General features: G+C 39.7%; 1 protein-coding gene across 1 annotated transcript; it reads right to left on the bottom strand.

The window, feature by feature from the left end:
- Positions 1-25,362: 25,362 nt before the first annotated feature.
- Positions 25,363-36,852, bottom strand: LOC145982334 (protein GVQW3-like). The gene is made up of 2 exons (XM_083115910.1): positions 36,742-36,852; positions 25,363-25,902 (listed from the first exon to the last, which is right to left on the bottom strand). Exons 1-2 carry the CDS (start codon positions 36,850-36,852, stop codon positions 25,363-25,365), a joined length of 651 nt encoding a protein of 216 aa, XP_082972036.1.
- Positions 36,853-72,089: the final 35,237 nt, after the last annotated feature.

Raw genomic sequence — 72,089 nt, 5'->3', positions numbered from 1 at the left:
ATGAATCAAAATATTCTGCCTTATTGTTTTTGTCGAAATAGAAAGCAACCAAGTGTGTTCCTTTGGAATCGGAAATATCCGTGTTTGCGATTATCAAAGCAGGGGTGGAGAACGTTCGAGGCAGAAGATCTCTCGGGTAAACACCACAAAAAATTGTTTTGGTGGAACAGTTGTGAGATAAAATATGTCTGATCTGTGATGTGTTCATGTTGGATACATTTATAATAAAGTATACAAACACGGTAGTCTTTTTCTATTACGATACAGGTAGGTTTCTGTGGCAGAAAACAGGAACACACCAAATTTATAGAGTAAAATTGTTAGGTTTATTAGTGAAGGATAACACCTCTGTCTTTTGTCACATCCAAGGCCACTTCGAATTCGGTATAGAGAAGACATGTAACATTTTCCGACAGTTGTGGAGAAAACTGCATTTCTACTCCTAAGGTACCTTGTTCCTGTAGATTGATGTGCGTATCGGTTCCTGAAAAATCTGGTGCAATGTCGTAAATCAGAAAAAATGATCCGTTTTCAAACATCTTCCTTGTTATCTGATGTCCATAATTATTGTGATGGATACCTGTGCCGGAAAAGAGAGTTTGGTAGGCACGTGTTACTAAACCGCCATTTCCTCCTGTACTGATTCGTAAAGGTTCAGAAGGTGTGAGTTCTCCATTTTTTACAAGATGGAAAGAAGATAGGTTAAAACTTCTAAAGTCGAACGGATTTTTTTTACTGTCTCCGAGAAAGCTGGCGGTGGATACCATAGTAAAAAGAATAACATTCGGAAAAGGACCTTGAAAAGAATTGTCGATAGAAATCTGCTGCGTTCCTGCAACGTAAGAGTATGCCTTGATAATACTTCTTGTGAACGGATAATGTGCAGGAGCATAAGAAAGTGCTCTGTCTATAGCCAAACTGGTGCTAGGAGTAGGAATGACGTGATTTATTTCGAGAGCAGCTTTTAAAATTTTTATTTGTACGCTAGGTGAATCTTGATCTCCCCAGATATAAAAAGCATCACGTGACTTGATAAGTTCGATACGTACTTCCACACCATTGAGTAGATATTTAGGCGGATTGAAAAAATCTATGTGGAGTTTTCCCATAAGTTCCATTTCGGCTGTTACTTCCATAGGATTTCCTGATGACGGAACGTACTGGAAAAAAAAATTTCGGTTGGTGAAACCTTCGTTATTGGTTGTGATTTTATCTTGGTTTCCAGGTGTGTCCAGGTACCATAAAGCATTAGTAAGATGTGTATTTGCAGCATCGGTACCGTAATTGAGAAGTACCTCAAAAATCGATTTGTATGCATAATTGTTGTCAGCATTTGTTACAGATATACCGTTGATAGCAACGTTACATTGTGAAAATATAGTATTGAGGAGATAATTTACTACCCCACAATTTTTTGTGGTTGCATTATCGGTCGGCAAAGCACTCATACGACTCCCATCTTGTTTAACCATCTCCATCTGTAAACGAAGATAAACAGATGCAAGATCCAGAAAATCTGTTGCTGTTGCAGGTATGAGAAATGGTATCACGTTCTGGTTATCGATGGATGCAATAGGTTTGTAGGTAACAGTGTAGGTTTTTTCGACATTTTGTTGAATAGGTTTTTTCCGAAAAAGATCGAACTGTGAAATCATACACGTGTTGTCCTGCATCATTGTGTAAAAATATTTTTGACTTTGATATTCTGTCTGATCCTCGAGGTTCTAACACGGGTACGTGAATGTTTTAACGTCGAATGAGTATTTTTTCTTGTAATTCTTCTTCTTATACCCGAACCTGTCAGAGAATCGATTTTTTATCGGACGGTAGAGTTCTCATACGACTTCCATCTTGTTTAATCATCTTCAACTGTAAGCGAAGATAGACAGGTTCGAGAAACGAAGTTACATTCTGGTTATCGAAGGAAGCAATAGGTTTGTACGAAATAGTATGTTTTTTTCTGAAAAAGGTCGAACTGTGAAATCACCCAGGTGCTGTTCTGTATCATGATGTAAAAATATCTCTGACTTTGATATTTTGTCTGATTTTTCCTTTACGTGTTTTCCTAGATTTCGATGATGTTTTTCGACGTTTTACGGATGTACGTTTTTTCTTGATTCTCGATGTTCTAGCACGGGTACCTGAATGTTTTAACACCGAATGGGTATTTTTTCTTGCAATTCTTCTTCTTATACCCGAATTTGTCAGAGAATCGATTTTTTGTTGTGCTCTAGTTTTAAGATTCTGACCAGCTTCACGTATTCGCTGACGAACAATAGTTTTCGGAGTCTGCTGACTTGTTGCAATATCTGTAACAATATTAGCACCAGTTTTTAAAGCTTCTTTTCCGATAGCTTTTGCACCACTCCAGAGAAGAGGTTTCACCATTCTGAAAAGTCCAGCAAAAAGAGAACCTAATCCTCTTCCTTTTTGAATTCGAAAAATGGTCCGATTCCTCCATGTATTTGGGTTGTGTAATATTCTGCTTGCGAATTCATGATGACTCATTCGTTTACCAATATAGACAGAGAAAATAGTGTTATGTCGGTTTTTTAAAAGGGTTTTGTTTTTTTTACGAAAATGTAAAACAGCGATAGTAGGAACGGAACCGTTTCTTAAAGGTAAAAACTTTCCTTTTTGATCGTTTAAAGTAATTTCTATTGTTTCGAAAGAACTTTTATCCAGAGAAACATAGTGAATCGGATTGAATGTGTGATGAGCTACAGGTATCGTACATGTGGTATCTACTTCTGAACATTGTTTTCGAGTAAGACGTAAAAGACGTATCATTTCTTCACCGACCAACTGTTGTTTTACAATATCTGGATATACAAATATGTAAGGATTTTTATCGACAGTGTTATTAGATATTACGTGCGAAGAATAGATAGATTTTAATATATCATATCGAAATTTAACATAGTCGTCTGTTAAATCTATTGGTGTTATTGTATTGTTTACAGAGGCATCGGGTTCAGGGTCGAGCATTCCTGTTTCGGACAAGTGTTTATATACGGTAGCTTTAAAATAGAATCGAAGATGAGTAGGAATAGCTACATTTGCAGGGTTGGTTTTCAGGAAAAAAAATAAGATCATCTATTGTATAAGTAGCTGCAGGAAAATAAAACGGTTGATCGTTAATATATAGTGTGTTATCTGTAGAAACAGATGACTCGAATGAACTCCATTGCGGGTCAGCCAGAAGATGCCAGAATTTGTAAAGCACAGATTTTCGTATTTCTCGATTATCGGGAAGGGAAGTTACGATCGACGAAATCAAGTCGTCAACATTTGTATATGTTCGAACAGGAAATGTTAATTGTCCTGAATCTGTTTCCAGAACGTTATCATAAAGAGTTGAATGACATAATTCTGCTAATCCGACTTCCCACAAATCTGGAGGCAGATCGATACGTTTTTCCAATTTTACAGTAAAATGAGTTAATGTGTTGTTTGAAAAATATTTTTCTGATGAAGACGATGGGAGGTAGATATAGAAATTATCATCCATTCTGACTGAACAAGAAGAACTCACTGATTCGAAATGGTGATATATTTCGATATATATTGAGGTTTAGTTGTTTGCTATCGGTTTTAGCGATGATGCCTTGATCCATGAATCAAAACTGGAGGGATAACCCAGCCAACGAACAAGGTATTCTAAATTTTTACCTTTACCTCGTGTTTTTAAAATTTTATCAATTTTATACTCTTTGTCAGGATTCGAATAAACTTTCTGAACCTCATGTTTGTAAAATGTTCCTTTTACAGGTTCACCATTTAAGTCGTCCAATATGTAAACAGGTACCGGTTGTCGTTGAACGACGGAATGAATCTTAAAAAGTTCTCGTGACCACGATTGTTCGTATCCTTTTTCAAAATGTCCTTTAACAACAGAAATTCGCACAATGTCCCCAACTTTCAAATCTGAAATTGTGTGTGAGATACGGTTGTTGTGTCTATTCAGATGTTTCCACACTGTGTAAACATTAGTTTCGTTTACATCTTGAGGTGCCATTCCTATGGAACTATGAATCGCAGTATTGTAACCTTTAAGAAGTTGAGGTAAAATATCTATGTAACGTCTTGTTTGTTTTGCTGTAAAATATTTCCACATTCGTTCTTTTAACGTTCTGTTAAAACGTTCCATTATACTTGCTTTAACAGGGTGGTTAATCGCGATCGAGAAGTCTACTTGTTCATTTTTCAAAAAATTCTGGAACACAGAATTCGTAAATTCTGTTCCTTGATCTGTTTGTAATGTGACAGGTTTTCTTTTGCTTTGTTCAAAAATGGTTCTGAAAGCTTGGGTTACAGAATTACTTGCTTTATTTTTTAGGTGTAATGAATAAGCATATTTTGAAAATACATCAATCACTGTTAGGAGATATTTAAATCCGTCGTTATGTTTTTGTATCGATGTCATATCGTTAAGATCGGCTTCCCAGAGCATATCTATGTTCCATACATTATAATGATTTCGAGGAAACCTTTTTCGTGCACTTTTGTGGAGAGTGTATGTTTCCTGGTGCATTAACTAATTTTTTACTGTATCACGAGATATATTCCTATCTCGTACAGCTTTCCATAAACGGTCCACAGATGAAAATGAGGCTCTGTGTTCAGGATCGTAATATATTCTAGCAAGAATTTTATCATGTTTTACTTTAGGGACTCCCATGATTGGTCTCTCTGTCTACGACTTTTTCTTAAAGGAACGAGTTTGTATGCAGCAGGTGTTCTCAAAAACGGTGAAGTTTTTCTGGAAACATGTAAAACAACATTTTTCTTCTTTTTTTCGCAGGTTTTCGTTTACGAGACGGACCAGGAATCTCCGTTGGTGATGATGACGATGAAAAATTTAAAGATCTCGGGTCCGGAAGTGTTTTTTCCTAATCTTTTTCGATTAGACGTTGGGCTGTAGATTGATACTTATCAATAATATTTTCTAACTGCTGTCTTGTATTACGTAGTAATGTTTCTACCAGGTTTGGAGGAAAATACGTTGATCCTGGTGAAATACTAGAATCACCATTATCCTGGATAATAGGAATCTCTAATGGTTCTTTCGATTTTCGACTCAACCATAAATACTCATCCAATTCTTCTCTATAAAGACGCCATTTTTGGTCATCTGGTATATTTTTCATTTTAAAAATTTCGTTCATTTTTTTATCCAGAATAGATAATTTTTGATTTATAGACTGTTCGGAACCGCGAATACGTGTCAATTGTTCTGGTGAAAGAACAATCATTTTTTGTAAACAGGTGTCATTTTTAATGTGGAATGAGAGTTCCGAGAAGACCTGATAGTAGAGATCCTAAAAGTAGGGGTAGAAACCCTCCTCTCTGAACAAGAATTTTTCTTCGTTTTTCGATATCTACTTTAGGTTTTACAAGTCTACGTAAAACAGTTTTGTAAGGTGTTAGACGATGTTTTACAGACGGTCGAAGTTTTATATTACCTTTTAAAACATTAAGACAACATTCACTGATAAAACGGATTGTTTTTTTTGGAGCACTTTTCAATAATATTTTACGAACTTTTGTTGGGGAATTTTTCAATATGTACAAAAAAGGTGAATGTGTTTTAAAAGAAATATTCTGTTTAGAACGTAAGTTGGTACGTCTCTTCCTCGTTTTCTTCATCTCGAGGTTTCAGGCATTCCTGAGGAAGATATATTGTTGAATGATCTGTATTAAAAATATCTGTTTGATATCGTAAAGGATCCGGTGTTGACTGGGAAAGATCAATATACAAATAACTGTGAGGTTCCATTGTTGCATCTATATACACTTTTTCTAGTTCCTTCATGCGATGAGGTTGAAGTTGTCGTGCAAAAACAGTAAATTGGTTCATATCTCGTGGATTTTTAAATATAACAAAATGTTTTACGTTCAAAGAAATATCTCTACAATTTTTTCCTTGGTGAAAAAGATTCTGTGTTATAAAAACAACTGAAATATTTTTGTGGTAACTACCTTTCGTAAAAAGGTCTGCAACTTTTTCTCCTTCAGCAACCATCATAAGATCATCTAGCACTATAAGGGTGGGAGTTTTTCCGTTCCATGATTGCCAATTAACAATTCCTTTATGATATTCCACATCACCGATATTTTTTGGGATACTATTTTCCTGATCGTAACACCATACTATTTTTTAACAGGTTTTTCAACAATAGAAAAAATAGAATTAACACGTTTTGTTACAAAAGTGGTTTTTCCACTTCCTGATGCTCCACAAACCATCATCGTAAAAGGATGGATAAGTTTAGGAAACATTTTATGTTAAGCAAAAATTTTTACAGATTTGTATCCAGGAACTTGAAAGAAAATGACGGTTTACCAGACTATTAATACATTTTATATATATTTTGTACAAGATTATATAATACAAGTATACAATATAAAAACACTGGAAAAAAAACTTGAACTTTGGACCTATAGGTTAAAACCTATGACAATACCTCTTAGAGATTAGGATTACAGACATATTTATAACCTAGTCTGTACGGTATCCGAAAGCAAATTATAAATGTTGGTGGTCAAAAAAACGTTTCATTAATACTGGCTGAAACAATTTCTTTTCATTTGTACTGATAACTTGAAACTGTTTTGTTCTTCTAATTCTAAAGATATTTTCTACTGTAACGTCAGATTTTTCATTGTTCATCATATCACACATAGTATCAAAGTTGACCAATTTTGATGTGGAAGTGTTTAAAGTGATCCCTTTAACTTTACAGATATATTGGGGTTCAGAAAGAGGTTTTTTAATTTTCATACTGTAACTTTTTGGTCCTTTTGAGACAAACTCTTCACAAATTGCATCGGGACCGAAATTACTCAATTCATCGGTGAGGTCTCCTAATTTATCACCTGTTCGGGGATGATATTCCATTTCAGGACTATCTATATAAATCACCGAATCTGTTTCACAATAACATACTCTGTCATCCAATTTTTCGAGAAGTGCATACAGTTTCAAACGAGCATGACGTCGTAAAAGCAGCAATAGGAACGTTTACTTTTCCGTTCAGGGTGATAGCCTCTTCAACATATTTCCAGTTTACTATAACAGTATCCTGATTGATAAATATAACTCCTCCAATAATTATATTAGGATCAGTCATTTTATCGAGAAAATCTTTCGACTCCTTGATAATTGATGTTTGGGAAAGGTTATCTCGTTGACAAAATTTGCCCCATAAAGAATTAAGACAAAGTTTAGCCAAAGTACGTTTTCCAGGATTGATCTCAATATTGTCTTCCTCCAATAGAATTCCCTCTTTGTCAAAATAGTCCTGTAGGTATTTTTGTTTATCCGTTCTGTTTTGACACCAAGTAGGCCACCCACTAGCTTCCTGTTTTATTTTCAAAAATGTGTTGACATACTCAGCAAACAGTCCTCCAGTTTGTGTAACAGGATCGTACATAGATGTTTCATATTTCCACACTTCCGACATCTCCAACATTCTGTAACCTAAACTACAAGCTTTACGTACTTCTGCGATAACCCAAGTTCCTGAAAGTGCACGCTGTTCATCTGAATGTTCACAAATACCTTCACATTTTAGCGTGATAGCACATTCTTTACATAATACAAACATCAGTTTTCCATTTATTTTGGAGGGTAAAACAGGGTGGAGAAAGGTTGTAGGGGGTAGAATTGTACATTTAACAAGTCCTTCCATGTTTAAAACTTCATCGACTGTAGGAATAGAATTTCCTAAAAATATGGTAGGATGTCTTACAGGATACGTACAATATTTGTTCACATAAGGGTAAAAACTTGTAAAATCGTTGTATTGTAATTTCTCATTTTCCTTGATTCTGTAATAAGTTCTGACTGTTTCAACTCTTCCACCATATAAGGCATCTCTCGGATTTAAAGGAATACAGCAGACAATAGGGTGTGTAGATAGATGTCTACCGAGTTCAGGATCAGTCTTTAATATTCTATCAAAATCGCATTCCCACATTGTGACAACACGGTATCCTTCAGAACGTAAAGCTGCAAGTTTACGACATGTTGTTTCGTATCTAAAAGCTGCAGTGTTTAGCATGTCACTATTGGTTTGATCGTCATTTTCCTGGGTATTTTCATCCTCCGTGATATCTTTAGGATACATATCCCTGTTTGTTGATATGCATCGTCTGCAACCGTGCCAGAAGCATCCAAGCGCTTCGTACACTGTATTTGTCTCCTCATGATATCCATCTACTTTATAACGTCCTCCTGAAACATATTTTTCACGAGTACGTCCACCGTGGAACATTTTATCTGCATGATGGTAACCTCCTTTAGGAATTATTCCTATAGTGTCAGCGGGCATAAATTTATGTCTGTAAATTAATGAACACGCTGATGCTATAGTGATACAATTTCTAAAAATATCTATTTTACATATATCCAGAAAATTCTGTCTCAGTTTCAGACATCCTTGTCTTAACAGAGTAACATCTTTAATACAATATTGTAGTAGTTCTGTTTTGTTGTTAAAAGGCATATTCTTTTTGCATTCAGTATCATACCAAGACATGAAATTTGTTTGATCTTCAATTGTTTTCATATATTCATATCCGTATGCAGAAGGAGGAGGTGTAGGTCCTATGTAATTTCGATTTTTGTATGTGTTCCACAAATGCGGATAATATCCTTTCTGTACTGGTAGACCGAACAGTTTTGAAAACCCTACAAGATTCGTCTGAACGTAGTTAAGACTGTCGATAAAGTAGAGATTTTGGTACGTCATACTGATGATTTTGGTTCCATCCAAGATTATACGAGGTTTCATCCCTTTTTCCAACATTTTTTTCAATATAAACGTGCAATCATAACCTCGTGCATTGTGTGCACAAATAGTTATATTGGAAAACTTATGTTGCAGTTCGAGATAGGAGAGAAAAGTTTCTACAGGATCATCCCAGAATATAAACTGTCTTGTACCACAAACAGAACATGAAACTGTTAAATCCTCTTTGTCATGACATGCATGGCAGGCTGTCTGTACCACGATAAGATTCGGAACATGAAGAAAAGTTTTTTCTTTATCACAGTACGGAATATCAGTATAACATTCGAAATCATAAAACACAAATAGAAATCTCGAATTCTGTTTAGATTTTGGAATAGACATGTAACACATGTGATTTATAGGTTTCACACAGTTACAGACAGTACAGTATTTCATGTTACACCTATGTACTTTCTCATACGAATTATTTGTGAGAACAATTCTAAAACATCGAGGACACTGTTGGATTTCACTACATACTGTACCGTTTCGAAATAGCGTATAAACATGATTTGTAAAACATTTCTCATTTTTGAAAATCCTGTGACATGTTTGACATGTTTTATAAACTCCTGTTTCAGGTACGCATGGAGGGATTGCACGGCACATGGAACACATTTGTTTGCACTGATGAATATGTGGTTTAGGAAATATAAGTTCGTTACATCCCTGACATTCCTGTTTTGCTGCAAAAGCTCCAACACGTTTCACAATAACATCGTAATGCTGTCGAGTACTGTCGTATAGAAGATATATGTATTTGGAGACGTTCTCGACCTCTCCTTCAAAAAGAATATCTTTAACATCACGAAGGTTATTGTACACAGTGATTTTATATTCTGTAAGAACTTGTTGAAATTTTTTGAGTTCAGGAATTCCACTTCCGACACACGTATTGTCTGTTAGATTTACACCTGCCTTTCGCATTAGTTCAAAAACAGGTCTAATAAGATTTCTATTTTTTTTATATTGTGTATACGATGGATCTTTATCTACATAGGCTTTCCCTATAACCAGAGCTTCAGCTAAACAAAGAGGTTTTTTTTCTATTTGGTACACTGACAAACACTTCTCCTCAGTGTACTTAGTATATAATTTGGTAAACAATAGGCACGCTTACCGTCTCCTCCTCCTCCGACAGGTATATCAACACGGTCAGCCCGTAAAATTAGACGGTCTGTACTTGAAAATGTTTTTGCACTTTGTAGTATTTTATGCATAACAGTCCATACCATATCACTATGTAACTGATCACTTCTATGCCATCCGATATAAATATCTTTTACATTTGGGTCGGATATGTTAGATAGTGTTAAACCTATTTTATCTCCGTCCTTAGCATTCTTTTTCACATAGGTGAGGTTTTTAACACCTTGACGAATCCAACTGTGAGGGTCAACATTTTCTGGATGTGAGAAACTGAATTCCACACGTTGTCCCTTGGAACGAAATTTAGGGTATTCACGTTCCTGAATATTGTGTAACAATATATTTCCTATGTGTTCACGAGGCATTGTATCATGTTTTCTTTTCTTACTTCTTCTATTTGATTCAGAAAGATTCTGAGGTGACTGTTCAACTGTCGGTAAGGGGTCCTCTCTCCAAGACGGTCCAGGTAGAGGTTCCGGGTCTGGTCTGGATACGGCATTCCTTGAAGTTCCTTGAGATGATGCAGTATCGGATGTGTGGATATTCGGTGGCGATGATGCTCCTTTTCCGAAAAGTTCGGGTGTACTAGTTGTTGTTACTACCCGTAGTAATTGATCATACTCTTCAACTAAAGAGACAGTCTCTCCTTCAATTATCCTTTGTGCAATGTACGCCAGCAGTTTTCGTAACTGGTCAGCTGGTTTGTAATACCCGTTACGATATAACACTAACAATTCGTCAGCAGATAACTGTAAGTCCATGATAAGAGGATAATAGCATTCCAGAAACTACTCACGAAAGATGGTGTCTATGTTATATACCTCAGCATCACAATACTGATTCTAACGGTTTTATTGTCTGATTTATAAGTTTCCAGGAAATGAGTAACAATATTTCCGGTATCTACGACCCCTTTTTGTTTTAATGATTTATCTAACGGTTTACTGGCTGTTTTGTAAACTTTCTAGAAATGTGTAACGGCTTCCTGGTTGTTATCTATAAACAAGGTTAAACTCTTTGATAATGAAAAGATATTTCTGATAAAATAGAACAACAATTGCAGAGGTCGAATTGTCTGATAACCTAAAATTTGGCAAAATTTCAGAAAACCTAAACATTTCAAAGGGGCATAGTCGCGTTGCTGATCGAGTTAGCCTGAAAACCGTTACAGATTTGGAATCTGCACATCGAGACTTTTTAGTAGAGTGGTCGGAAGGAGAGTCTTCGATTGGTAATAAAGGAAGTAGGAAACTGTTGATCCTAGAATGATGAAATCTTTTCCAATAGAAAGAGGACTTCACTCCGAGTTGAACGACCTATCGATCATCCTTCTATCTCAATTAGGCACGGAGATATAACGATTTGAAAATTTGCAAAAAAAAAAAAAAAAGTTCATAAAAAAGTTTAAAGGTCAAAGGTCGGGGTCAAAGGTCATTCACCATTTTCCGAAGGGGCCGGGCCGGCCCTGGTTTTAACATATAGTGATAACTTCACCAAACGTTGTTCATCATTTCCTGGGGGGCCGGGCCGGCCCCGGTTTTCAACATACGTACAGGAATAACTTTACCGATGGTTATTAACCATGTTCCAAAGGGTCCGGGCCGGCCCTGGTTTTAACATACAGTGATAACTTCAGCAAACGTTGTTCATCATTTCCTGGGGCCCGGGCCGGCTCCAGTTTTCAACATACGTACAGGAATAACTTTACCGACGGTTATTAACCATTTTCCAAAGGGTCCGGGCCGGCCCTGGTTTTAACATACAGTGATAACTTCACCAAACGTTGTTCATCATTTCCTGGGGCCCGGGCCGGCCCTGGTTTTCAATATACATACAGAAATAACTTTACGATGGTTATTCACCATTTCCCAAGGGTCCGGACCGGCCCTGGTTTTAACATGCAGTGATAACTTTACCAAACGTTGTTCATCATTTTTTAGGGGTCCGGGCCGGCCCAGGTTTTCAATAAATATCATATGACACAAAACCCGGTTCCATATTTTTAAAGTGTCTGTTCTGTGTAGTTTCGTAAAAGATCGACCGCAAATAACCTCCTTAGGGTTTATTCTTCTTGTAAACCTTTAACCTTCATCTCAACACTGTTGATTACAATTTCATCCTTAACTTTTAAACATTACGTCTACCGACATATTGAAACACAGAATTTATAAACACCGGAGAATGAAAAAGACTCGAGAGTTTATCGACTCCTTCATTATTTCTCAATACTCTGAAATGTAACAGAGAATCACTGTGAAATTCTTCTCGAGACTGTTAATTGCTACGTAACCTCTAACCTTTAGAATGATACATAGAGATACTTTCAGAGAACGTCAAAACAGCTTGTAAAATATGTTTCCCACTAATTGCTACGTAACCTATATAACCTTTAGAATGTCAAAACAACTTGTAAAATATGTTTCCTGATTCCCAATTATAATTTGACCGCTAACCTTTAAATGATACAACGGAGGATGTTACAAAATTTGGATCAAACTATACCGTCAATATATATGGAATATTTATAGCAGTCTTTCTTCACATTTACCGACTGTAGCAGAACAGAAATGGAGAACGGAGACTTGGTAAGTAATTTGCATGTTTGTCTGTTTCATTGTCTGTTGATTACAATTTCATCCTTAACTTTTAAACATTACGTCTACCGACATATTGAAACACAGAATTTATAAACACCGGAGAATGAAAAAGACTCGAGAGTTTATCGACTCCTTCATTATTTCTCAATACTCTGAAATGTAACAGAGAATCACTGTGAAATTCTTCTCGAGACTGTTAATTGCTACGTAACCTCTAACCTTTAGAATGATACATAGAGATACTTTCAGAGAACGTCAAAACAGCTTGTAAAATATGTTTCCCACTAATTGCTACGTAACCTCTATAACCTTTAGAATGTCAAAACAACTTGTAAAATATGTTTCCTGATTCCCAATTATAATTTGACCGCTAACCTTTAAATGATACAACGGAGGATGTTACAAAATTTGGATCAAACTATACCGTCAATATATATGGAATATTTATAGCAGTCTTTCTTCACATTTACCGTCTGTAGCAGAACAGAAATGGAGAACGGAAACTTGGTAAGTAATTTGCATGTTTGTCTGTTTCAAACTTATTTTATGTAGAAAGACTAATCACAACTAGACCTACAGTTTGCACCGGGGTTCGAATTGCTAGGCCTCCCCGATGACACAGTGGTAACGTCGTCGTTTTGTAATCAAGGGTCCCGGGTTCGATTCCCGGTGGAGGCACATTTCGGATCCCACTTTAAACTGTAGGTCCAGTTCCGATTAGCCTTACTGTGCAAAAGTGGACTTAAAACAACCAATCAAAATCAAGAGTTCGAATAGCTGTGTATTTTTACCAGGTGCCTAACCCGGGACCTTAATTATGAGACATGTCACCATAGTGTCACGGAGACCGGACCTACAGTTTAAAATCGGATTCGAACCATTTTATGGAATAGCAGATCCGGAACTCTGATTATAAAACAGCTATGTCACCAATGTATTATGAGAAAAACGTAATTAACATACAGGTATTTCATATTAATATAAAAATAACATATTTTCTGAATATATTTTATTATAAACATTTCATATCCATCTAGTTATATTTTAAAATATATACATTTCATTAACTAAATCACCTATACACTTCCTCATTTAATTTTTCGGGTGTAGACAAACGAAAATCGGACAAAAGTGTTAGTGTATTAGTGGTATTAGTATTTATTTGTCCAATTTTCTTTTCTTTAAATGTTCTGACATTTTACTCTCCATCTCCTTTTCATCGTTCTTTTTTGTCACCTCCGTTTTTTGTTTTCTAATATTTTTGAAAACCTCCATCATTTCGAAACATACACGAAGGGATAAATGAGATGGCACATACTGTGCCTGTTTTACATTTTCCAAAAAATCCCCAAATACTGGGGACGTGCTCTTTTTTCCTGATATGTAACTAAACATTTTAGTGAGCGTGTCGATTTGGACTTCCATATCACGGCAGACCTCCTCCAGGTTCTTCATCAGGTTCTCTGCTAATCCGTTCTCCTCGCAGAAATCTATGTAGCATGCGATCTGTCTCTCCACTTGGCGAGCTTGGACCTTGCTCCACAGATTCCTTCGTTCCCCAGAATGTTCTGTATCTTTTAGATTCCCATGCAATACATTGAATTCAAATGGTAGGGATGCCATATCTGAAAATATAAAGAAAATATGTTAGATATATCGCACGTACACCTTGATTACAGTTATAAATTTTTGTTTTAGAACAATCGGGGGTTGCTCTTTTAGAAGCCTTCCTTCTGTATGTGGCTAACGTCGATGTGCAGGAAGAAATCCTAAACCTGCAGAGGGCAAGAGTGGTAGGAGTCAACGTTGAGGAGCAGGCAACCGGTGACCGTTTAGGCGGTGAATTGGAGGGCGTCGGACAACGTTTGGTGGAAATACTCCAGCGTGTCGTTACCGCAAACAACGGATTCATCGCCAGGCGGGAACAGTTTAGGAGAGAGTTGGAGGCAGAGATCGACGAGATCCAGGAAAGGTGATATATTTTTTCAATTATATCTATTACATCATCACCCCCACCTATACAAATTCCGTAATTTTCAGATTTATGTGTGAATATGAAATATTATTATTCTAACTCCCTTCTTTTTTTCAGGCTCCGTCGTACCCACGAAGAACGAGCCGCTCGGTTCTTCGGGTTGTTGCCGGAACCTCTTCTGGAACTCGTCGGGAATGGTGCTGCTGCACCACCACCTCCTCCTGCTGCTGTCCCACCCCCTCCTGCCGCTGTGCCTGTCCCTACCGCCGTTGTGCCGGTCCCTCGTGTTGCTACGCTACCGTCCCCTGCTGCTACGCCACCTTTTCCTGTTGCGGCGTCACCGTCTCCTCCTGCTACGCCTTCTATTATAGATATCACGGATGAAGAGGATGGTGATTTATAATCTATCAATAAATATAGGTAATATTTTTTTCTCACCTTTTATTTTTACACGTCTTCCACTTCTGATGTATCGGTTTCCTCGATGATGTCAGGGAATTCACGGTGAGGTGGGGTCAAAGTTCTGGTAAACTTTTCTTCTACTTTATGAAGGCTAAAAATAAACAAATATTTATTTCTTACATCATCTCGTCGTAATGGATTGTAACAATAATCCGATAATTCTTCCAGATCCAATGTAGGACCTTTCACCCCTAATATTTCACCTATCAGGTCCTCAGGGGTCACACTGTATCTAAACCAACGGAATATCTCCCCCAGTGTTAATACAGATTCTCGGTACTCTCTCCGAAATATCTGCATTAACGTTGCAACATCGCAATGATCTACCATCATATACTTACCGTGGCAGCCGACCCTATATAATTGAGGAATTTCGTTATTCAGCAGATTTACCAAATTTTCGTACCGTGTCAATTCGACATCGGTACGGTCGCAAATCAGTCTTTCATTTGCCATCATGATATATTTCGTAGCCCGGCAACGTGGGGGAGCATGTAACTCAGATGTATCTAAATACTCCGAATTTAATTCCGATTCTGTTTCTATACAGATGCAATCCGATGAGGAAAGCCCTGATACTAAAATAAAAGGTCCTGCATTGTATCCGTGTGTCGCTATTTCACTAGCTACACGACTTGTCCACATACCGTACGACAGATGTCCGTATACAGGTGCTCTTTCGAACAGATAGTGTGTCTCACATAAACCGACTCTGCGATTATTAATGAAACGCATACTGATCGGAAAACCGTTATTTTCAACTTCCAAAAACGTTTCAGACCCTAAATTTTGATTGTAGACGGTAATTTAAAAGGATTCTCTAAACCTGACAGGGGCGTCAAAAATAATCAATTTTGTATTCTGATTTCCAAATATTTCCGATTTACAACTTTTAAATTTCTTTGACCTATTAACTGTTACAGGATATGTCTGATACACAATCTTTTCGGGAGAACACTCTGTATACCCATACATAGGATTGCAATTTACATTATTATACATATCACGTTTTCTCTTCCTCGACAATTCACCAGCATCATCGATACTGTTCTTTCTATAACGTTTATTTTTTTCATACCCGTGTTGGGCAGCGTTCTTTTCTTCCCACACTTTTCGAAATTCATTCTCCATAAAATATTTAGGGACATTCACATATGTCTCTTTTTTCGACAACATTCCTGACCGTATCGATGATCGTGGTGATTGTGGAGGAGTCGGTAACGGACGAGAACTCTGTCTAGTTGCCGGTTTCTCTAATCGATCAGGAGATGAAGTCATCCCGATCATTCCTCCTATAAATTTCATCATCCACGATACTATACCCATTTTATACTTACCTCCGGATACCGTTATATACCTGCTAAATCACTTCGAAACCGGCTCTGAAAGGTAGTCTCTGGATCTCTGGAAGAAGACGATGGCCACACAGGGTGCTCACTGTGATGTAAACATAAACAGATCAATCGTCCTTATATACCTCATCCTCCCTGCTTATCACGCACCTATTTTCTCTGCGCATCCTCTCGCGCAAAGCGTCCAACGCCCACGTACCCCTCCTATCCTTTTCCCACCCCGAATACTATACACACTATCCCTTCCGCAAATTGTACTTTTTTCTATTTACTTTATTTACTCCCTGTTTCTCCACAACTTTTTCCTTTTTCACTTCTTCCTCCATCGGTCGTTACCCTATACGGTCGTTACCCTATACGAACCACACACACAATGACGCCACTATCGATAAACACACACAAACATTTCCAGCTAACATACAACGAACTTTATCTCTAACCTTTACACCGTCCACAATACGTCCTTTGTTCTACCCCACTTCCATATCACCCAACAGTCCCACCCACATCCTGATTTCGTCATTTCAAACTCTCATCTGTAACCTTTCACCTTTCTCGGGCAACACTCTCACTCACCATCCCACGCCACCATCTCCCCATACCCCACAAACCAATCAAAACCCATCCCCATATCTCAAACCCCGCCCATTTCTGGCCTCCATCCAAATACAAACAATGCTTCCTTGTCCACAGCCCTTTATCATCAATTGATCTTTCATCGATCTTTTCCAATCAATTGATTTATCGGCCTATATCCGGGACCATAACTACTGCGGCAATGTTGGGCAATGTCGGCGCAAGGGATTCCCCAAAGGACGCGAACGAAGATGTTGACGGGAGTGGGGTGGGTGTGCGTTCTGCGTGAACTGGTATCGACGAAAATTGGCATGTGTTGAATGGCACCAAAAAAAAAAGAAAATTTCCTGAGCGAAGGGCACCATGACGTAAAAACGAAAAAAATGAACTGTCATAGGTTGCATACCCTGAATGGCACACAGTATGCTTAATGGAGATGTGAAGGGAACCTCATCACAGACGGTTTTCAAAGTGTCCACCATGTACTTTCAAGCAGAGGCGGCAACGGCGAATCAATGATTGTCTATTGCGACCCAACAAGCCCGGCGTTTCTGCTATCGATGGTGCAGCTACATTGATACGGGTAACGAGGTCCTCGGCTGACACGACAGGTGTTTCGTAAACGAGGCGTTTCATCTCTCCCCAGAGGAAGAAATCCAGGGGCGTAATATCAGGCGATCGAGGTGGCCATGGCACAGGTCCTCGCCTGCCAATGCACTGGTTGTGGAATACGGTATTGAGGAAATGGCGCACATTCCGATCCAAATGGGGGGGGGGTGCACCTTCATGTTGGAACCACAGTCTTTGTCTCAGTGCCAAGGGCACGTCCTCTAGTTGTTTAGGCAAAATCTCACTGAGAAATGTTGATACGTGGGTCCCCATAGGCGAACAGGGAGAATGTACGGTCCAATCAAATGGTCATGCAGTATCCCGCACAACACATTCACTGCTAATCTGTGCTGATGATGTGCCACTAGCAGTGCATGTGGATTTTCATGTTCCCACACATGACTGTTTTTACTATTGAACACACCAGTTTTCGTGAAGATAGCCTCATCAGTCCATAGTACCGTATTCTGAAAATTGGGGATAGTTTCAATTTGATTAACAAACCATTGGCAAAAGTCCTCACGTGGGCTAAAGTCCAGAGGTAAAAGATCTTGCAATTTCTTGAATTTGTATAGGTGCATCCCCTCTTCTGCCAGGACTCGCCACACATTCACATGGGAGGTGTTTCGTTCGTGGGCTAGTGTGCGCGTACTGGTGCCTGGATGATCCATGACTGCAGTTAGCACATCTTCCACAAACCGTCGTGTTCTCACACTTCGCGGTCGTCCAACTTCTCGACGAGGTAGCAACACTGATCCTGTTTCCCGAAGTAGGGTGTCTACAGTTTGAAATAAGGTGTGCGATGGTAACAGCCTATTTGGAAAACGTGCCCCATACAGACGCCTTGCAGCACGGCTATTACCTCCAGCCTCCCCATAAATCAGATGCTTGTCCGACAGCTCTTGGGACGTGTATGCAGCCATCCCTTACACCGGGCTACAAGTGTTTATGGCCGTTAACACTAGTACACTTCACAGAACACGATGGGCTGTGGCTAAGAATTAACACGTAACACTGCTATGTCAAATGTTTGCCCAACACTACTGTCCAAGAACCTCACGTCTTTCCATTCAACCGTGAATGTTTAGCAACCTTCTGCTGGCACAGCACCTGAAGCACGAATGGCACAGACACGTGCGCTCCTTCATGAGGAAACCTATACTGTTGGCGCCCCTAGCGGGAAATGTGGTACTTAACGTCAGATCACACGGACACCCATCTGCCCTTCAGGGTATGCAACCTATGACAGTTCATGGTTTTCTTTTTAAGTCATGGTGCCCTTCGCTCAGGAAATTTTCTTTGTTTTTTGGTGCCATTCAACCAACACATGCCAATTTTCGTCGATACCAGCTCACGCAGAACGCACACCCACTCCACTCCCGTCAAGATCTTCGTTCGCGTCCTTTCGGGAATCCCTTGCGCCGACATTGCACAACATTGCCGCGTGATTTTTTGACAAGAGAGTACCCATTTTCTTAGTGGACCGCGCAACACCGACGACTTTTCTCCACCCGTTTTGCCATTATTCACTTCGGAAAATCATTTTCCCACGTTTTCAAACGTCAATAACTCGGCAACAAAGCCGTTTCCGGAATTTCGTTACGTGAACTTTCCACTTTACTTTCACTCGTACAATCGCCTTCCGAGCGTTGTAAACGAACTTACGAAACACCGTGTATAATACAATATGATATATTCTTTGTACTGACGTTTAACTTGTAACTCATGTACCATTGTAGAACAATATTCTTGTATCTACATTGTGATAATGCGCATATTTTAATTGCTTGTTCTATCTTGCGCAAAATACGTATATTTGAAAATCTTCGTTCACATCTACATTTCTGGCTAGTCCCTACAGAAAATCAATTTTCTCCTCTTTGTGAAATCTTTGTACGACCGTTCTCCCCTTTCATCATAATCATTTTGCCCCCTTTCTTCGTTTGCAATTCAAATTTCAATAAGTCACGTCCCCCCCGACTCCCAGACTTTTATCTTTTTTCAGGTTTCTTCGCGAAAGGTATGTAGTAAGGATGGATGTAAAATTGGAATTTGAATTTCAGTAAGATTTCCTATTTGCTAGTCCTTCCCTTTCATGATCTAATTTACGGTATAATTTCCAACCTGTTCATGTAAAGAGTTGCAAGCATATTCATATACATATGCAGAAAATAGGTAAAGCTTTTTCTGTTATGGGCAGTATGATACCTCTGTTTTACACTATGTTAGGTCTTCTTTCTAACCCGAGGCCTCCTTATGGTGTTGTGGTAATCTCATGGCCTTGTAATCAAGGAGTTCCGGGTTCGATACCCGGTAGAGGGTCGTATAGTGGTTAGATTTTCTATCCTTCTCTCTCTCTTTCTTTCGACCCAGGACGATGGACACACCAGTGATAGATGGGAAGTGCAGAGCGTCGTGCCACTCCGGTGTGAAAGCTTGCACTTGCTCCTGAAGCTTCGTTGTTCAAGCGACAAGTCATCCTGTCCTGCTGCTGTAAATTGAGCCCTGAGGGTCGTTTTCTGAGTGGCGTACCACGCTACATGCCACGTGTGACGTGTCACATTAGTCGAACAAAGATGCAGAGAAGGAATGTTGGGAATTCGCGTCGTCACTCCTAATGAACCAAGTTTCCGCGTTGAACATCTCATTTTGCCGCAGAAGCTCTTGTTTAATGGAAGAACGAAGGGGAAGGGGTTATTAACAACTAACAACTACACGTAGGATGCTGTTAAGCCTGAGCGAGATTACGGAGAGAGTGCATTTACTTTACCCAGATCCCTGCAAGGTAATTAGGTGAGAAACCCATAACACTCCAGGTAAATCGTCTCGCAGAGTATGCATTGTAATCTGTTTCATTCCTTGCATTTCTCTCCTAGAATAACAGTATTTTTGTGCTCTAGCTTTTTTCCAAGTCTAAGTGTTTATAAAATTGCCATTTCATTTAGTTAATTGCACTTACATCACGCCATCTGACGTCACTTCCGTTTAAATAGAGTTAGATTAATTTCGGAAAATCTGCGCGAGTGTAGCTAGCGAGCCTACCGACCATGTATTGCGTCATCATACGGATTACCGACTGGTTCTGGTTTGAAATGACGTCAGCGTCTCGCTTGTTGATTGGATGCCTCGGGAGTTATGACTCGCTCCCAAGCTTCAAATACAGAACAGGCAAAGATGTTATGGGAGTAATCCGACTCTACAGGTTTTACGTTTTCGTTGGACACCATTACCTAGATGGTTTACGAGTACAATCGATGAATATTATAACATGAAGGTTAATGTGGACTACAGTTGGAGGCTGAATAGATTTCGCTAACCTCTATGCACTCATCCGTAAAGGGAGTACAAGAGGACCACTCGGTTGTCGATGGCACTGGGCCGTGGCGGCGATTGGGTTCAAAAACTAGGGGATAAAGTGCAAAAAGTGGGGCGGGTGGAAGGAAAAGTTCACTTTTCACCCTTTCGCACCCCCCTTTCATTCCTTTGATGAGAGATACGACTCTTGATTATTTTGTGTACAAAAGTTTGAAGTACAACTCCAAAAGATTCACACGTACAATTTAGTAATATCTGTTTATAAACATGCGTTGAAAAACCCTCTTTCATACATGTTATTGAAGCGAGTCCTTCATCACGTTTGCCTAAATTTGAATGGAAGATCCCTACAGCTGCATAGGTGAAAATGTCCTCTATGAGGCCCCATTATAGAAAGTAATGAAGGTCTCCACACTTGTTAGTGGCACTTCTCTCCTGTTTGATTTAAAGAACGAAGGATGAATATATCGATCAAGGAGGCGCTTTGAGGAACCTTGATGTTCTCGTTATGGAGGTAGTCGAAGTTTGGTAGTGGCACTTCATAAACCCGCCTCACCTCGTCAACAGCGAACGACCTGTGAAGTAACTTCGGCGTCCTTTCGGTTGCCGTAACGCTCGGCAGGGATATCAAATGAGACGTTTAACGGGGGAGTTGCAAAACGGAGAAGAGAGGCTGGGATGATCCAGGAAGAGTGTTAAACCAAAGAAGCTGAGCTGCATTGAACCGATAGAGGGTACATGTATGCCATACTGAACGCTTCCAAGATTGTCATTTACCTTGGAGATTCTTCTACATCTGCGGTAGTTAGCACAGTGTGCTACGGCACCAAGGGTACCGGGTTCGAATCTTGCCATGGCCATCATCCCTTCATCAAAATTACCATATCATCACTCATCCCGAACCGTAGTGTGTCTCAAACTCATTACTCCTCATCTTTGAGATTAGCCAAAAGTGTTAGAAAAGTGAAGTAATATAAACTAAATCAACCATTGAAGGGAAATTTCGCTTCAAAGTGACGTGGTGTGCCTCGTGGTATGCCACTTAAATCTTACCTTTTGACATAAATGCAATCTTTCGTATTGGTTTGATCGGCTTACTTATTAGATTGATTGCTTTATTTTACTTAACTTTTCTGCCACTTTTGGCCAATCGCGACGATGAGGATGAGTAATGATATGATGAAAGAGATGAGGGGACGCTCACAAAGAACGCCTATGCCTAGGCAGGGATTCGAACCCGGGTCCCCTGGCGTCGTAGCGCGCTGTGATAAATATTCCGCCATGTAGTTAGGCTCCTTTCGCATTGTAACGGCATGCCTTAATATAACTAAATTGTATGTCAAGGTAGGTTGACCACGTGGCAGACCACGTATGGCTAATCGCTTTGACGTGACAAGTTCTTACCCAGTTAGACCGTTTCTTCAGTTAGTGAGTATTAATTACCTAAAATAGTGTGAAAAATAACGTAAGAAGATGAACATAAAATAATAACGAATTTAGCTGAGTTATACATAGATTAAATTAACATCAATACGAATACAAATAATAATTCGGGTAAGAAAATGGTTAGAATTTAAAATTTTTAAGCTCTAAGTTTATTTTTGAAGTGGTATTAAAAATTTTCTGTGCTGGCAATTTTGCATAGAAATGGATTGCAAAGCGCATGCCCCAGTGACGTCGCCAGTAATTTATTTTTTTCAAAATTATTCTTAGTTAATGCCGATTTTCCACCCCTATTGAGAATGAGTAGTGATTTAGGTGAAATTGACGAAAGAACTCTGATAATTCGAAATTGCACATTTTCTATTCGAGTTGAGAATTAGACTTCGCTAATTATTATCAAGGTAAATGCATTCAATGAACGAACGCCCGAGACACTTTTTTTGTCTTGTAAATCTGATTGACGTTCCAAAAGTTAAAAAGATACTTGTTTCTTTGAACACCTTGATCGGAGAGACAAAAACTAGATACTCATATTCAGGAAGTGACAAAATAATTGTTATTACAACGTTAACTATGATTATGCTTATTTGTCACACTCTTCTTAATTCAGTTGAATGTATTTGTATTATATACGCCCTCCTATAATGTACAGCAATTTTTGTTCTGAAAGAACACCGTTGATGTTCACCCTTTATTCACCTGACTTGGCCATCTGTGCCTATTCATGTTGTCTACAATGAAAACGAAGAAAAGCAAGCTCAGTAGAGAAAGAAGAAGAAATTCAGGAAGAGACGATAATCTTGTTAACAGCATCCCATACAGCACAAATCTCCCAGGGATATCCATTGGTTACCCACAATGTCAAGATCAGATCCATGGATATTGTGGATATCCATTGAATGTCCATTTGATATCCATTTCTGGATATCCAATTCTAGATATCCATTCGACGTCTTAGGATATCCAGTTCTGGACATCTAAAACTCGATAAATTCTTGACATTTAATACACAGCCTAAACGTGTGTAGAACTGATTTGTAAGAAACATTGTCCAGTTCCGAATATCCAATACGTCGCCAGATCTCTTCCAAAACTGAATATCCAAAACACATCCAATTCTGAATATCCAAAACATATCCAGATCTTGTCCAAAACTGGATATTCAAAATACATACAATTCTGGATATCTAATACATGTCTAGAACTGATCCAGAACTTGTTATCCAATAATGAACACAAATGTTATATGTTTCGAATATTAGAAAATGGTAGGGGTGTGCGGGATCCCGAAAAGTCTGAACCGGGATCGAGGAAAAAAAATTCTCGACGTTTTCTGCATTGTAAATGTCTGGAACTTATCGAAAATTGTTCGTTTTTGTACCAGAAATTCGAAAACAATCACTTAAAGTGAAAATGACGTGTAGAATTCGAGATTTGCAGAGCTTCGGGTAATTGCGAATTTTTCCCGTCCCGACACAAAAAATTCTGTCCCGCACACCCCTAGAAAATTGGCATAGTATTCCCGTTGTGTATACTTTATACTTTTTATACTTTATCTTGCAATTGAAACAATAATTGCATTGAAGCATTTGTGTTTCTAAACTTATTTACTTGTTATATTTAGTGATTTAATATTTTTCTTCTTAGAATCAGAAAATTTCAATTTAGTCTTACTAAACGCTACAATACAATCGAGACTAAAATCGAGTAAATCCTACTTAGCTCAACCGGGAAAACCCGTTCCTTATAGACTATATATATTTAGCATAGACAGTAGGTATACACATTATATTCAGTTCGTGTGTTTTACGCCTGAGGCCTGAGTGAATCAGAAGCTTGTGACTGTTTTTCCTTGTTGGTGAGCGTTTTGTTATTTGCTACTATCAGCGATTGAAACTTTTTTAAATCTTAGAATCAGAAACGCTACAATACACTGCATACAAGAATCGGGCCAATGCTCGCTTATAGCATCACAAATCTCCAAGGAATATACCCAGATAGCACACAAGCTTGCGGAAAGCTTACGATAGCAAGCTTGATATGGCAAGCTGGACGCAAGCTTGAAGTAATTATGTGGTACTTAGCGTGGGTGGGTACTTTTTTAAAAATATAACAATAGACACACACATTTAATATAACAATAGAAATACTCATTAGACATAAACAATAATGACAAAATTAAATAAAAACCGAAATGCAGTTATGAAGTGAAATGTAGATACATTATGATGTTGATGTTACTTGCAGTCGCTAGATGGCACTCGCAAAATTTATAAAATAAACTTAAGTTTTCGTAACAGAAATAATGGTATATTTGATTATAGATATAATGAAAAATTGTGTTTTAATACCCTTCGAAAGATGCGTGAATATTAAGCTATAAGGATTAGAAAAAATGTAATGCAGTGAATAAAAGTGAATCTCCCATGACCAACCCTTCTGTTTTATGACTATACGAGGTGTGGCAATTAAATAACGAGACTGGTGTCATAACTGTGATGTATTGCAAGAAAGTTACAATTGACTGGTATCCCCTTCAATATACTCCCCTCCCCTATCAATACACCCCGGCATACGTGTCTTCCATTGTTCAAAGCAATGCTGTAGGTCATCAGATGTCACACTGTTCAACAACTCTGCCGTTTTTCGTTTCACCTCTTCCACGGAGTGAAAATGTGTTCCCTTCAATGAACTTTTCACTTTTTGGAAGATATAAAAGTCACAGGGGCCAGGTCTGGGGAATACGGAGGATGGTCGAGCACAGGAATGCGGTTGGCGGCTAAAAACTGCTTCACAGAAAGGGCATTATGGACAGGCGCATTGTCCTGGTGGAGGATCCATGCATCGTTCTTCCACAAATCCGGTCTCTTCTTCCTCATTCTTTCCCTCAGTTTGCTTAGGACTTCTTTGTAGTAGGTCTGATTCACCGTTGGACACTGAGGTACCCATTCAGTCATGATGATACCCCTGATATCGAAAAAAACGATGAGCATTGCCTTCAGTTTCGACTTGCTCATTCGTGCTTTTTTCATTCTTGGCGATGTGGGAGTGTTCCAGTGCATGGATTGACGCTTGGTCTCGGGATCTTATTGGAAAATCCATGTTTCATCACATGTGATGACACGTGTTAGCAATTCTGGGTCTGCTTTGAGTCGTTCCATGATGTCACAGCAAATGGTCTTTAGATTGTCTTTTTGGTCCTGAGAGAGGTTTTTCGGAACAATTTTTGCACACATTTTTATCATGTTTAAATTCTTATGCAAAATTTGTGTTACTGTCTCTTTGTTAATGTTCATCATGTCTGCGAGCATCCGAATGCTCAGACGTCTGTCTTTCCGCACAAGTTCATGAATTTTTTGAACATTGTCGTTCTTTCTTGAACTCACAGGGCGGCCGGGACGTTCATCATCTTCAACCTCCTCCCTCCCTTCTGAAAATCGTTTGTGCAGTTCGACCACTCGCGCATGTGACCTAGCATTATCACCATACACCTCTTTTAACATTGCACAACATTCCGTCGGTGTTTTTTTTAATTTCACCAGAAATTTGATGTTAATGCGCTGCTCAACTTTATTGTCCACCATGATTCCGGCACTACTACAGAACACTGTCCTCTTCAAGCAAGCCTGCAAAGAAAAGAAAAGCTTTCAGAATCATGAAACAAACAGTGGGTGCGCATGAAGGTTCAATATCAACAACACATCAATAGCTACCTCCCCCAACTATCCTACGCGACAGGAGGTGCGCAGTCTCGTTATTTAATTGCCGCACCTCGTATAATCAGGAGCTATGTGTGCTGGACACATCAAGGTATAGGTAATTGTAAGTCGGTCTCTCTTGTGTCACGCATCGTGGGCCAATTATTCCAGGTGGAAGCCGTAAGTCTGGAACGGACAAACGGTACCAATTGTGCCTATACGGTGGTTAGGTGATTGCGAGGAACATTTTTGGTTGAACACGTTGAGTGGAGCAGACATACGACTTGCACTATTTTTTGAAACTGTTTTCCCTTACTACCTTCATCCTTCCTCTTATTTTGTCTTGGGCTCTACAATTAGTTTGGAATTTGGATTCGCTTCTTTGGATTGAGTTGTCAGTTGGTTTGAGTTTGTGCCTCTTTTCCCATAGGATTTGCGTTTGTTCTATTGGATCATATAAACAACTCACGGTTGTGGTCTTCTGATATGCATCATGGTCTTCCTGCAACGCTGCTACGACAGCGAGAAGGGGTGAAAACCTTCACCGGAGGTACTAAACGGACGGACGGTCCAAACTCCGAGACGATGCTCGATTCACGAAGTACCAATGATCCAATGCAAACGTCCAGCTATTCCACAAAACACCGACGTCGCAATTCCTATGAAGGATTACCTCTACCTCAACGTCAACGATCTAGATCACCAATTAAACGAGATACAGGAAATACAGCTCATGCAACCCAACTAAAATCCAGACAACAGGATAACAGCTTATACAACTTCCTGCTCACCAATTACGACACCAAATTCAATACAGCAAAACATGTGTTCCAACAAACATCTAAGTATGTACCAAGGGCACAAATTGCACAAATACTGTTCACCCGTAATGGCATCATATTGAAATCACCAGATCCAGACTTTGCAAAACTAATTAGAAACAAAGCTTTTTTTGAAATCTATGGAGCCAAAGCAAACATCCAAACACTAAATGCTTCCATTCAAAAACAACCACCACCACCACATAAATCCCCACTACTATCAGTTGTCATCAGGGGTGTAGAACCTAGTCTAACAGACGAAGAGATTTTTGAGGAACTGGAATGCGAAGGTGTACTAATCCGCAAATGTATCCGTATTCGCAATAACAACGGACCCACATACATGGTGCGGGTCCTAACAGACTCACAAAATGCTGTAGACACCCTACTACACAGTGGAGCATACATATACAGACGCAGGTACAAAGTTGAACCATCCCGTTCTCAACAACCTCTTCCATTGCGGTGCGAAAAATGCCAACAGTATAACAAGCACACTACTGCTGCATGTCCAAACCGAGATAAATGCGGATACTGTTCAGGACCCCATTCAACCAGAGAATGTCAAAACCAAGCTGTTGCACCAAAATGTGTCACATGTACGGAAAACCATCCTACATACAGTTACAAATGCAAAGCCAAGCCAGATGCAATACCTGAACACCCTGATCTAACAGTTCCCCTGCGCACCAATGACACTGCTACAGAACCTGACAATTCACTACGACATCCAGTAACAGTGGAAGATCTAATACGTTTCTTCACCCTGACTCTCCAAAATGTGCACCCATTTTTAAGAACGCACATATTAACCCAAGTAACAGCATCTGCAAAAACAATTTTCAACTTGCAACTCCATGCAACATACTCTGGTCCTCATGTGCATTTCCACATATCCCACTTGGAAACTGCGGTTTAAGGTTTTGAATAAGGCAGTACGGAATATGTATAATTTTCTATTTTTAAATATCCGATCCGTTTCTAAACGAAAAGCTTTATTGCAACGCCTTCTTTTGGAAGAATCTGTTCACTGCTTTGCGCTAAACGAAACCTATCTTGCTCCAAAAATGATCTGTAATATTCCACCATACAACATCTTACGCCACGATGGTCCGCCGGGCTTAAGAGTAAACGGTGGCACAGCAATTGGAGTAGATAGAAAATTACCATATCGAAAAGTTACCTTCCCACCAAACTTCCACTTGCCAGAACATACTGCTAGTACCATCTATTTTCCATCCCGGGTCGTTACTTTTGCTACCATCTATGTAAGACCAGGGGAGACTATTCCATACCAATTCTTTCAACATATCCAAACCCTTAGCAAACATTATATCATAGCAGCGGACATCAATTATCATAGTCGTAGCATGCAAGACAAAACAAACTTTTTACAATTTCTGGACCAAAACACTACAGCAGAATTCCATGTACTGCCCAGAGCCACACGTCCCATAAGTAACACTACACCTGACGTTGTTATAACATCAACATCTCCAAGTGCCTGCTTGAACATATCTGTGCTGGATTCCATCGGCAGTGACCATGACCCAGTGAAAATTACCTTAAATCTTGGAAACCGCAACACGAGCAGTACAATACAACCTCGAAAAATCTGGTGTTACAACAAAGCGAACTGGGAGGCATATAGTGAAAAGCTACAGAATGCTTTCTCTCACCCGCATCCACCACCAAACAATTCAGAGGAACTCGATACGGCGGTGGAACATCTGCTCAGATTACCAGTGCGGCAACCACTAACATACCTACGACCACTCTGAATAGTTACAAACCAAAGCTACCTCCGCAATATCTTCACCTAATCACAGCATCACGACGAGCATACAGGGACTACCTCCAGACCAGAAATCCTGAATCCCTTAACTTACACCGTCAATGGCTGCGTACAGTACAAAACTATGTAAAAGCTTATAAACAACGTCGATGGATTGAAACGTGCAACCAATTGAGTGATGAAAGCCATCCCACCAAATACTGGAAACGTTTCAAGGTGCTCACTGGACAATGCAGTAGTACTCCTTATCCAATAACAATCAAGGACGCAGCCCTAAACACCGACACTGAAAAAGCTTATGCCTTCGCAAATGTCTTGCAAGACACTTTCACTCCAACACCACAACTAGCTCCAAATCTCCGCCTCCAGACCAAAATTGACAGAGTCACCAACCCCAATAACAGGCAACTGCAACCCAGTAATACGCACACTATTGATCCTACAAATGCTCTAACTGTTACTATCACAACAGATGATATTATCAATACTGTGCGTAGGAAGAGAAACACTGCTCCCGGATTGGACAATATCACATACATATTGATTAAACAGGCCCCGCTTGCATTGCTGTCCTTTCTGGCCATTATCTACAATTTTATCCTCCGCACAGGACACTACCCGACAGACTGGAAGATTTCAAAGGTTCTAATGTTCCCAAAGCCAAACAAAGATAGTACCAACCCAACAAACTATCGACCTATTCAGCTCACATCAACATTTAGCAAAATATTCGAACGCATCATTGTTCGACGCATACACATGCACTTACAAGCACACAGTTTACTTCCGTCGCACCAAGCAGGCTTTAGACCTCAACACAGTGTCCTTGACAATTTACTAAAACTAACGACTCGCATCACAAATCACTTCAACACATCCAAACCATCCTGTCTAGTACTATTCGACCTGGAGAAAGCTGTTATGAGTTGGTGTTTTAAGTCCACTTTATGCACAGTAAGGCTAATCGGGACTGGACCTACAGTTTAAAGTGGGATCCGAACCACTTGTGCCTCCACCGGGTATCGAACCCGGGACCCCTTGATTACAAGGCACTGACGCTACCACTGCGCCATGGGGGAGGCCCATCCGACCTGGAGAAAGCATTTGACAAAGTATGGCATACTGGGCTCATCTACAAGCTCCATAAATTCCACCTACCGCTTTCCTATGTCAGATTAGTACACAGCTTCCTAACAAATAGGGTCGCTTATGTCACTGTAAATGGAGCAATGTCATACCCCATTTTCCCTTACTCTGGCGTTCCACAGGGTGCTGCTTTATCACCATTACTCTACATACTATACGTTGCCGATATGCCAAAACCCCCACAAGTTTCAATCTACCAATTTGCTGACGACACCGCATTTCTCGCCTGTTGTTCAACCATCCAAGCCATAAACAAAACTCTCCAACCAGCTATAAACTCCTTCCAAAGATGGTGTGACACATGGCGTCTCACAATTAATGCTCTCAAAACACAAGCATTGGTGTTTCTACAGACAGGCTGTCGCTCGAAGATCCAAAGGAACCCAACATTATTAAACATCAAAATACGGGGAACTCCAATTCTGCCTGCCACCACTGCAAAATATCTGGGAGTCATATTTGACTCCAAGCTAACCTGGAAACCTCAATTGCTCAACATCGTCCAAAAAGCTACAAATCGTCTGAGCTTGCTCAAACGGCTAATTGGAACATCCTGGGGACTCAACTCCCAGGTTGTACTACATACCTACAAGGCTTTCCTTCGACCAGCAATTATTTACGGCCACACTGCATGGATATCAGCCCCAGACTCATTCTATCACAAACTACAAGTTATGGAAAGACATGCTCTTCGTTTGGCCTTCAGAGTAGTCCTACCAAGTCCTACACGACTACTGTACGAGCGAATAACCTTCCCGGAAATCACAACCCACATCGAAGCCATCCGTCACAAATATATAACTGGTCGAATGAACTCGCACCATCCACAACTTCTCAGCACAATGTACGAAGATGCTCTACACGACTGCCTTCCCACTTACCACTGCACACCATTACAGCATCTCTTAACCATGTATACCTTCCTGATAGATCCACAGCATCCTGATTATCAGCTGTATATAATCCATCATCCTCCGGAACTACGGCACGTGATATATCCAACACATGCCGCACCATAGCAAATTATTACTTTCCTAACAAGTTATTTTCCCACTACTGAATAAATAACATCTAAGTGAACTACCCCCCGAATAAGTAAATTTGTACCACTTCAATACTGAAAACACACTTAGACCATCACCTTGCAAGGGAAAACATTTATGAAAACAATTCACTTACCAAAGAGAAGGTGTAGCCTTCTAAATGGAAAACGAGGACAAAAAAAAAAAAAAAAGTGCTGGACAACACGTCAGTGCGTCGAGAGAAAACCCCCTTGGAACATTTGCTGTGACTGTAATTTCAGTACGTTTGGAACGGACGACTGGAGGTAATTGCAGTCTACACAGTGGTTTGGTGTTCCCGAGGTACTTTGTTGAACGCCTTGCTGCGAAGGGATATCTAGCTCGAACGACACTTTTCAGGTGGCCGCAACTAGGTTGTAGCCCCAAACATTCACCGTTGGAGCTCTGGTCACAGTACCAGTCCTTTCTTTCTTTCGTTGGCTCTGGTTTCTGTCCTCGTTTCTCATTGGCTGTTTGGTTCTAAAATCTTGTTCGGTAAGTGTCTGTTCCGAGACTTGGACTCTGACTCTCTCCATCACGTGCAAAGTGCAGCTTCCACACTCACTCGCCGATTGCAAAGTAGTGCAAGGGAAGCGATGCATAAAGGGCTCCCCCAACAAGTTGGGGGTACTGTCCCTAGAGATGTCAGAGCCAGAGGCCGGAACAAGCTAGAAAACCCAAATTCCCGAAGCTCTTCCATGGATTCCCGAGATCGATCTAGGTCACCACTTGCCAACAAAAAGCAGAAACTTCCAGAGAGAACAGACTCCAGACAGAACAAGACCGGAGTAAACACACAGACACCAGAGCTGTACAATTTCCTTCTTTCGAACTACGACACCAAATACAAGACGCCAAAACATATCCTAAATCAAATCCTAAAATATGTGCCAAGAGCTTCAGTTAATGAAATAGTCTTCACCAGGAACGGAATACTTATAAAATCTACTGACCCACATTTCTCCACCATTATCAGAGACAAGGCCTCCTACCAAATTTTTGGTACAAATGCCAATATGAAGACACTAACCTCTACACGTCCAAAGCAACCTCCTCCGCCTAAACGAGCACCAATGCTATCAGTGGTGATTCCGGGTGTTCCCCCTGAATACACCGACACAGAAATCGCTGAAGAAATTCAGGCAGAAGGTCACACCATCCACAAGTGCATGAGAATCCGAAATGACAACGGACCAACCTATATGGTTCGAATACTGACAGTAGATAAATATACCGTGGACGAACTTTTGCACAATGGAGCCTATATATATTGTCGAAAGCACAGAGTCGAACCTTCCAGGACGTCAACACCACTGCCAGTGCGTTGTGAACGTTGTCAAACATACAATCAGCACACTACAACCAACTGTCCAAATTCAGCCATCTGTGGATACTGTTCTGGGCCACATTCTACCAACACTTGTACAAACATCCAGAACCCGCCTAAATGCAACACATGCTCTGAAGGACATCCTACTTACAGCTATAAATGCCAAGCCAGACCTAACCCAGTACCAAATCACCCTGAGCTTGTTGTTTCCATCCGAACTATAGATAGCTCAACCAAACCGGCAAATTCACTGTGGAAGATCTGCTACGATTCTTTACTATTACAACTCAAAACATCCAGCCATTCCTACGCACACATATTCTGGACCAAGTCATACTCGCTGCAAAAACACTTTTCAAACTGCAGTTACACACTACGTATACGGGTCCACATGTCCATTTCAATATCAACCCTCTTGAAAACACAAGTACATCCTAAAACAGTTTTCAGACTCTTCATAACAATCATGGGTTATTCTTTTCTCTTCTTAAATATTCGCTCTTTAACAAAACACAAAAGCTTATTTGAGACTGTCTTGCAGGAAAAGAATATATCAGCTTTTGCCTTCAACGAAACATTCCTAACGCCAAAATTCAAACCCAAGATCAGCGGATATAATATGATTCGACATGATGGGCCAACGGAAGCTCAACGTGCAAATGGAGGAACTGCAATTGGCTTTCGAAAATCATATCCGCACAGAGAACACACATTACCACCGCATTTCAACCTGCCGGAATACAGCATAGCAACAATATATCTGAGACACAGAAGCATTACCCTAGCAACCATTTATGTTCGGCCTGGACATCCTATACCATATAACTTTATCAATTACATTGAAAACAGCTACAAGCATTACATAATCATGGCCGACATAAATCTCCATAGTCGACCACAAGCCGAAAAGCGACAATTTCACCAAACTATAGTCAACTGCCAAAACTGCCATTTCCACCAACTTCCGAAACCATCTAGACCAATCAGCAGTACTTCTCCAGATGTTGTACTTACATCGACTTCCCTCCTTACAAATAGCAACGTGGATATACTTCAACCCATTGGTAGCGATCACGCACCTATAATCTTTACAGTTGATGCACCTGCACAAACTCCTCACAAACCCTTTCTCATAACAAGGTACTCCTACGATCAAGCAGACTGGGAAAAATATCGTAATGCAATCGAAAACTCCGTGCAAAACGCAGATACACCAACAAACGATAGGGATCTGGATGATGTAGTCCCATTACTCACTTCTGCCTTAACTGAAGCTGCTAAAAGTACCATCCCACTTCAAACCATCAATCTCTATAAACCAAAATTACCGCCGAACTATCTAAAACTGATTTCAGCCTCCAGGCGTGCCTTCCGAGAGTATGTTGTAACAAGAAATCCTGAAGCGTTACGGCATCATAGACAACTCCTCCGCACGGTACAAAACTATATTATTGCATATAAAAGAAGGAATTGGATAAAAACGTGCAATACACTGGCTGATACATCACATCCATCCAAATACTGGCAGCAATTTAACAAACTCACAGGGAAAAGGTCAAGAACTACATATCCCATTATAGTCGATGGGAAATCCGTAGACGACGACCAAGAGAAAGCAAACGCCTTTGCACACCACTTTCAAGGTATCTTCACACCACAAACTCAACCATTACACAAAACAACCCTATCACGTACAGTACAACGTGTCTCAAACCCACATAACCGAGCTCTCAAACCTAACAATGACCATAGTATGGATGAAAATAAACCTCTAACCTCACCTATAACACCAGAAGACATAGCGTGCGCCATATCTCGGAAAAGAAACACTGCTCCAGGCTTCGACTCGGTAACCTACCGACTCGTCAGAGAGGCTCCAAGAACCTTTCTGCTCATCCTAGCCACCATATATACCCATATACTACGAACAGGCTACTTCCCGACAGAATGGAAAGTTTCCAAAATGCTGCTGTTCGCCAAACCCGGGAAACCTGTTTGCGAAGTATCCTCTTACAGACCAATACAGCTCACATCGACCCTCAGCAAAATCTTTGAAAAAGTACTTGTACGCAGATTGCACCAACACCTTTCATCCAAGAAGCTTCTACCTGCACATCAAGCAGGCTTCCGACCATCCATCAGCCTCAACGACCAACTTCTGAGATTGATAACAACTATGACAAACCACTATAACAAGTCCTTGCCATCGTGTCTTCTTTTATTCGATCTCGAAAAGGCGTTTGACAAAGTATGGCATTCGGGATTAATATATAAACTCCACAAATTCCAACTTCCTCAATGCTACATTCGCCTTATCCATTCGTTCCTGGCAGGCCGCATGGCATACATCTCTCTGAACTCGGCAACATCCTATCCCATCTTCTTGCACACAGGAGTCCCACAGGGGTCTGTTTTGTCACCGCTGTTATATTTAATGTATGTAACAGATATGCCGACCATGGATACCAGCACACACGTATTCCAATTTGCAGATGACACTGCTTTCCTAACTCTTGGGAAAACAGTTCAATCCATTAATAAAACACTCCAAAAGGCCGTAGACTCCTTTATTCGCTGGTGCAACCAATGGAAACTATCAATAAACTCTCCCAAAACTCAGGCAGTAGTTTTCCTACCTCCCCACTGTCGCTCCAAAGTACACCGAAACCCCAAACTCTTGGAGATTAAAATAGAGGGGAGACGCATCTTACCTTCAAATCACGTAACATACCTTGGGGTTACCATAGATGAAAAACTGACCTGGCGCCCACACTTAGAAAGGATAAAGAAGAAGGTAAAGAACCGCCTAAACCTATTATGGAAACTGGTGGGTACATCTTGGGGATTACACCCGACAACAGTCCTAACCACCTACAAAATGTTCTTGCGCCCAGCCATCACTCACGGGCATATTGCTTGGATTGACGCTTCTGCCTCCTTCTACGACCAACTGGAAATCTTTGAACGGCACGCATTTAGATTGGCTTTCCGGATTAAATTACCTTATCCCACAACACTACTGTATGACAGAATTTCCTTCCCGACTATTCTGTATCACGTCGAGAGCCTTCGCCAACGATACATAAACAAAGCCATGATATCCGAAAACCCAGTATTCTGGAATACCATTCATCTTGATATCCGACATGATGCAGCACCTACACATATTTATACGCCATTACAACATCTGCTCACCATGTATTCATGTTATCTAGATGATCTAGACCCACAGAAACACGAATACGATATATATCATCCATCGCAGTTATCATGCCATATTTATCCCACCACTACAGCCTAAGCAGTACCAACAATACTCCGACTCCAAATATCGAAATACATATTTACAATCTTCTCAACCATGCCCAAAAGTAAGATAACACATACGAATCACCAATCTTGATAAGAAAAATATTCTGCAATATAAAAAAGCACTTAGACCATCCACAATGATGAAAGACACATAACTTACAATGAAATCACTTACCGAAGTGAGGGCATAACCCTCTCAACGGGTTAACACTGGCAAAAAAAAAAAAAAAAAAGTGCTGGACAAAAAACACGTACTGAGACTTCGGTTAGTTCATATGAACTTTCCAGCCTGCTCTTTACCAGTGCGTAGTTACAGATCGGTTAGTTCATTGAACTATCCAACTTGACTAGTGCCCTATTTTAAGGGGGAGCAAGAAAATTAACAACAATCATTCGTGGTTGACTGTTGCATGCACACTTTCATATCGAAATAATATCGAGATGAGGTTCATACAATATCCAAAGTACGTACAAAAAAGTCTAAATCAAAGGATAATGTACAGATTACGTATCACTTGATGTCCAAAAGTGATCCGAAAATATCCAAAACATATCCTTTCTGGATACTTTTGGATATCAAGTATGCGGACAAATGGATATCCGGCAGATTTCCAGTGGATGTCAATTGGAAATTCCTGGATATGTATTGAACATTCAGAACTTCCGACATAAATTACCAAAAGATATTCAGTGGATATATTTTGGACATTTGTGTGCTGTGTGGGATGGAGACTTTCAGAAGGCCTTCGATTCAGTGACTTACATTAACTGCCAAGAATCCTTTGGAAGATATGGTGGCTAGTCTGTTACTTTTTGTACCAGTTCCGAAACTTTTTGATAACACCTCGTACGTAGGTAAAGCAACATGAGCGTTGTTGTTGTTTCATTAACACTTGAAACTATAAGGGTCAAAATCAGCACGTGGTCGGTCCTTTCTTTGTCTGGTACTTTGAAATAGAAGTTTCAACCTTCCGTTTCTACAATAGCTAATTGGACACCCTCTCGTTTCGCTGAGGATTCTGGGTGAAGAAAAGTAAAAAAAAGACTGTGGTAATTTTTGCCGGACAAAACAGGGTGTCTTGATTTCCTTCACTGTTTGAGTTAATGAAGTCTGATGCCACGCAGCACTAATTATAGCAACTCTAATGAAGACCTGCGACGTCACCCCTTTCCCCTCCTCGCTCCCCCCAATTCCGTAACCTTTGTCGGGAGAAAAGGCAAGGAGGGGGTGGGGTGCACTCTCCCGTTCTCGAATTCAACCTTGGAGGGCTAATTAGTTTCGTGAAAACACAAACGTCTTACTGAGACAGTTTGCCAGCCCTGGTTGCTCAATTCCTGAGTGGTCTTCGGTCGTTTGTGACCCCGACGATCTTTCCCATTACCTGTGCTTCCATCTCTCGGCTGGGAGCTCATTTATTCCCCGTAGAGGTCAAAACATCTCCGGGAATGTCTACCCGAGGTTACTGGCGTGTCGCTGTAAAGTATGCGGTCAACAAGTTCACTGCTAAAGGTTTATGGTTTTTGAAACTTTTCCTTAAAATAATCTGCTGGACTCAATTAGCACCGCTGTGGAATGTGGGAGTGATATTCTAGTACCCAGAGAACTTCCTCTAAAAAATTGCTTATGTTATGACACACTGGCGATTATGCCATATGGTTAGCCTATAATTCTCGAAAATGGTTAAGAAAGGATGAAACAATATAACACGTGCAACGTAAAGTCCATTTCGAAGCAAGTATTTCAATACTGTGGTTCTAATTTCTCAACTTTTGATCACGAAGCAATTCGTCCATGTAGTATGCGAGATTCACGCTAGGTGGTGTGTATGAACAGAGAGGGCAACAACAATCTTAGATCTTGTTTTTACCGCCAATGACGCTGAAAAAGCGGTTATTTGATATAACGCCTAACGTACTTTGTCTCTGTTTAAAGACATTGTTACAATGTCGCATTTGATGGATCAAGAATCCACAATTTTATGCATCCCGAATGTGCAACTTACGGTGCGGGTCAAACCGTGGGAAGCAACGGTTTGGCTCGAAGGGACTCGGGGATGGAGAATATACGCGGTACGGATAGAGTGATCGCGTCGCAGGAAGTTTGTAGTCTTAGTTGATCGGTCTGGCAGAAAATTAATGTTTCAGCCCGACGAGAGTGTAATGGTAATGGAAACGAACATAAAAAAGCAATGAGGTAGGTTTCGCACCTTTATTTGAAGACAGGAATGTGTGCACCGATTGGTTTGCTCGACTCCGCCATGTTCCCTTACATCAGGTAAGATATTGTTTTCCCTATTTAAACAAGGACACATTGGCAACATTAGCCTGATGTTAGAAGTTCGCATCGAACATGTTTAATCTTATCAAGTGCATTAAGATAAGCATTTTGTGAAGCAAAAAACTGCTTTCCTGCGAATGTGCGTGTACGTGCAGGGTGAAAACCACGAAATGGCGGCCTGTTGCATTCTTGATGTATCGGTACGCACATGAGCGATTGAAACCGAAAGTGATCAGCCACAATAGCTTTCGTCGAAAGAACTCAAAAGTGGAGTCGTGTTGTTATCTCATGTCAATGTACGATGGTATAATTCAGCCTTCGGGGTATAAGATATTGCATTAATGTTCGATAATGCATTGATAACTGGTGACTGAAACATAACACAGGTTACAAGTGCATGTTGGATATTCGTCATTCGTTTTTAGTTCTCAAGCTTGGAATGCTGTGAATGACTGCGATTTTATTTCCTCTCTTTATTTGGCAGAATGACGAATGAAAGATTATACATCATTCATTGACATGTAAATTTCGCCTACTAAACGACAATGATTTCAGGTCAATTGTGAAGTCGGAAGTACTGGTCCTAATGCATGTGATCATTCCGGCGTAATTAACACTTGAATAACATTTGTTTGTACAGTCAATGCCATAAGTATTTTTACATATTTGCGACGAGTAAAGTCATAAGCTATGAACATTGTATACTAATTAAATCAAGCCATAAGTTGTAGCATTTGGACATGGTAGTTTGGGACCATAAGGAATTTCTGGTTCCTGGTTTGATGTGTACACTAATGTGCAAAAATATGTCATAACAGCAGAGAAAACAAGATAACCGTTTATTCAGTTTAGATTAACTTGAACATAAATAATGGTATTCTGGCCCAAATCTGTGAGCCATGTTGAATGTTGATTTTCAAGAACCTCATCATACCTCATGTACAATAGAGTTCATTACTATTTCAAGTCGAAAATGTGACATCTCACGTGGTATGATTTTGACTTTTGAAATACATACACAAGAATTTCGCTTGATAAATTTCACGTTGCTTGTAAATAATAAACACATGTAATACATATGTACTTGAGTTCACTTTTAACCTCCAAAAGATTGTATCACACAGTGTGCATTTATGTCCTTTTTGTGATCTCATCTGTAAGAATCTCTTCCAGGTGGGAGGCGTCACATGCGTTCTGGGCATAAGCTGAAACAGGGGTAAATACTTGAGTGCATATCTGATTGCATAACGACATAGTATGGAAGTGGTGATGGGGATGTAATAGGGTCATTTGTACATTTTGTCCGGTGTGTTTAATTTGCAAATCATCTAGAGGATAAAGTCTACGGATCATTAACTCTTGCAAATTTAAACGTATCTCATGATGTGTGCCTATTTGTATGGCCTTGGGTCATAAATATTATAATACACGAACTTCCATAATAATTTGTGGAATATTCTGAGTATACGTATGAATGCCTCTCCTGTTTAAAGTGGGAAAGGTGCTCCAGTTTGGTTCCATCACATTCGAGCGAGGTGTCCACAGAATTTTCAGATTTTATGCAAAATATATAATACTCGTATAAGGTGAACGTTGTATTTCTTTAGGGGTGTATACTTATTTTGTTGTTCAGTTCAGATTGATGGAGGTTTTGTGGTACTGTAACCCTCCTGTCAGCGTTACCAGTTTTACCAGGCATGTCATCAAAGAAACCGTTGGTGGTGAAGTTATGGAAATAGGGAAATAATTTGGTCTGTGATATTGGGACTCACGTGGGTTCAGATATCCTCACCAGATTAAACCCATTATAATGTACTAATTCACGTAACTTTTAAAGTATTATTATCCACATGCATGTCATTCGAAATTCTTTTGACAGAAGTGTATCCAACTACGAGGTCTGACAATTAAGTTCGCAAGCTTAAAAAAAGAAGTGCTATTCTTATTGCTGCAGTACGGTCACCTTCGATATACTCCCCTTGCTATTCAGCGTCTAGTTCACCCTTAAAATGAATTTTCGAACTGTTTTTTTTTTTTTCTGGAATGACCATCACAGCTGCCGTCGTATTACACTTGATGTCCTAAAGTCACCACAATGTTTTTCTTAATAGTTTATCTTTATTTGCTTTATCTTCGGGTAAAGAAAAAAGTCATTGGACTCTTTCATCGCCACTGATTGCACTGTCCGAAACATCGTGTTGCCTCTCCAAAAGGTATTGGCAAAATCCAACTCCTATTTGCTTCTGTTTATCAATGAGCTCCATCAGGGCCATTTTCCCACACACATTTCTCATTACTCGATTTTCAGTTAAAATCTTCCTAACAGTTTATCGATTATATTGCTTGTTCTGCTTTGCTTCTCACAGACACCCGACGATTTTGTCTCACAATTCGACGAATTTTTCCAATGTTTTCGCCAGTTATGCTTATGCTGGCCCTGGCTACTCTTTATCAGTGAGGCATTCACTTCCCCCAGAAAAAAAAAAACAACGTTTAATTCATTTGTACACTGCTGTTTCTCATGGCATTATCAAGACAAACTTGGACAAACATGTCCATTATTTCACTTTAACTCTTGCCAAGTTTCACAAGAAAGTTAGTAGTGTTTGTTCATTGCTCTAATTCAAGCTTCGACATTCTCGCGACGGCGCACAAAAACATGCAACAACATGCTCGACACACATCGACACAAACACAGCTGTGAAACACTGATAAACCAAGGCTATGAAACCTAACCGAGCTGTTTGTACAGTGTTGCCAACGTACGCGCACGGTGGCAAGTTCCCGAACTTAATTGTCAGACCTTGTATACTTATTATTTTTAAAAAGTTTGTTGTAAGATCAGTCTATGTTCAGATAGGCTAATTCGGACGGGGTCTACAGTTAAAGATACAATTGAACCAGTGGCGTACGCAGGATTTTTGTTCGGAGGAGGCTACAATTGCGAAGGTCGATAAATCATAGCTGCGTTCTAAGAGCGGGGGCGGCATACACTATAAAATATTTCGTAATTATAATTTTCAACCATACTAAACCCTGTGGCGCACTTTAAAAGATACATGGCTATAAACGTCAGTCCAAAACTTCAGATCAACAAGTACCAAAAGTATAATTGCAATAGTTATTAACTGATTTATAAAAATACAGTAGAGTACTGTTAGAGTCAATAACACTGTAATATGCTAATTGTAAAAATGTATTAACCGATATATAAGCACCATAAAATCTTTTCGTCAATTCGGCAAAATGGTACAAACCAAGAATTAACCTGATGTTATTGCTATGAACAACGAAAATGCCATCTACTAGCCATAAACTAATATAAAAATGCATGATGGAGTTCAGGTAGAGTATTCAACAACGAAGGGCGATATGTTGTAAAGAAACAAGAGGCGCTGACAGGCAGAGAAGTTCATAAATGAATAACGAGTGTTTGCATCTCCAGGACATCGCAAAATGTTGCCCAAAACAGATACTAGCATATGTTCTCTTTCCCGTAGGGAGCTTGAGTAGGGGAGAGACAGAGAGAGGGGGGGGGTAAAAAAAATGGTGGAAACTTGCTAACGAGACGAACCCGCCTGAAGCCGAGCAAACAAAGCAGTCGTAACAAGGCACTTTCCACCTACCCGTTTCCACAGCAGTGTTTTTGCTCCAAGTCTTATTCCGAATACAAGCGGAGGGCAGAGGGAGGTGGGGCTGAACACCCTTCTTTCTCTCTGAATAGGATTTGAGCGACGAGTATCTGATTCTGTTTTATATATATTTTTTTACAAGCTCTGATTTCGCTGAACTGCCAGAGGTGATAGGAACATATTACCGTGTGTTTGCTTTAGGAGAACAATGCAATGTATTTCCCTGGTTCTTTTGCATTAGAGAATAGAGTTAGCTCACAATACAAGCTTTAGAAAAAAAATGTTTATGATGGAATACTCTGGACGGTAAATTTGATCAATTGTGTTTATATTAGGGCGATATCGGTATAGGAGAGTATCGTTTGGAATTCATGTACCGATACCAGTCGATACTTCTCCGACATATTACTCTTTCAAGGGGTTCGCAAAAATGCAGCGCGATACATTCGCGGAGGCTCATTATCCTGAAAATTATGCAAAAGTCAAACTTTATTTTTATTTTGCACCAATTTTGCACGAACAATTATATTCTGTGATTACATAATATCTGTTTTCATATTCTGATAAAATTCTTGAATATTCTAAAGCACATTTCTTGGTAAATTGATGCATAGAATTAGAGAATAATATTTACACAATAATATTGGTCAATATTTCGAACAAATTTTAATTATTGCGATTTTCAGGTATCGATATCGGTGGGAATCGGTAAGAGTATCGATTTATCTATCGATTTCGTGTTTTAAGTCCACTTTATGCAAAGTAAGGCTAATTGGTTTGATTGATTTGATTGATTTAGTTTATTTTACTTCGCGTTTTGTGCCTCTTGGCTAATTTGCGAAGATGGGGATGAGTGATGAAATGATGAAATTGATGAATGGACATTCACAAACAACCAAGCCCGACCGGGATTCGAACCCGGGACCCTTGGCGTCGCAGCGCTAACCACTCGGGCAAGGCTCCTTGGGACTGGACCTAGAGTTTAAAGTAGGATCTGAACCACTATATGCCTCCACCGGTTATCGAACCCGGAACCCCTTGATTATAGCTCGACCACAAGAAAAAAAAAAACCTTCCGTGAAATGCGTTCGCGCAACTTCCCTGCCGTTGTCGGTGCTCGGGCAGTGTTGCCAGGTCAGACTTGAAAAAATCGGGAGGTTGTTCGTTGGGAAACCAGAAGATCTGCTACAAAATCAGATGATCTAATAGTAGCGGATGAAAGACGTTCTCGGGGGCGAAGTGCTACATAGTCGATTTTTTCCATCAAGGGGGAAACAATGTATTTTTATCAGGCGGGTAAACGAGATATATTACCCAGTAATAATGTTGCCATCTCAGAAAACGTCACTTGAGTTTGAAATTATCACGTTCATACATCCTATTATAATAATGGATGTAAATTACTGTGACTGAAATCAACGCATACATATGAAATAATATATACTTTTATGTCATCAGTCATTTTCCAGAAGGGGAGGGTGGCGACCATCCTTGCACTTCCTTCTGGACGTCCATGCCGCTATATAATATTGTAGAAAATTAAGTATTTAAATATTGAATAGTATATTAAGAATAGAAATTTAAGTATTTTCAAACCGATGAAAGTTGGAAGCATTTCCTTTGTAATTGAACTATGCCGCTTCGTTCTGTAGCAAATGTCTTGTTATTAACATTCGCATGCTTTATTAGTCAGTTATACTCCCTCTATGTTGCTGCATTCAATATATATACATTATATAATACACACCCACACACACACACACACACACACCCACACACACACACACACACACACATGTATAAAATAATTTGCCCAAGCTACGAAGTCAGTGTTTCTACCTAGTAAGTCAAGGACGTTTCACTGTGTTTGCGTAACTTCATCCATTTCATCAGTTTTTCATTCATCCATATTGTCGTACTTACCCGTAGAGGTACAAACGTGACGTAAAATAACTAAAATAGAAATAGATTTTTGGGTGGGATAAAATACAACCATCTAAAAATAGTAATGTAGTAATGGAAATAAAATAATAATAATGTCCTAGCACAATTGAGTGTCGTTTGGCATAATGTCACAGTTCAAACAGAATTTTTCGTGGCCGAGTGGAGTTCCACTTTATCTCTCCCCTCCATGTTCAAGTAAGATGAGCAGGAAACGTGTTTTTGAGCAGGCCGTTGGAGGTTCCATAGCAATAGTTTATTAAGGGATTCTCCCGAGATATCAATAGGTCTGGCAACACTGACATTGGCCACGCCGAAGACTTCTTCCCCCTGTGTTTTTCCCCACCCGCCAGCGCGATGAGGGTCTGCGCAGGTTTCTTTCCTTGTGGTTCCACTATACCAGGCGACAACGCTACCACCGGTAAGAGTATCGGTATAGGTTCAAAGTGGTATCGGCTCAGCTTTAGTTTATATTTCATAATCAGGTTAACGGTGTAGTTGTTGATATCCGGGAGTGTAGCTAGTGGCTAGAAACGTCCGTGACTTTCTTAAATGTTCAATTGCAGAATTTTTGCTGAAAGGGGGGAAATAACTTGGTCGGGACTCGAACCTCCCCTGCCTGTCGTCATAGCGCGTTGTGCTTGTCTGTGTTTCAAACGGGATTTAACGGAAGACGCGAACTAAGTCGCCTCGGTAGCCGAGCGTACCAAGTTCTCGATTTTTGATCTATCAAAGCTCCTAGCTTCGAGATTTGTCATTTTGCTCTTTGTGCGCGCCATATCATGAACATCCTCCCCAATGGCGCAGTGGTAGCGTTGTCGCTTTGTAATCAAGGGGTCCCGGGTTCGATACCCAGTGGAGGCACATGGTGGTTCGGATCCCACTTTAAACTGTAGGTCCAGTCCCGATTAGCCTTACTGTGAATAAAGTGGACTTAAAACAACAGATCAATCAATCAATCAATGAACTTCATCTCACCATCAGTTATCGTTAGGATTAGTCAAAAGCGATTAATAAGCCACATATGCATAGCCTATAGCCTAAGTACAGAGCTTCCCAGATGTTGTAGCGGTATAGTTAAGGTCCTGATTCGAACGACACCTTATTTTAAAGGAAGTTCCGAAAGATGAGTTTCCCTCTGACAACCATATGTCAACTCCACTTGGAGACCCCTCAAACCTTTCCCACTAATAGCATCTGTTGGAGATTTATCTCTAAAAACCTAATCACGATTTATCTTTTGTTATATGTCTTTATATTCGCATATAACAGACTTCTCTGTTGCTCATTTTGCAATTAATTTGTTTCTGTATAACTTCAATTGTTTATTTTGTGTATATGTAATGCTTTAAGATACCTGCACTCACATTGGTCAATTCATTCGAGGGCGGTATTTTGTTACCGTCATATCTTTGCATTGTTTTCAGTGTTCGTGGAGAAGCCACTCGGGCAACAGCTGAAAACCGTCGCGTCGCGGACAACTATGGATAACGTAGGCCTAACGTGGCTATGTTTTATTCGTGGCATTTCAGTAAATTGCAGTGATATGTAATTGATTAGTGCTCGATATCATTCATGGAAGAACTAGAGGCGTGTTATTGTAACACCGGCTTCCAACCTCATGTAAACAATTTCCCTAGGCAGGAGTGCAGGAAAATATTATTACGTGTTGTGTGCATATACGTATAATACATCGTTATAGTTAACTAGCTGATTGCCCGGTGTTGCCCGGGTATTTATTTATCCCAATCTTCTAGTAGACAGGAATATAATGAATTCTAACTATGTTGCAAGGAACACACACATTTTGTGAAAAATGACAAACTATCAACCACATTGCGAAAAACACGTCCAGTAGACCGAACATCATGGCCTACCATCCAGAAGATCAGCAATCATCTCAGGGGAAGGGGGAAGTGAACCAACGATATGAGAAATGGGAAAAAACGTATTCAAAATGAAGTGTCCATATAGGATTTTGTCTCAGGCTACATGCCAAATATCAACAACAATAAATTTTATTGGACTTACAGCTTACATGTGGCTGTTTACGCCCAACTACATGTCAATTATATTTGCAAATCTCGTTGCAGGGTTGATATCTACAGGTTTGTGTCCAGATGCCTTGTGGTACTTTTGTGCAGATAACGGAAGTATCAGAGGTTGACGTTGTTGTATTACGGCTAAAACACGTACAACCACAGTAACAATCTAACGATTAATCAATAGCGAATATACTGTCCTGTTCACAGTTGCAAACTATTACATGCGCATCCAGTGCATAAATTGAGAGTATTTGAAAATAAGATCCTTAGAAAAATCTTTGGACCTAAAAGGGATGAGGAGACAGGTGAGTGGAGAAGGTTACATAATTTAGAACTACATAATTTGTATTCATGTCCAGATATTATTAGAATAATTAAATCAAGAAGACTTAGGTGGGCAGGCCATGTGGCACGAATGGGAGAGGAAAGAGGAGTTTACAGGATTCTTGTTGGGAAACCTGATGGTAAGAGACCTGTAGGAAGGCCAAGACGAAGATGGAGGGACAACGTTGAGATGGACCTAAAGGAAATCGATAGGGCTGGAAAAGAGTATATAGAACTTGCTCAAGATAGGGACAGATGGAAGGCCTGTGTTGCTGCAGCCATGAACCTTCGGGTTTAAGAAGGCTAGGGTGTTAGTTAGTTAGTCCAGTGCGTAGATAAACACAGTCGTCGAAGAGCTGGTATTACTACTACTTATATCCCTGTATTTTCAACCAGTTTTGCCAACTGCTTCATAATGCCCTGAATATTCATTATATTATGTGTTGCTTACCTTTGGAATTTTGAGTTCTTTCATTTCTATTTTGTCATCTGTTCCGTGTGTCACAGACAACTAGTATCAGAAGGACAAAGTGGATAGACTAAATTGTAGATGCCAACTTGGTAACTAGATTTGCAAATATTTGACATGTAAGCTGAGACAAAATTTGATATGACCACTTCCACTTGAATTATATTTTCTTTCTACCATTTTTCGTATTGTTTGTTTACTTCCTGTTAGGTTACAGAACGTGTTCTCTCGTTTTGTTTTACGGTACATATTGAGGCTGATTGTAGCTATGTCATTTTTCACAGAATATGTGTGTTCCTGGTAACCCTGGAACGCATCGCTTCATGACGGGATATGATGTTACAAATGCAATCAAATGTTATGTGTGGTTGCCAGCATTCAGGCGACAAAACGGGCTTTTTTTTAACGACTGTAGCGCCGAAACGACGCACCAACGAGAAAAATGTTCTTGGGAAAAGTTGTTTGTTTTGATGTCCTCTATACGTTTCCGTGGTCTGTGGGCGCCATTAAAATTACACCCTGTATAATAAAGACGATAGTAAGTGGCTTTTTTTTCTTTACACCTCACAAGCAGATCACATATAACGTCGCAGTTTCTGTTGGATGTCTAAACACTGCAGGTAAATGTGAGAACACCGCTTTTCAGAAAAACAGCTGCTGGCGTCCGGTCGGCTTTCTCTCGAGTTAAGACGAAGATATCAAACTGGCGTTCGAATCAAGACTTCAACTTTATCGTCGCCTTGTAACCTAGGGGTAGCGGATTCCATGCCCGGTAGAGTCACATCGTGATTCGGATCCCACTTTAAACTGTATATTCTGTCTTGATTAGCTTATCTGGGCATAAAGTGAGCTGAAAGCAAAACTCAACCAGAAATAGTGTAAGTGCAGGCCCACCCGAAAACTTAATTTCAATCCATTTGAGAATAAAGTACACTTAATCTATCTGTACAACTTGCAATAAACCTCTCGTCTTATGGGTCGAGCGAGACAACCTCTGGATTTTGGTGGTGAATATACGCAAAGGACTAATTCCACAGACAGGCCCGGCACCTCCTTTCCAATTTTAACGTCTCGCCGAAATCCCTGTCTTTCCTTCCAAGTCGGAAGGATAAAGGGTGGGACCTTGTTATGTGGAAATATCATTGATACTCCAACAATGGGGAAGGTATAATCGAAGCTCAGCGAAAGAGATGTCACGTCAAATTCCTAGTGCGATCGCTTGAAGAGTCGGATTCTAAGAGAGCTCTGAGTGTGTGTGTGTGTGTGTGTGTGTGTGTGTGGATATCCTTCTCTCTCGTTCAATCCCCTCCAACTCCCGCCACGGTAGGGCCATTACTTCAACCCACATTGGCACCCCCTCACGTTCTTTCGCTGGAGGCAAGAAATCACCGCAAGATTGGATTCTCAACGTCCCCCTTTGGAGCGGTCAAGGGCAGGCGCCGTCTTACATTTTATTCCCTCCTCTACTTCTGGTAACAAAGCTCTTTATCCGACACCCAAGGGGTCCTGGGACATGACATCTCCACTTCGGTTCTTCCCGGCTGAAGGCAATTTTACCCAACATCCTAACGTTGTTCCTTTCATCTTCTTCCGCTTTTGAGGGGGCGATTTCCCCCTAGTCTGTGCTCAGGACGCCACTATTGCTGTTTTGAGATGATATCGAAGGTCGTCAGCCGACCCCTGTAGCGGAGTGGTTAGCGCAGTGCGCCACGACGCTAGGGTCACGGGTTCAATTCCCAGCATTGGCTTGGGTGTTCTCTATGAGTATCACTTCATCAATTTCATCATGTCATCACTCATCCTCATCTTCAGGATTAGCCAAAAGCGACAGAAATGCGAAATAAAATGGAGCAAATCAATCAGTCAATCAACAATCAAAAATTTCATCATATCATCATTCATCCTGATGGTCATGATTAGCGGAAGGAGTAAGAAAAGTAACGATGCATAACAAAATCAAATCGAACCAAATCGAATGCCTTCGTTATATCTGAAAATCACCACTGAACTGGAAGTAGTTCTAACTTGAGATTCAGAGTTCCATCCCATAGTACTTCCATTTTAAACTGGCGGATTTATACTATAGCCAACAAAAGCAAGTCTCTGAGAAGGCTCGACCAAGAACGCCTGCGAGGGAACGGGATGGTGTGGTTGCGTGGAGGGGAAACCGACTTCAGCTACCAGCTGTTTGCATCAGCGCGTATCACTTCGCTCGGTCGGCTTTCTCCTCTACCGTTATGCGGGGCCTTTCTCCACAAATTCCCGGGATAGAGTATAGTTTTATTCTCTGTTGCACCGTAAGCAACCACAACACTGCACTCGGCTAGATAGAGAGAAAGAGAGAAAGTAATTTCGTATTGGTAGCTGCGTGTAGGCTAGGCAGACCCAGAGATAACACTTGCTTCAGTCTCCCCCTTCTCTCCACGTTTATGTAACATTTTAGTTAATACTTTTAGACCAACTTATACCTTATCCGGGCCTAGATGAGGGTGTCGATTATTCCTTAGTTTGTGACGACACAAAGAGCACAAGTATGAAGCAGCGTTTAGCAAAATATCCTTACATTGTAAATACAATACATTTTTTAAAAAGCTGAAAATTTTAGCTGGGGAGGGAGTGCCCCCTGGCCTCCGAAGTTACGCCCATACCTCTAACGTCAATCCGGTACTCAATTTTACGTACAATAATGGACCTTCATGGGTTGTAGAATCGAATTACTTTCGGAACATCTCCAGCGGACTACGCGAGTCTGTCTAGTGAGCCTAGTGGGCGTGTAGAGCCTGAGCAGGAGCTTAGCGATAGGTTCTGGGTTGAAATGACGTCAGAGGCTCGCTTCGTTGATTGGCTGCTTCGAGAGTTGTGACTCGTTCCGAAGCTTCAAATGCATAACAGCCAAAGATGTTATGGAAAGGAAATAATCTCCCCCTAATAAATATTGACTTTCAATTGCATTGTTACAATCAAGACGTGTCTGTAAATTTTCAATAAAAATGAGACACCTACCTCCTAAAGTAATCACTTCCTGCTTCTCCAGAAGACTTCATCCTACCCCGAAGCCGAAAGTTTAGTTAGATCAGTAACGCACTGCACTGAAGTTCATATGACGTATGCATCCACCATGAAGGCATTTTCCGAAATTGGGGGTAGGCGGTTGGATGTTAAACTTTTTTTCATACATTGACAGTCAAACCTGTGTATCTAGAAACATAAATATATTAATATTAGAAAATGTCGTCAACAGATGGCGCTATGTGTGTTCTTCATCTTAATATGGTTGTGCTTTGTGGAAATCTACATAAACACATTAACGAACATGTTTAATAAATAAATATAAATCAGTGAAGACGTTATCGTGGGCGGGCTGTCAGTAATATATAAAGTAATAAAAAATTTTCAGTAACTTCTTGAAACTCTTACAATTTGACGTGCTCTGCTCCTGTGGGAAGGGAACTAGCTATTCTCTTTCAAACAAGTTCATCACGTCTTTGACTTTTCATCCGTTTCTTTCGTTATTAACTTGAACCAAACTTGGTTCAATTTTTAGAAAACGTTCTACAAGTTCACACACGCACAATTGAAGTTATTTATAGCAATTCTTTTGTGGACAAACGAAAGCTGTTATAAAGCAGAACGACATATTTTAATTTCTGGATTGAAACTCCTTTGACTTGTCTTGCAGACTCTGCAGCCAAGTTTTTCTTTCTCCAACTTTCGGGCTTAGAGAAGCCGTTGCTATTGTATTGTTCCTAGTCCCTAGGGATTCTTCGCCTTTTATCTCTGAACTCCAGTTCTTTTGCTTCAGCTGCAGCTCGTTCGTAGATTGCCCTATCGGCGCGGATTCTGCTAGCGATTAGACCAAGTACGAAATCCCTGGGCCTTACTTTCCCTGCTCTGTTGGCTGAACGTTGGCGGTCTGATAATTTCCTCCTGGTTTCTGTGGATCAGATACAAAACTGCGGAGGCTTGATCTCTTGTTTCTGGGGCGAAAACGAGGCCAGTGGGTTCAGTAGCTACAGGTATTTCACGCAAAATGTATAGCTGCTACGTATTCTTCCCAGATATAACGCAAGAAAGTCTAGAATTTTCAAGAAAGTGGAAATTATATATCCTCAAAAGAGAGAGATGTCACCTGATACAGGGTGATCCAAAAGCAACTATACATTTTTTAAATTTATTTTATTTAACGTCACTTTTCTGCCACGTTTGTTGAATCGCGATAATGAGTGATGGTTTGATGAAATCGATGAAGGGATAGGCACTATCACAGAACAAGTATGTCCATGCCAAGATTTGTACACGTACACTTCTGTGATTTGGTTGAGTTTGCATTTTAAGTTCACGTTATGCACAGTAAGGCTAATCTGGATTGAATCTACAGTTTAAAGTGGGATCGGAACCACTTATAACCAGATAGGTTATACTGTTTTTTGTCTTAGTAATATCGCAGTTGTAAAGAGAGAACAGAACTTGGATTAGGATCTGGCAACACTCGAGAGTGCCAGTGGAGGACGGATCAGAAACGGTTGCGTGACATTTTTAGTGTCGCAGACTTTCATTATAAATAGTTATTTCTAATGTGGACTCTTCGGTTGCAAGTTGGCTGTTGTTTTTATATGTGTTTAGTGCAATAATACATCATTGTTCTATAAAACTTACTGTTGTTTCTTGTGACTTGACTAGTATTTTCCCTGTTCACGTGTGTGTGAGTTGTACTTTTCGCCATTTACCTCATACTCGCTGTTCCGAGGTAAAACAAATCCGGTAAGGTTTGATTGAATATCACATGTTATTGTGCCTGTATTCGGTTGGTTAAACACTATGTGCCTCCACCGGGTATCGAACTCGGGACTCCTTGATTGCAAGGCGACGACACTACCACTACACCATCGGCGAGGCTCCAAAACCCTGTTAGAGGATGGCAACTTTACGTTTTCAGTGTGTTACAATAAACACTGTCTTGGTCACCATCTTTAATGTTTCATTAAACATGGAATCAAGGCGTAATACTGTTACAATAAGTAATTCAAAATTTATTTTATCAAAATCAGATAGCCACAGTTATATTTTCCTTCTGGGGAGCACTTTAAAACTCGTTTTTCATACTTAAGACAATTCGACACTTAGCAAAAATATTAACTTGATACCAGACACGAAAAATCCATTTCTTTGCTGAATTCCATGAAATCAAGGCCCGGTTGCAAGGTTTATACGAAATGGCCGAAATCGGGAGGATTACGGAATATGCTCAGGCTGTAGGCGGGAAGGTGCCAACAAGATGCGGAATAGTGACTGCTGGCAAAATTAGCCATGATTTTGTTACAGCATTATCAACACTGCCTTCAGGCAGCCAGACAAATTGACAGGGTTCAGGAATTTACCACAAGACACCGTATACCAAGAGCATATGATTCATATGAGGAGCTTGCTGTTGATGAGAATGTTGAGGTTGTTTACATTGGGTTAATCCATCCTTGTCACTTTATATTGACGAAACTTATGATTGATCATGGAAAGCATGTGCTAGTAGAGAAACCTTTATGTATGAACTTTAAAGAGTCGTGCCAGTTGATCCAACTAGCCCAGTCCAGGAAAGTGTTCCTTAAGTGGCCTTGTGGAGTCATTTCCTTCCAGCTTATGACTCAGCGAAGAAAGAACTCGTAGCTGAAGTTAAAAGATCGTATGATCGAATGCCTTGTAGGCATAAATGTTAACTTTTCCGATTACAGTGATGATGAGATACATTATGGGGATAATAATTCTCCAATTTTTGCTGGTAGTTGAATTAAGAAAATAACCAGTAATGTCGCTAGTCAAACTCTGTTAAGTCTGATTAGCAATGTTCCCTAAGTAATGGAATAAAATCCTCTTCAGCTGTTTAACTTTATATGGCATATAAACAGCATAATTGGAAAGGATCTTTTTCCAGCAAGAGAAATACTTCTTTCTGCTTTACATAAGTTACCATGTAATATAAGTGACGTAATATGGAAACTCATAGGTAGTGATCTAGCTCGGTCTGCAATTGTTAAAAAAGTAATGGGTAAATTTGTAACAACTTTAGGAAAATAACTCATTGTTAACAAATTCATATTTCGTGTCCAAGACAAAAATGAAGATGATGAATGGCGAAGCGATGAAATGGATGATGGGCCTAATACAATGATACACATATGCATTATCCATGATTCGAACCTGGGACTTCCGATTTCGTCACGTTAGCACTTTACTGCGGAGATAGGCTACAATAAATATGTGTGTATGTGTACAGCCGCGAGCGATAAATGCTGGTCATCCTAGACAAATCAAAGTTAAGTATGTTCGAAATAGGTGTGGGTGCCCTTTCCATAATTTCGTCAAATTTTTATCTACTATCAACGTCGCGATTAGCCAACAGTTGCATAAAAGAGACGCTAAATAGCAAAATCACATTTCAGGAATCATTCTTTACTCTTGCTTCACTCTTCAAAATCATTTTGCTGCAATGAATTCAAGGATAGGTCTTGTGAAATTCGTTGAAAAAAAAAGGAATACTACATTGGCTCCAAAAGAAGATAAAAATAATCATTAAAACCTATTCATTTACAAAATGATATAGGATGCGTGTTGAATTTTCGCATAATGAAAAAGAGCACACAAATGCTGTTATCGTTATAAATAAGCGCAATAACAAGAGATACATAAACACCACCTGTATTCCTCCAGGATACGCATTTCGTCAACAATGACACGCCAATAAGCGAGAGCTCTTCACAGTTTGCAACACTGACAGTCACCCGTAAATAATTCGTTGCAGTTTCAGTCAACTGTGCTTTTAGCTTGTGGGATGTTTACAAAGCAGCTGCTAATTATATTTCCCGAATGAACATGGACTTGCTACTTATTCATGGCTACACGTTATAATTTGTGGGAAAATGATTATATCATGAGTTATCTTGAAATGTAAAGTTACAAGCCCACGGCCAGAAGAAATATGTATCAAACTTATGTAAACTGTATATATTACAACATATCTACACAGATTATAATGAAATTGTGTCATTTGCTACCATAAACAATTCAAAAAGAATATACATTTAATGTTCTGATCTTCAAAAAGTGCCATGTCTTCATTCAATTATTGTGCCGATCGAACGCATGCTCGTGTAGCGGTTGGGATCTCGCTCCTTGCCGGGGAAATCGGATTGCGCATTATTGCATGCCGTGACTATCGAGCAGTATGCACATGAGCAGTAGCTCGTACAACTGGTCGCTCTACTGTCGACTTGCACCGTGGAAGAGCAAGGACAAAAAAGAAACGAATAACGTTTCTATTCTGGGGTCAGAGACTTCGAAACCTTCCTCAATCTACAGAAGAAGGAAGGTTCAGTACTGAGACAGTGAGCAAAGACCTCAGCTACAGGAAAGTGTGTAGCAAGTAAGTCCCAAGCGTTCACGGCAGATACAGAAGCAAATGGGCCATAATGCTTTTTTAAAACATGCATTCCACAATCGAATTCTGACTAGAGACAAGTGCTGGGTGCACCATTATGAACCAAAGGGTGCCGGTGGTTAGTGCATCGTGCTACGCCACTGGGGGTCACGGGTTCGAATCCCAGCCTGTGCATGGATGTTTGTGAGTGTCCATTCATCAATTTCATCACATCATCGCTCAACCCCATTTTCGCAAATTAGTCAAAAGTGGCACAAAAGAGAAGTAAAATAAAGCAAATCAATCAATGAACCAAAGAGAAAGAAAGAGACAATCGATGAAGTGGAAGCACCCGTCGTTTCCGGTCAAACAATCGCTGGGAAAGTCATGCTGACCACCTTTTGGGATTTACAATGACCCTGTATTGGTGCACTTCCAGAAAAATGGTCAAACTGTGACCAGTGTTAGATACAGTGACATGTTATTGAACAAGATCGAAACGTGGGGTCTCAAAAATCGTATTTATTGTTCCTTCACGACAACGCCCTCCCCAACACGGTTGCGTATACAGTGAATACACTACGTGTTCTAAAACTTTGAGGCGTTGAAACATCCACCGTACAGGCCGGACTTGGCACCATCGGATTTTCACGTGTGTGAACCTTTGAAAGCAGTTTGCAGATGGCAACATTGTGGACACATGTGTTGTGAAGCAGGACGACAATGCTCCAAAAGGGGATGCAAACAATTTCTGTAAATGGTCTTACAATGTGTTAATACTTTTTTTTATTTCCTTAATAATACCTTTTAAGCAAATTATAATATACACAACAGTGTTCGGTTAAGTAAGTAAAATAAAGCAAATGCATCAATCGATCGATTAATCATTTTACGACTTTTTTTTTTTTCATTTTCGAAACACAAATTTGATGCATGGCGTTGGGCATTACTGTCGTTCTACAGTCCCGTCCTCCCTTCTTTATTCAGCGCCATCTGTTGGGTTTTTATAAAATTCTTTGGGCTCAACTTTTCTTTGATTCAATTTCTATAAACCGGAAAATATCGCAATTCCAAACTTAACGGTGTGCAACATGGCTTCTCCATGATATAAACAAAAACTTTCTTTTCAAAGGAAAAAGAAAAGTAAAAACGTATTCACCTTTTATCTAAAGTTCCACGAAAGAACGACTTCTTTTCTCGTAGCCCCTTTCGCAATTCCCTTCATCTCAAATGTAATATTCTTTGAAATAATGTCAAGCCCTTGACATTTCATTACTAGGAATGAGAGCCAGTGTAAATACACGTAGCTTTTGTTAAGTTCTGCTGCGCTCGAGAGATAAGATAGCAACCAGCTGTGTCTTGGATACTTTCAAGCCCCCCCCCCCCCTCACCTCTCCCCCGTAGCCATTTATAATTCTCCCTTTTTTGCCGTTTCTTTAATTTCTCTCACACTACTTCACTCGACGGCCGAAGAACAATAGCAGTGGTCCGTATTGTGAGAGAATTGTTTCTTTCCTTTTGGTCTCTTCTCCTTTTCTCATCTCCCCCCACCCCCAAACCCCCTCTTCTTTCATTCACACGTGGAAAAAGATAAATAGAAAGAAATTACGCTTAAGACAAAATTAAATTTTCATGAGGTTTCTCCGCCGAGTCGTACGTAAATGTATGGAAACGTGTTATTTCCATTTATCTTGTTTCTACCACTTTCCATCTCTCTCTCTCTTTCGCTCGCTCGCTCTCTCTCACACGCATTTCTTTCCCTTGTTGCGTCCAGTAGCGGCTTTAATGCTCCTGCTTCCTGTTTTTGTACAGTCATCAATCTTTGTCTTCCCGCGAGAACTTAACGCCTTTGCCTCGAGAAATAAAGAAAATTCTGTTTTGGAAACGCTCTACTCAAAGCGTTGTTTATTCCGAAGATGAGCCGTAATATAAATGCAATTTATCTTCACTATTCCTCAGCTGCATACTGTTTACAAAAAGAAATACATTTTCCTACATTGTACCGCCAACTGACGATCAAATTACATATTTTTTGACAGTTCAAGTAATATTTTAAGATTAAAATTCATTATTTCTATACTGAGTTTCCCGGAAATAATTTTTTGCGATAAATTTGTCTTCACATGACTGGAAGAATTGAATTGACATATAGTCTACGAGAAAAGTATGGAAAAGAAAATTTCTTGACATAGAAACTCTTCATTATAATTTAGTGTCCGTGGGGGTAACTTTAACATTGATATGTGGTGTGATTGATTGATTGAATTGGTGTTTTAAGTCCACTTTATGCACAGTAAGACTAATCGAGACTGTATATACAGTTTAAAGTGGGATCCGAACCAGTATGTGCCTCCACCGAGTATCGAACCCGGGACCCCTTCATTACAAGGCGACAACGCTACCACTACCCCATATGGGTACCGCCATTGATATGTGGAGGCATGACCAATCGGGTATTGTAAATTGTCCAATACAATAGCAGAATCAGATATGAATCAGAATCAGAAGAACAGTGTTTCTTTACATGAATATTTCTCTCCTAGTACAACCAACGCACTGGCAATAACACCAATTTTGAACACGTGTATAACATTTCAGGATATTGTTAAAAGTTAAAAAGAACAGTGTGGACTCCCCCCACCCCTTCAACATTGTATTATTAGAACACATAACATACAACAAAACTTGAGACTTACATTCTTGTTCAATGAGCGTTTCCGGTGATATGTATGTTACATTAATTTGTGTTACAATGTTTTAAATTATTGTATAATGAACGCCATCATTCGGTGTGGACCTGTTACGTTCAACTGCTTAAGTAAATAAATAAACAATATATTTCTTGCTCTATAAGATTTTCAATATAATTCAGAGTAGGAAAGTACAAGTTGATCCGAAAGTCTTGTTACCCGCTGCAGAACAATATACAAAGTTTCCACCATTTTTTTGATACACAAAAATTTGTCTGCATATTCTGTGTGAGATTATACGGCTAGTCTGTCTCGGCTGGGCCTCACATGTTGCTCACCATTCATACACAAAATAGTTACTTGTGTCCAACTTAATTTAATTATTTCCACATTGATAACCAGATGGGGGTAACAGGAGATTCTAAACACACTGTATAACCGATAAATGGTGAAGAGTGTGGTTAATAGGGATGGACGATATCGGAAATTTGACATCGTGATATATCGTATCGTCACATACGATACCTTTTCCGTATCGTAATATCGGCGATATATTGTCTCCACGATATATATCGCCAAATATCGTGACGATATATCGTCTAGCTAGTTGATATCGCCTGGACGATATTTTTTCAATATAGCGATATATAGTCTGGACGACGATATATGGCCCAATACTAGTGGTTAACTTCACCGGAACAGCAGCGAGACAATTGCAATGTTGACTCGTGGGCGAGAACTTCATTTCAGTTCAGTAAATACTCCTGAATAGCACGCGGACTTCTCCCATATTATCCAGTTTAGCTTCATGAAAGCATTATGACATCCATGGAGATCCTGCTTTGTTACCGCAACGCAACGGAACCACGAGCAAACTTCCAGCTATCTCCTCCAGCAAGCCCTTACACTCCAACATTCGGGCATCTCTGCTTTGTTTCACATGGTCTTTTGGGCTTAAGTACCACGAGGAATTATTTTTGCAAAGCTTCAATGGGAATTCCGTGAACAGAACAACCACTGTTCTATAGCTGTTAAATCACTCTTTATCCCAACACCTGGAAATTTAAATGTTAGGAACAAGTAAAAAGTGATGCACCAGTTAAGATATTATACAGACGAATGACTCAAATATTGTTGCTAATAGGTATTTAAGAGGGCCAAGAGATTCTCCCTCTTTGTTACTAACTTTCTATCTTGTCTTCTTTTCTCTTTTTATATCTCTTTCTTCCATTTTCCCCTCCAACTCTATCTTTTTCTCTCTTCATATCATTCTACCTCTTTCTCCCTTTCCTCTCTCTCTCTTTTTCTCTACTTTCCCCTATTCCTCGTTCTCCATCCTTTTCTCCTTCTTCCCCTACACACATGGTCCTATATTATTATTCTCTCTCTCTGTCTTTTTCTCTCTCCATTTCTTTCTCTACCTTTCCTATATTTTATTCTTTCTTTCTCTGTTTCTCCTTCTTTCCATTCTCTCAGTTCTTCTTCTACTTGCCTCTTTCTATCCCTTTTCTTCAATTTCTTTATTTTCTTCTATCTTTCCTTCCTTTAGTTCTTTTCTCCCTTTCCTCTCTCTTCTGATTTCCTTCTCCTATTCCCTGTTCTCTCATTCCTTCCCTCCCGTTTCTTTCTTCTTCTTAGCCTGTCTCTCTTTTCTCTCTCCATTTATTTCTCTCACTTGTTTTCTTTCATTCTCCACCTCGCTCTTCTACATAGCTGTTTCTGAGGTATATTCCAGTATGCAAAGGTTGCAATTGCTCCTTCAGTGGTGTCCCAGGTGATATAGTCCTTATATAGAAAAAGCTGCATAATGTCTAACTTCACTTCTTGTTTGACTCAAAGCTGCTTCCTCTTAGGCACAAATAAACCAGTCGAGACTGATGAATATTTTTTTCAGAATGAGAAATAGGAAATTCATTGACATATAATTTATTTTACTTCGCTTTAAAAAAAATGAAAAATGATAAGAATATGAAAAATTAATAAAATTTGAAAAAATGTGAAGATGAGAATGATGACAAGCTGAAATTGATGAATGGATAATCACGAACCCAAAATTGACAGAACACAACACAACCCTCACGGAGGAAAATACTGGCTGTAATTCCAGACACCTGAGCCTCGTTAGTCTGCAAGAGTGCAGTCCAAGGTTGAAAAGAGAGTGGTATTTGGGTGAAGAAAGAATCACCCTTTACACACAAAAGCCCAAAAAATATTGGATTTCAACAAAATACTGATTCATTGACAAGGGCACAATCTATACAAGATGCAAGAATCACAGCTCTTTCATTACTTTCTGGGTGTTAGCTTAAATATTCATTAATATCAAGATGCAGCTTAAATCAAAGAAGAATGCGTTGAACATTTGAAAGTAAAATATCGTTAAAACATGCAGATGTTTCTTATCCAACAAAATTAATTCTTCCCGCACAAATAAAACTATCCTTTCCTGTAATTATGTGAAGCAAGCACGTAACAGTACTATTTGCGACTATGTTAGTACTTTGTCCTGTGCTTTGAATCATTAACATAATTAAAATGGACATTAAAAGAGAATAAGAAACTTTAAACATGTGAAAATCGGATGTTCTATTATTTTAAACCTTATGTCACATTACATATACACACAAACACAGGGTTTGGTTTGATTTGATTTGGTGTTTTAAGTCCACTTTATGCACAGTAAGGCTAATCGGGACTCGACCTACAGTTTAAAGTGGGATCCGAACCACTTGTGCCTCCACCGGGTATCGAACCCGGGACCCCTCGATTACAAGGTAATGACGCTACCACTGCGCCATGGGGGAGGCCCTCACACAAACACAGGGCTAACACAAAAATCCTGCTCTCTCAGAATCAACAAATATTAAACTTTTTTTTTTTTTTTAACAACGGATACACATATTATACACCAACATGCAAACACAGTCAATGGAGTATTGCAAAATGGAGATTGCATAAAAAGGCATAACTCCCCTTTTTCGGAATTCTTGCTAAAGCCACTGGATTGGCCTCGTGTCAATTCAAGAGTTTAGAGCACCCAAAACGCAATGGAAGTAGTAAAAGATCTTAATTGACATCAATGAACATCTTACATAATTATATAGTAGTTTAACAATACGCCAACAGATGTCTTGCTTTGGCATTTTTCCTTAATATACCTACATCTTGCAATAAGAGAAAAGAGGAAGATCCGACTCTCTGAAAAACAAAATGTAGCCATTTCAAGTTAATGTTATTTGTACATGAATCATGGTAAACAACGTCCCTGGGGCAATGTGGAACGGAAAAGTACTTTAGCCAATCAGAAATTTGCTGCGTTCTAATCGGAAATACTTCGCGCCTCGACACAGATGACACTATTGCAAATATGATATCCCTGGATATATAGGGCAAACGAAGATTGAAGTCTTACCCCTGCACTGTAGAGAACATTGTGAGTTCCTCATGCATAAACTCGGTCTTATATTGGAAATAAAACCATACTTCCATATTACTTCCCGCATAGGATATCAAGTCTATTGAAATATTTTTCAAAGTTTATTGTAGATTCCTGTCATCAAAGTGCCTCATCAAATCCAACTCTACAATGGATGATAATTAGTATCTTTCCAGACTGTTCTACAAGATGTACATTGGGATCGTGCCGCTTACGCTGCAGTAGGTTAAATATTATTTTCAATACTGTGCATGCCAGTGTTAGATAATCAGTTCTCCTTAGATATTTCTATGCTTTATATCACGACCGTAGTTCTTGAAGTACCCAATGTTTTACTGTGTTCCCACTAAACTGACATTGACGCTCTATTCTCATTAAAAGCTCAATAGATGTCAGTATTATTGATTACTCAAACTGTCTGCTATTCAACACAACATATGAAGCACCAGCATACAAACTACAGGTCATTTATGAAGCAATAAAATCGGGAAGGAAAAATTGTAGGTGAAGTACTTGCGCTGCAACCTTACGGGATATAAATTGACCTCCAACATTTTACTATTCACAGTCCTTTCTCAGAAAAGTTCTAATTCAACTGGAAACTGAGAGAATGTGTATAAGAAAAAATGAATATTTGCTCACACAAATGCCTTCACTTTATCAACTTTTGTTTTCTTCCTAACGAACTATCTAGATTTTCTGTACCTGCTGTGTGTCTTGTTTATATTTGCCTATTCTAGGAGGCTGTTAGATTAAATGTAAGGTCTAAAGGGATACAAGAAGCCACATATTTACTTACAATGTGTACGCAGGTTAAAGAAAAACGAGTCAGATCATTACTTGTAAAGTACCAACAGCTTCACGAAATGACTGAGGCACAGACAGATTCAAGTTTTCTGAGTATCTTTACAAACTTTCCGATTGAATCTCTGCTGTACGGCAGTTTCCAGGGAGCTTATTCCTCTCCATCCACACTATTCACCAAAATTGGCACCGACAGAGTTTTCCTTTTACCAGAGATGAGGCTTGTTTCGCGGAAGCGTTCTGAGTAAATTGACTAGTGCTTTGTTTCCTTCTGTATTTCAAGTGTAAGAGAAGGAATATTTTATCTACTATTTAACTTTCTCTTTCTTTCATTTCGCTCTTCAAGATTGGATCTATAACTACTCTCTACTTCGCGCGAATCGCCATATTTACTGATGAAACAAACGCTTATTTTCACAACAGCTTATCATACATGTAATAATGAAATCATGAAAAATCTACTTCGTTCACCAGAGTGCTTTTTTATGGTGGTAAAAGAGGTTTTAATGCACCTTTGATGATTTCACAAATATGTTATTAGATGCAGAAAATTTAGGGATCTACAATTGACACGAAATGATTTGGAGTTCCGGAAAATTCGATCTTAGCCCACATATGGTAATGTTGAGTGCACTTAACGTAACTTCAGTCCGCAGAAATTTAATTTTCGCATATTTTTCTTCCGATTTTCTCAACTAGAAAGTTTCTGTAAAAACCTGAATAAATTATTAACAATAACATTATTTCAACTCACCCAATTTTTTCCACACAACAAGGACATTAATTATATTCACATGCATAACGTGAGTGCGCCCACACAAAGTTCTGGGACAACCAGAAATTGGTTGATGCCGCGGTTGTGATTCAAATGTGGGGTTTGTAAATAAGCGTACCGGAACGCCAGTGGGAAGTTCACAAAGGACTGTTTATGCCGAGTTTCCACTCCCTTTGGCAATGAGTTTCTAAGCAGATACAATGCTCTGGACAAGCTATGCGGCAGACACACGCAGTCCTTGGTTCTATAACACCAAGTTTCAGTTTCGTTTGTCAACACCCATGTTTCAGAGACTGGAGGCACCTGGAAAATTCCGTATCTACGTTCCAGCGTTGTCTTGTTCTCCGAATGTTCATTTTCTCACGTTACAGTTTATCTCAGTATATGGCTCATTCAGATAAGGCTGACGTCAGAATTCTTTTTCAGATAATCTCAAGCAAGACATTCTTCGCCTGAAATTATGTTCCACTCACCAACAACGCTTGAATTTTTAATTATCAAACTCGTAGCATACGTAATACAGTAAAAATTCGTTAATCCGGACTAATAGGGGGGATTAATTGACCGGTTTAACGAAAATCCGGATTAACTGAAATAACCTAAAAGAACAGTAGAAAGGGCATTAAAACTCCGTTTATAGCAACAAAACACGTTTATTATGGTGTATTTAAAGGGCATAAGCATATATACACTATAGAGTACAGTAAAATGTAAAGCAATACTGTACAATTGCTACCTTCATTTGGTGCAAAGGTACATAAACCTTAAACTTAAAACTCAGCTAGCTTATCTACAGGGTAGGGTTCTTTGTAGACAACGAAACCAGACAGGATGCCTTCCAATGGAGACGTTTAAACGAATATATTATTTAAACACAGGATACATGGAATAAGAATATTTACATGATAAGCTACTTTCTTCTATGCTTTTTATTATTTTATTTTCTCTATCTGTATATTCTTCTATCGGGACTTCCTTCTTAATGGACGGTCTGGATCTGGACTTCCTTCTCAATGGACAGTCTGGATCGGGACTTCCTTCTTAATGGACGGTCTGGATCTGGACTTCCTTCTCAATGGACAGATCTGGATCTGGACTTCCTTCTTAATGGACAGTCTGGATCGGGACTTCCTTCTCGTCTTTTTTGTTAACTTCCCTATGGATTTCAATTTAGGTTTTGACTATTTAACGAATTCCTTTAAGCTTTGGGAATAATACTAATATCCTCCCTTGGGGCTGCAATTGGAACGCGCCACCACTAACTAGGTACAACAGAGTGTATACTTGGTGCAGCCGATTGACATGCGCATCCAAGTAGGTGCTACAGTTAAACTGCGCAACCAAAAAGTGCTGTGGGGCGTCGATCGGAACGCGCTCGCCACTGTTGTAAACAAAATTTCCCCTATAGAAATGGTAAATCAATCATACAGATGCAATATCTGTTTAAAGACACAAACTTGTATCAGTGCTTTGACTTCCTTAATTTTCATATTAACTTACATGTGATCATTGATTTGATTTATAAGATATATATATTAATTTACTTCTTTCATATTTATTTTTTGTCTTCTTATAATATATATAATATATTCTATTGTTTTCCAATTTGCTTTGTTCTTATTTATAAAGTTATTCACATATATTATGCCAATTCTTAACCTTGCACGCCTGGTGCTGCCATCTCTATTCTTCTTTGGCAAACTATTCACATTACTTGGTCCTATTGGGTACGTAACACAATATTCCCCCCGTTGGCCATAAAAAATTTTCATCGTAAAAATATGAAGATAGAAATTTTTTTCTTCTTCCTAAATTTCTTCTTTTCTTCATCTATTCTTCAATCTTCCTCAATTTTCATGTTGGATTCACAAAACTCACTATGTATATACCGCTCTCCTTTTCACAGACTATATTTAGCATTCGCAGCATCTTCGTTTGGCTTCTGTTTCATTGCTTTCTTTTCAGGAACTAGCATGTTTGTTTGTCCTAAAATGCTCTATTTTTATAATTTCTGTAACACTCAACTCTTTTCTTGTCGGAAGATTTCAGTCTTTTTCTGTACATGACAAACATATATTATGGATGGTCTAGGCTCTTCATAAATGAATTACTACGTTTCAAATAGCACATTTTTCGCTTCTTCTGTCTCTTTTTTCGGGACATTCTTGCGTGCATCATCTTTATCTCATGTATCATCGACATATGCATTATAATTATCTTTCATTTTCTCTATTCATTTCTATAACTCACATGTCTCATAACTTCTTCGTCTTATACATAAGATTCTCATTTTTAATGCACATTTTTCTGCTTCACAATTGCTTTTTCATAGAAACACCTAGCATATTCATTTACATTAATTGTCTTCTCGCCTTCCATTCATTAACGTAGATCATGTCCAGCCTACTTTTCTCAAACGTTGTTCAACCATCGGCGTTCCATATCCAGCTTTTTGGTAAGGTTGAGTCGTCAATGAAACTTATTCCTTGGAGATTCATATCCTCATCAACAGTTCCTATTATATTAATTCCATTTTCTACTGCGATGACTAATTTTATTCTTATCCTTGTCCGATGTCTTCAAGTGAGCTTGTGAGTCTCTTATCTGAATAATCTTTTGGGCTCTATTTAACTTCTCAACATATACTTTCCTCTTCGAACAAAATTTCTGTTTTATCTATATAGATTATTTGATCAATTATAATTTCTCCTATTTACAAATATTTACATATAGTTTACTTCGATTTACAGTTTAACTATATTACTATATTTTCATCTATTTGCCATTATATCTTGTGCGTTTTGGCGATCTTCTTCCACCAATCTATCCGGAAACCTTCTCTCATCGTTAAAGTCTACATTTCTTGGGCCATTGTCTTCCCGTAGTCTGTCTTGTAATCTTCTTCCGTTATTACAATAATTTCTGGCTAATTCTATGGCTTCGTCTTTTTCTACATCCGAAAGTGCATTTCTTCTTTCCATTTCTTCATTGGGCACACTTATTCGGTATTCTCTTTCGTTCTGTTCATATATGTTCCTCCATCGCTGATTTCCTCCTCTTCCGTATCTTCGGAAATTATTTCGGCCTCTCACGTTTCTCCAATTTCCTCGATATCTATCATCGTTTCTCTCTCATCCTTCCACAGAGTCTATGTTTCTTTCATATCTTCCATTGTTTCTTCCTACGTCTCTTCTTTCTGCACTTGGTCTCTGGTTTCTAACTTCTATTCTTCTTACATCAAATTCCTGTCTCCGGAACTTTGGTTTTGAGCGCCCTTCTTCTTCTGAATGTTGCCTCTTTCCATAGAATCTTCCTTCCTTATCGTTCCAGGAATTCTGAGTTTTTGTTAGCACATCTTCGGTTCTTAGATATTCAATCAAATCATCAACTGCTTTTATCTTAACCGCTGCTATAGCTCTCTGTATTCTTAATGGCAATGTTTGGACAACTTGTTTAACCAACTCCTCTTCACTGCATCCTTCCTTTAGGTTTTTGAAGCTTCTAAGAGTCTCCCATGTATGTTCTTCCAGGCTGTCGACTTTTGACCAATCTACATATCTTCTTTTTAATGCTTCTAGCTGCCTTTCCTTTATGTCTTCACTGCAGTAGTAATTCAGGAATTTTCGGCTGAACTCCTTAAAATTTCTGAATTTGTGCTGATTTAGTTGATACCATCCTGCTGCCGACTGTTCAAAACATGTCTCTATGACGTTCAAAATCATTCCTTCGGGGATCCTCATAAGTCTGACATTTGTTGTTAGTTCCCTTAAAAACTTTCTGGGACATTTATCAGATGCTGCAATTCTTGTGGCCTAGGTATCCTGGTCCTATAGTTCTCGTCTCTCGGGAATTCATTTTCCAATATGTCTAAGAGCCTTTCATTATTATTTCCATCTTCGCTATTCTTCCATTTCCTTTTATTGTGACCTCCCGCTATTCTATATCTCTTATGCTTCTCTTCTTCCTCCGTCGTCGATTCATCGCTTGAACTCTCTTCTCTCAGCTCTTTCTTAACCTTCGTTTCTTCACTTTCTCGAAACCTAGGATTTATGTTTCCTTCTTTGATGAATAGCTTTCCTAACTTTCTTTCCACTTCTTCTACTTTCTTTTCTGTCTTCTCTATCTTTGACACTGCCCCATTTAATTTTCTGTCTAATTTCTTTCCTTTCTTATCTGCTGCATTAATTTTACTTTGATTTTCCGCAATGTCCTTCTCCATACTGCTAGTTTTTTCTTGAACTTCTTGCAGTTCCCGCGTGCTTACTTCTCTCAGTTTTAGAACTTCCTTTTCCATTCTATTGCTTGTTTCCCAGCTTCTCTCTTCCATTAGGACCTTTGCTTCCTCTATCTTGCTTTCATTTTCATCTACTCTAGAAGATACTGCTTCTATTTGCGATTTATTTTCAACAATTTTTCTTTCCATACTATTGGTTCTGTGTATATTCTCCTCTCTAAGTTTTGAAACTTCTTCCTCGATCGTTCTTACGACGAATGCAATTCTTAACTTCTAGCCACATTTAAAACCTTGCATTCTGCTTTTTTTACCGCCTTTTGTCCGGATTAAGCGAAGTCCGGCTTATCGGGGTGCGGATTAACGAGGTTTACTGTAGTAATTGTCAGTGTCACACTGGTAACGTGGTCACCTTGTAATCAAGGGGTCCTTTGTTCGATACCCGGTGGAGACACATTGCACAGTGTTTGGATCGTAGGTCCAGTCCCGATTAGCCTATCTGTGCATGAAGTGGGCTTAAAACAAAAACTTAAACAATTCTCGAAGTAACTATCAGTTACCTATAATAATTGAGATCTCCCGTGATCCAGTCTGTCAGGAATCTGACTGCTATGCGGGAGACCTGAGGTCGATTATTTCAGATGGGAATTACTCCAGCAACGTCCCCACCTGGAGGGCCTCTGGAGTTTACCCACCCTCTTATAAATGGGTATCCTTCATTCTGTTTTTTATTCTCTCCCAGTTTTCGTCTCTCAGTTTTCTTCCCCCCTCTCTCTCGTCTTCAATCTACCATTCTCTTTGTCTCTATCTTTTATTCTTTATCTGTATTTCTCTCTCTTTTATTGTTTGTCTGCCTTTATTTCTCCTTTATTCTCTCCCTCTTCCTCTCTCACTCCATTTCTATCACTTCCTCCCCTCTCCTCTGTCTCCCCATTTCTTTCACTCACTTACTCCCTTTCGCTATGTGTCTCCCTCTCTCTCTCTCTATCTCTCTCTCTCTCTCTCTCTTCTGTCCCTCCTTCTACTTCACTCTCTTCCTCTCCCTCTTCGTTCTTTCTCTGTCTCTCTCACTCTCTCTTTTCCTATTTCATTTCTCTATCTTACCATTCTCTCTAGAGAGACAAAAGACAAAATTCAAAATGGAGAAATAGGGAGAGAAGAAAAAATGAAGCAAAAAAGTTAATCTCTCTCTCTCTCTCAAGAGGAGGGTGGGGAAAAAGGAGTAAACTTGAGGCTTAAAGGCGGCCGGAGCTTCCTGCTGACCGCATCTCCCTTCAGGGCATGTTGCAAGGCATGTGTTATAAAAATTAATTAAATGTATTTTCACCGATTTAAAAACGTATGTCAGATACATGTAAATATGAAATAATTTCCTAAATGGTCGTCACTCCTCCCCTGCCCCTTCTCTCCCCTCTCCGGACATTACATTGCAGCTTAAATCCATTGTTGCCTAGTCGACTAACTATCTCGAAACGGATGCAGGGTTATAATCCTTGTCTGGACGAATTATATCGTCAATATCACATGATAATCATGCATCCTAATCGTCCCAATGTCTAAGGCAGCAAAAGGCATCTCCAGGGGAAAGAATGAATTGGAGAGTTGTAGAGAGCAATGCGTCATCAATTGCTCTTTGATAGTAAAAGGAAGTGCTGCACGTGGCAATGTATCGGCTGCATATTTCAAACACCACGTCCTTCGCTGACATTGAGTCATTGTTTCCAGTTGAATTAGAACTTTTCTGTGCATTGATTTTCGCCTCATTACTTCCTCATAAAGTTACTCATATTGTTGTTAATTTTGTGAGTTAACGAGGGACATTTTTAGAATTAGCGTATATATTTAGAAATCAGGAAATGCACAGTTGTGACTTCTAACTATTTTATTTATATTTCGAAGATAGAAAGTTAAAAATTGACATGCTAGTTATTTATGCAATTTTAAACAGAGTAAAATATTTCAATGTTACATGAACGTTTGAGAATTTTCAACAAAGCGTAGACATCAATGTATTTTTAATTGCTGCTTTCATACACTAAATTGGAAATGCACAGTTCATCTCAACTCGGATCATGAAATTGCCAATACACCAATCTCCTTGGCGTAGCGGTTAGCACAGTGCGCTACGCCGCCAACGATCCAGGATTAGAGTCCCAGCCTGGGCATTGGATCTCTTCGACAGTGTCCCTTCATCAACTTCATCACTCTTCCTCATAGTCGCGATTATTTACAAGTTAAATAAAAGCTAAGGAAAAATCAAACATTGATAGGGTTTGATCGGTATTTCTTGTTTTCTGATGGAGTGGATAAGATGGCAACCCCCTGCTTCCCCCTCTGGCGTCGCACTTATCCAAAATTGAGTGGCGAATTTCCTTTATACGTAACAATACAAAAAATCTCCATTCTCACAGTATGTTACGTTGGAGGGCGGGGAATCTGAAAATTCAATTTATTCAACATCGACATCAACATCAAATAACTTCAAAATAGCTCACACTCGTATATATGGTGCAAACCTGCTCAACTTTTGTCACTTCTCGCAGCTTCAAGATCCACACTGCCACTTCCAAATTCACCCTCTACCAAAAATGAACCTGCCACACATCTAACCTCATTTATATCCTCACCTGCAAAACCTGGGGGAAACATCCAAAACCCTCAACCTCTCAATCAACAAGCACCGCTCCTCCACCCAAAACCTTGACTTCACTGTTGCCATCATACAATTCCTTTCAATGATAGCTTCCGGGTAACGTCATCCATCCCTTGTCACAATCCACCAACACCTCAGTACGTAAAAGATGAGAGAGAGCGTACATATCATCGATGATTGCAATCTCATCCCTGTCCTAAAAGAAGGTCACCCAGTAATGTCTCGCATCCTCACTCCTCAACTTCATCACAACCCTTTGCCTCCCCAGCCACATCCTTCACCACTCATAAGCCTGGCACCTTCTACAACTTCTTTCTGGATCTGGCAACTAGTGTTGCCCACGGGACGAGACGGGACAGGCTTTTAAAAACGAGACGAGATTGATCATGTGTCCCGAGACAAACGAATATTTTCGAGACGAGACAGCATTTGCACGAGACTTCCACGAGACGAGACAGGCCAAAGTCTCGCCTCGTGGGCAACATTACTGGCAACACTGCCGGCATTACTATCGCTCCGTTCCTTGTAGCCAAGTTACCACGCTTTGTTTCTACACCTGATGATGCAGCACGCAGGCCGCGAAAATTTGTATTTTTCCTGGGTCTGGCGAATGTTTTTTTCTGTTGGTTTGTTTGATTTAGTGTTCTAAGTCCACTTTATGCACAGTAAGGCCAATCGGGACTGGACCTACAGTTTAAAGTGGGATCCGAACCACTATGTGCCTCCACCGGGTATCGAACCCGGGACCCCTTGATTACTAGGCGACGACGCTACGAGTGTTTTTCTGTTATTTATATATATAATTGATGTTTTTTAACTTCTCTTCTCTGCCACGTTTGGTTAATTGCGAAGATGAGTATGGGTGATGATGATATGATGAAATTTATAAAGTGACACTCAAAATAAAACCCATGCGCAGACCAGGATTCAAATCCGGGGCCTCTGACGCCGTAGCGCGCTGTTCTAGCCATTCCGCCAAGGAGTTAGGCTCGTATATACACACATGCACGCATCTTTCATAACCCCCTGTGGTTACTCTACAGTACAAGTAAGGAACACCAAACAGCAAAGTGAGCAGGTCAGCAGCAATAGCGTTGATGCTATGACCCAATCAAAATTCACCATTGGCAGAAAGTGCGCACAAATGTTGCACTGTTTACGAGTCAAGGTTGAGGGTCTAAATTGAAAAGGACTTCTTCTTCTCCCTGTTTGCTTCCCCTTGAGCCTGATCGTTATTGTTAAGCGATGAGCACACAGACTGTTGAAAGGGCTGGAAGGTTTCGTTTACCCAGCAGGTGCTGGAGTTTGAGTTGAGTTAAGGAAACTGTGAAAGATTACGTGAAAATGGCTTCTCAAGCGGAGATTCCCTGCTGGAATGCTGAAATGTTGGTTCTGGTTTCCAACTACTGAGAAAACATCTCGTGATAGAAAGTAAACCAACATGAACCTTGGAGATAAGACGGCTGACGTCTGCGCAGTCGATTTGGTTAGTTACCTACGGAAAGTCGTTATTTTCAATAGACAGTGTTGCTAACTCAGGCCTCTAAGACCTATTTTACACCCTTCCTTACTTCTAGGAAATGTTCGAATATTTCGCTTGACACCTGCGGAGTCCAATCTTGGCAACCCGGGTCTTTGTGAGCTACATGTGGTCATTTCGCAGTCTTACCTAGCTTCTGCAGTGCTTTTCACGGTCGAGTTGGTCGTGGAGCGGCAGCTAGAGCGCCGGGAAGTAAGGGCGCATCTGCCTGCATTTAGAAAAGCACTGTAGAAAAATAACTAGGGCCGGCTTGAGCATTTCACTTGGCACTTGTGGAAGCCAATGTTGCCAACTCGGATCTTTATGAGCTACGTGTGGTCCTTTTGCCTCTTCTGCCATGATTATAATACCATACTCCGCCGTCAGCAGGGTTTCCCACCACATGAACGCTAATAGGGATTCAACCTGTAGTTTAAAGTGGGATCCGAACCACTATGAACCTCCACCGGGTATCGAAATTTGGACCCCTTGATTACAGAGCGACGATACCATTACTCCATTGGGAAGCCCCTCCAGTCTGTCTACAGCTATCTTCAGGAAATATGGCGGGTTTGACGACTACCAGGGGGTAGGAATTCCTCGACTGCATTTTAAAGGGAGAAGGGTATAGCTAGTAGCGTTTCTGAAATATATAAATACTCAAATGGATAAACTAATTGAATTATATGTGCTTTCTTATGCTATACATTTGTATACTTGACCATTTTCTGCTTGATAGAGCATTTTTTAGCATATTTTCTGTCATATTCTGAATACTCTCGCTTTTTTCAGACATAAAATCTTTATTTTGCTACGTACCTATTTACGAATCGGATTAAAGTTTGATATGATCCACATTTTTATGTGACGTCACCAGTAGAAAATATGTCACTAATGTATTTATTTTTGTGAAGGAAAGCGTAATGTCTTTGTTATTATATGTAATAATGCACCTTGTTTGTAATGTATATCTTTTGTTTATTGTTTATTGTATTTTATGCTACATTATGGGTATTGTTTGAGAGAGTGCAATATACGAATTTGTGTTTCTAAACATGCATAGATGTCAGTAGTTGTATTTGTGGTATTATTGGCACAAAAATCATACAAATGAAGAGCTTTTTAATTAACACACCCGATTTGGCTACACTTAAAACTATGCCAAGATGCCCATATGCCCCAATTGCCCAAGTGTGATATGCTCTCAATCCCAAGAACCCTGAATTCTAGTGTACAAATGAAGAGCCTATTTGATTAACAGACCCGATTTGGCTATACTTAAAACAATATCAAGATGTCTATATGAATCAATTGGACAAGTGTGCACACAGTTAAATCTAAAGAATCTTGAGCCCTAGTGTACAAATGAAGAATCACACAGTGTACAAATGAAGAAGCCTCAACAGATTGATTTGACCATGTATGCAAAAGCTGAATCTGTGAGATTGTTGTTTGTAAGCCTGCTAAAGATATCTAATACAATACAGGATTACCTTGGACAAAGACAGGCTGCAAATTGAACTGTTACCTGTTTTCTTCCTAATCTATGATCAGTTTTATGCCCGGGGCAGTAATTACTTAGCTCAGAAATGCATTAGTCTGTCAGACAGTTATGATCGGGAAGATTGATGCATTGCTTGACCTGGTAATAAATTATGCACGCTTGGGGGCTTTTATATTCCATTATTGCTGGCACGCTTGGGGGCTTTCATATGCTGGCACGCATATAAGCTGAAAGGGGGCATTATTGATATTTCTGTATAATTCTAGGGAAAATTCCTTTTGCATGATAGCATGTGTCAGGCCTGCATGCTATTGACTCCAATTCACTGGAAGAGCATGAAACTTCAATTAATATTTCTGTGTAATAGGGGGAAATTCTTACTAAAAGTACATCACCCCCTGAGTCCAATTCCAAAAGGCTATGCTCTGAAATAATATATACACACGTGAGACTTTGAGAATATTCACTGCACAACTGTATTAGCTGATATCCAGCTCATAGCTCCCAGGTCTGATACCTGGTAGTGTGTGTGGGCATAGCCCCATGACTTATATGCCTTGTAATCAAAGGCTCCTGGGTTTGAGGCCTCCCCATGGAGAAGTGTTAATATTGCTGCCTTGTAATCAAGAGGCTCCCGGGTCTGATACCTGGTAGAGTGTGTAGGCCTCCTTGATGGCAAAGTGTTGGTATTATTGCCTTGTAATCAAAGGCTCCCGGGTTTGAGGCCTGGTAGAGTGTGTGAGATTGAAATACATGTGGCAGAATAATATCCCCACACGTGAGACTTTGAGAATATTCACTGCAAGTCCAAAGTCCAACTTTGATTGTATTTAGCTGATATCCAGCTGATAGCTCCCGGGTTTGATACCTGGTAAAGTGTGTTATACAACAGCATAATAGAGCAAAACTACTCTATATTAGGGATCACCAGAGCCTAGTTA

The sequence above is a fragment of the Lepisma saccharinum genome, chromosome 1, assembly GCF_977018435.1.
Source record: "Lepisma saccharinum chromosome 1, izLepSacc3.1, whole genome shotgun sequence".
NCBI lineage: Eukaryota > Metazoa > Arthropoda > Insecta > Zygentoma > Lepismatidae > Lepisma > Lepisma saccharinum.
This window is presented reverse-complemented; position numbering and strand designations above follow the sequence as displayed.

Coding starts and splice junctions, on each gene's coding strand:
- LOC145982334 (XM_083115910.1), bottom strand. CDS start 36,852: ATGAGCTCCCAGCCGAGAGATGGAAGCACAGGTAATGGGAAAGATCGT. Junction 25,903..36,741: donor AGGGCTGGCAAACTGTCTCA/GTAAGACGTTTG, acceptor TTTTCTTTGCAG/GCTTGCTTGAAGAGGACAGT.